General features: G+C 36.6%; 1 protein-coding gene across 1 annotated transcript; it reads right to left on the bottom strand.

Moving 5' to 3' along the window:
• Nucleotides 1-38,796: 38,796 nt before the first annotated feature.
• LOC149191445 (2-methylene-furan-3-one reductase-like) lies at nt 38,797-40,353 on the bottom strand. Its single transcript, XM_089406237.1, has 3 exons — nt 39,970-40,353; nt 39,379-39,862; nt 38,797-39,226 (listed from the first exon to the last, which is right to left on the bottom strand). The coding sequence occupies exons 1-3, from the start codon at nt 40,288-40,290 to the stop codon at nt 38,937-38,939; spliced, it is 1,095 nt and encodes a 364-aa protein (XP_089262363.1). The 5' UTR covers nt 40,291-40,353; the 3' UTR covers nt 38,797-38,936.
• Nucleotides 40,354-72,089: the final 31,736 nt, after the last annotated feature.

Raw genomic sequence — 72,089 nt, 5'->3', positions numbered from 1 at the left:
TGGGGGACTTTTGCCTATCGAGTACTCCCTTTTGGTTTATGCAATGCACCAGCCACATTTCAAAGGGCTGTACTAGGAATTTTCTCAAATCTGATTCATGATTGTGTAGAGGTTTACATGGACGATTTCACAGTCTATGGTAATACATTTGAAGAAGCTTTGGCAAATTTGGAAAAAGTACTGGTAAGATGTAAGGAAACAAATCTTTCTTTAAGTCATGAAAAGTGTTTTATGATGTTTACTGAAGGGATTGTTTTAGGACATCATATTTCAGGAGATGGAATCAAAGTTGATAGATCTAAAGTAGAAGTCATCTCTAAGTTACCTGTTCCAAATTGCCAAAGAGATGTTAGAAGTTTTCTTGGGTTTACTGGTTATTACAGAAGATTTATTGAAAACTTCACAAAGATAGCATCCCCTCTTTTCAAATTACTTACCAAAGATTGTGAATTTAAGTGGGATCCTGAATGTCAATCTGCCTTTGAAGCTTTAAAGTCTAGAATATCTGAAGCACCCATTTTAAGGGGTCCAAATTGGAAACTCCCTTTCCACATTTCTACTGATGCTTCAGATACAGCTTTAGGAGCTGTTTTGGGACAAAAGGATTTGATCCCTTATGCCATTTATTACACGAGTAAGAATTTGACTCCTACTGAGTTAAATTATACTGTTACTGAAAAGGAGTTTCTAGCCGTTGTTCATGCTATAAACAAGTTTAGACACTATATAACCGGCTATGAAACCTTTGTCCACACTGATCACTCTGCCATTAGATACCTCATGAACAAACCAGTCACTAATGGTAGAGTTACAAGATGGCTTTTGCTTTTACAAGAATTCAACATAACTGTGTTAGATCGACCAGGTAAGCAGAACACAGTAGCTGACTTCTTGTCCAGAATCCAAAACACTAATGAGGACTCTCCGGTAGAGGACAAATTTCCAGATGAGTATTTGTTTGCAGTAACTACCAAGACTCCTTGGTATGCTGATATTGCTAATTATTTAGTTACTGGAAAATTACCTTTACATTTATTTCCTAATGAGAAAAGGAAAATCATTCAGGATAGTTCACTTTATTCTTGGATTTCTAATGAATTGTTCAGAACAGGGCCAGATTTGATGATCAGAAGATGTGTACGAGAGGATGAGATGCCTGACATCCTTAAAGCATGTCATGACGAACCTTGTGGCGGACATTTTTCTGATAAGAGGACTGCCTATAAAATCCTTTCATCAGGATATTATTGGCCTTCTCTCTTTAAGGATGCAAAGCAATATGTTAAAAGGTGTGACAGTTGTCAGAGAACTGGGAGACCAACTCTTTCAAATGAAATGCCACTACAGCCACAGGTATGCATCGAACCTTTCGAGAAATGGGCTCTAGATTTTGTTGGACCAATTAATCCGCCATCCAAGCAAAATAGATATATACTGGTTTGTACTGATTATGTTACCAAGTGGGTAGAAGCTATAGCATTAACTTCTGCTACTGAAAATTCAGTTGTTCAATTTCTTTTCAAGGATATTTTCACTCGTTTTGGTGTCCCAAGAGAAATTGTAACAGATCAGGGAAGCCAGTTTACATCAAGGATGGTGGAAAAGCTGATGGAGGAATATAAGATTAAGCATAGAACATCTACTCCATACCATCCGCAAGCGAATGGTCAAGTAGAATCTACAAATAAAGTTCTTGAAAGCATCATCACAAAGACTGTTCATCTTCATAGAAGAGATTGGGCAGAAAGGCTTCCTGAAGCCTTATGGGCCTATAGAACTACATGGAGGAACACTACAGGACATTCTCCCTATGAACTTGTTTATGGGAAGGAAGTCCTGTTCCCCATTGAGTTCCAAATCAAGACCTTCAAGACAGCAGTTCAATTGGGGATGAGCTTAACAGAAGCCCAGAAGCACAGAATGGACCAGTTAAATGAACTAGATGAAATGAGACAAGATGCAATTCTAAGAACCGATCTAGTTCAGCACCAAAGAAGCAAATGGCATGATCGACATATCAAAGAAAAGAAGTTTCAAAAGGGTGATTGGGCACTCTTGTTTGATTCAAAATTTAAAGACTTCAAAGGAAAATTTCAAACTCATTGGCTTGGGCCATATGAGATTGATGAAGTCTTTAACAATGGAGCAGTTAGAGTGAAGACTATTGATGAACTTCAAACTCCCTTTATTGTGAATGGCCACCGGTTAAAAGTCTATCACAAGCCACTCTCAAGAGAGGAGTTTGTTAAGTTATTCCAAGGCGATTCTGAAATGAGGCTGGTGGAGAAGAATTCTTCTCCTCCATCAGCCTAATCTCTGTTTCTTTCAATTTCAATTTCAATAAAAAAAAAAAAAAAAAAAAAAAAGAAAAAAAAAAAAAAATGAATAAATGTATGAACCTGAAAACCAATCTCTGATTGGCAGTCTCATGCAGAAAACATAAGGTGAAAATCAGGGTCACCTGACACCTCATGTTTTCCAAAAAAAAATCTCTCTCTTTCTTTCATTTCCATTTTCATTTATTTCATCTCACCATTTTCTTTCATCTTACCATCTTCACTTCACCTCACTGCTTTTCACTCATTCATTCATTCATTCATTCATTCATTCCATTTCACTTCATTAATAAAGTTTTTTTTTAGGCAACTAAAGTATTTTATGCAGCTAGAAGACTTCATTACAGTTTCTGCAGCCATTTGACAATCCTGCAGCCGATTAGCTTTCCTGCAGCCTTCTGTACCTGCACAAGAAACACAGTTTGTCTGAAGAAAATATTTACAGTTCAAAATCATCAAAGACAAGGAGAAAAGATCATGTGCTAGCAATAAAGTTAACAAAAGGTTAGTAAATCATCAGAAGCCAAATCAAATGTGATCCGAGGTATGTTCAAAACTCTAAACCTATGGTTGTTTCATTATGCGAACTTTCTGGGTTATGTTTTGTTGGCCACTAAACGTAATGATTACCCATTTTCTTTTTCCCATGCGACTACAAATCTCCGAATCCTCCACGTCTACCAGCTCATAATAACCACGATTTTTGAAATTACATATGGCTGTTTCGGTCATTAAGGTCCTATACCCTAATGACGTAACCTACCGCATTACGTCTCTCAGCTCTCGTCCCGCAGCCATGTGTCACTCCACATCCGAAATTGGAGAATGTAGCCGTTCCGTTCGTCATTTCAAAACCCTCTATGTTCATAACACCCTATTCCTCGCCATTATCTCCCTTGTTTCGTTTTCACTCACTACGATTACCTCCATAAACCATCCTCTGTTTTCCCTCTGCCGTATAGCCGTAAACCTGTAATACAGTCGTATTACGACTGTTAGTCACTGTTTTTACCGTGTCCACGCTAATTCCACCGCTTAACTCTAAATTCAAGCCGTGAATTCCCGGTGTCTGAGACTGTTTATGCACCGTATACCCTCTGTTCCACAGAGTCTGAACAGAGACCGAGAAGTTATTGTGTGAAGTTACGGAGTTACTGTGTAAGGTCACCATCAAATTTGTGTTTAAACAAAGCTGAAGAGTCGATGGGAAAGCTTCTGAGGGCTGAACCGGAAGGTTCGAAATTCTTGGAGGCATATCCACAGGTTGAGGAGGCACTACAAAAAGCCAATTGGTTACAATGTATCAGAAAGTTTAAGGGCTACCATAAGGAAGTAACCAAAGCCTTTGCAAGATCGTTTACGGATAAGGACAGCCAGGAAAAGGTGGGAGATTTAACAGTTACAGTCAGCGAAGGAAGCATAGCAAGGGCTACCTCTCTTCCACAAACCGGTGAACGTTGGTTCAAAAACCGGGCAGTCCAGGATCAACAATGGAAGCGGATTTTTAAAAACCCAGGTATGAACACAAGTGTTTTTACCAAAGGCATCCCAATTTCCCATGTTAAAGAAGAATGGAAAATTCTATTGTTATTAGTACAAAAGTTTTTCACCTGTGAAGGGAGATTTGGAGTGTTGTATGTCTATCATGGTAAAATTATGCTGCAGTTTCAAGGAGAACATGATATAAACCTTCCTTATTTCCTATTTCAAAGCCTTAGGAAAATGTGTTCCATGGCTCAACGAAATCCACGAAATGTAGAAGCTTACCTCTGTCACCATGGTCTTGTAAAGTTATTGATAGAAGAACAGTTAAAAGAAAAACAAGACACATGGGAAAAATTCCTTGTAAGGAATCATTTTGCAGAGCCTGGAGAGTCTTCTATACCTAGAAAGAGCAGAAGGAAGAGAAGGGAAAGTATCTCTGAGACTGATGTCTTAGAAGGACAAGCTGTAGAAGAAATAGAAGTCCATCATCCTGAACCTGAGATTGAACCCACTGAAGACAGTGCTCAAGAGGTCATCTCGAAAACCCTCGCTGAACTTGCTAAGGAAGCTGCCAAAAAGAAAAGAGAGGACAAAAAGAAACAAAAACAAGATAAGGGGAAATCCATAATCCAAGAAACTGACCAGACCCCAGAGCATTCTAGTGGTGAAGAAAGAGATAACCAGCCTTTAGCACAGAGGATAACTAAACTCCATGAGAAAACTGCCCTCTCTGAGAAAGTAAAAGCTCAAAAACCAAAGGAAAAGGCACAAAAAGAAACACATAGTGCTGCCACTGTAAGAAGGAGTAGTAGATTGCAGAATAAAAGGAAAGCCACGAGGACACTCTTCGTTGATCTTAGCACACCTGAGAAGGGTGCTACACAAGCAGACCTTGAGGATAGTCCATCATCACGTGAGGCAGCTACTCCTCCAAGAGAAGACAGTCCATTTCAGCCGGAGTTTGAAACTGAAATTGAACATGAATATAGTCCAAGGAAGTCACCAATTGTTGACCCAATTCAACAAGAGGTGTACAACTATTATGAGACATTAGAGCAAAACACTGCTGGCCCAAGTAATGTCATACCTCATGAGCAGCAAATAGATTTACTTAGACAAGAAATCTATGAACTGGAAGTGCTGAACCGTCACATTAAACAGAGAAATGAAGAAATGAAGCAGCAAGCTGATATTGCCAAGGCAATCCAAGATAATACCTATCTTCACATGAGCATGTGGCAGAAGAAACATAACAGACTCAAGAAGAGATGCAGAAGGCTGAACAGAGCCTTAATTAATTTGAAATTCAGATGCATGTTCAAGAGGCCAAAGGTTAATGTTTCTACACAAAGGAAGAGAAGGAGGTTGGATGTCCTAGCTGAGGCATCCCAGCAGATGGACTGAATTGTGTTTTCATTGCATGAGGACATGCAATACCCTCGGAGTGGGGGTATGTAGAACCTCTATTTTACACCTATTTGTCTACCATTTTCCTCCACTTTTCCTTATCTTTCCTTCACTTTTGCCTCATTTTCACCATAAAACCTCTCAGATCATTACATCCAGTGTCAATAAGCATGATCAAGCAAGTTTTGCTAATGGATGACTATTTGTTTAGTTTTTGACTTACTTGCAGGAATCCTGCAGCTATCTGATGATCCCGCAGCTATCTGAAGATCCTGCAGCCTTTTTGTTAAATACTATGATCCACGTGTCGGTTTGCTAGATGGGCCACATGGGCACTCAGGTATCAGTGTGCTCGAGGTTCCTGTCCCTTTGTTCCAGCCATCCACGTCACTTTCACCCATGGTCAAAGCTGGTTTAGCCACGGTCAACTCAAGGTGGTTTAAACGGTGTTTGAGAGCTGTTTGGTCACGGCACCTTAAATGGTGATCTGTCTATGATCTACGGGTGGCAGAGGACGCAATCCAACAGGGGATTTATTATCCATGTCGACAAGAACCACTGAACTCGTCCACGCAACCGTGATGTGTCCAAGGACCATTAATACGCATACTGTTTTATTGTTTTTCTGTTAACTAGTTGTACGCGTAGGATAACTTAGAAGCTCCTATAAATTGATGCGTCTGCGTACGCTCAAAGAACTTTTGATTAGTTGTATTTTTGCTGCACTCGTGTTGAATTTAGAAGCGTTTGTGAACTCTGTTTTCTAGTGCTATTCCAGCACTCTGTTTTGTAAACTTTTTGCAAATGGAGAAATCAATATAGCACTGTTTTGAAGTTTCCAGATCTTTGAGTTCTCTTGTGGCTGAATGAACAGAGGGCCCCTGCTCATCTCAGCCTTTGTAAAGTATTTCATGTGCAGCATTCCATTATTTTCTCATTTGTTTCCTTAAGCATGTATAGTTTTATTTACTTGTTTTCCTTTATTTTCAGCTGATCAGTGTTATTTCTTTGCAGGTTTCTTTTAGCCCAAGATTTATTTTTATATGTGTTGTGTTTGCTTTACAGCTAATGGTATTTGAAGTTGACAATTCAAGTGCTGCCTTTGTCTTTATAGTTAGTTTTTAATCTTATTTCTCAAAGAGTTGTTAACATACATGAATGATCTTCATCATAAACTACTATCTTTTAAGATCAAAATATCACTAACTTGCAGCTTGTTTGGGTGCTTTTTGGACTGTTCTTAAGCTACTTTCTTTCCGTACTTTACACAGTACATGTGCTTTGAAGTATTGAGTTAGAAAGAGTAAATCATTACCACTAGTCTTTAAAGTAGAAGTTTTTGATTTTAAAGTGCTTCCTAGACTATTTCCTCACTACTTTCTAATCATGCTTTCCATAGTACATATGGCTGAAGTAGAGAATTAGAAATAGCAAATTATTATCATTAGTCTTTCAAGCATATTTTTCTCACTTTTATAATTCCACTTAAGCTACTTTCTTTCCGTGCTTTACACAGTACATGTGCTTTGAGGCATCGAGATAGAGAGAGATAATCTTTATTCTTGGGTTTTAAAAGTGATTTTCTTTTTCTTTTATTAGCAGCAACTTGAACGGTGTCTAGTACCATTGGTAGTGGTCATTTGCTTTCAAGTTTATTTCAAGTCATTTCAATTTCATTTATTCATTCCAAGCATTTCCTTTCAAGCAAATAGTTAGAGATCACTCAACACACACTTCCACTCATTTAGAATTCACTCTACACACACACCATCACTCACTTGTTTATAAATTCTCATTCCATCTAGGAACATAATTAAACCGCAACAACACCCCCAACGATAAGAAAAACTCTAAGAGGATACTTAAGTACATATAGTACACCTTCACTTCATCAGCTTACGAGCCCCGGGTTGACAATAAATACTAGCAATTTAGATAACACTAAATTGACTAAACAACCTTCATTTACTCATCGACATTCGGGCATTAACGACCCCCATACCTTTCCAGTGAGAGTTCCAGCGGTTAATGATTGCAGAAGCCATCTTGGATATTGTAGACAAGAGTTATGAAAAATCGTTTATTTACAAAAAATGACTTATAGAAAAAAATGAATTAATAGAACAGAGTAGAGGATATGTTGTCGCTTTTAATGGCACCTACAACACAAGTGCTTCGGGATACATAGAAAGCTTCCTAGAGATAGCATATGGGTTGATTGTAGACTAGTGCTTAGGACATCTTAAATAGAGGAGTGCATTTGACATTATCTAAGGGATTAATTACACTCCAATTGTCATGAAGTTTTAAAAAGAAAAAAAAATGGGGCTTGGTTCAATAGTTTGTCATCTAGGTAAACTCAAGTCGATACATGGATCCAAATGCTCAGGGGGTGAATCGAGCCAACCTCAAAGAGAAATGTCTGGTTCTGGTGGCCAACACACAACAAAAAACAACTTTATATTTAAGTTGTAGTAAAGTGAATAGGAGGAAAGGAAGGAGGGAACTCGATCCATAGGGTTGTAAACAAGAAAAAATCCTAAGCAGAAATGTTCCAAAAGAAGGATGGAATTCGACGCATAGGGCTATAGACAACACAGATTCCTAGGCAATTATTTTCCAATAGAAATATGGAAAAGGGAGGAGATGAAAGAGCGGTAGGAGTAGAGCGCTAATTAGGGTTTCAAGCCATATACTCATGGGCATATTTGTATCCAAAAGCTTAATAATATATGTGCACATTACAGGTACTTCAGTAAATATGTAGCTAACACAGGTATTGTTGCTACTTGGTAACAAATATATAATCATGAACAAGGGAGAAACCGACAGCTTCATATCACTATTCTAAAGACAGACATATGCGATATCGCAATCAGCAAGGGCATACAGAAATTTGCGATATCAGCGGAGGAGGGATTTATGATTTGTGCGATCCCCGAATGTGATATCACAATTGGCGGAGGGAGGAGTTATCACAATCGGCGAGAAGGAGTGGTGATGGGACTTGGTATGTGGCAATAGGTAGAGAACTTTTGTGATATGTGATGTCGGCAAACGATTTGTGATATCGCAATCGGCGGGCGAGGAAAGGACTTATATGACAATCGGCGGGGAATTCGCTATATGCGATATCGACGGTGAATTTGCGATATCGACAGAGAATTTGCGATATCGCAATTGACAGGAGAATAAATTTATTGCGGTATGTGGGAAGCTTTGTGAGATACGATTTTGTAATCGCAAAATGAAAAGGGAGATGAGAGGATACATATTACAAAGGGAGATGGGACGATAGTGTTTGTGTGTACCAACATTTTAAAAGGCCATCGGTATGTTTTATGAATGTTTTTTAAGATATTTCAACGGGGAATGGGGAAGCACGGCTAGAGTTGGAAATACAAAGTGATTTCAGCTAGAGTTAAAAACGGGTCACCGCAACTAGAGTTTAAAATACAAATTTTGCACAACTAGGACTCTTTTTTCTGAGGGTGAAAACATTGGCTCCAACTGTGGACAGTGCCTTGCTGGCAAGGTGCTCAGAACCTGCAGACCAATAGCCTTCACTATTGGGCATGGAGTAAAAACTATAATGAAGATATATAACCGGAAAATATCCATGGAACCTTGTTTGCAGGGAGTCCTTTCCTCATTAAACTGAAATACAGAAATAAAAATTCTACCTAGAAACTAAATGCTCAACTAGTGACCTTATTTATATACAATTCCTACCTATGTATAGGGCTCAATTCACCTAAGTGATTTCAACCCTCCAATGGAGCCAAACCATCATTAGAGTATTGGTCTATATGCCTCTGTGCTGCTGAGATTTAGAAAACAAAAAAGCATGCACCATGAAAAATATGCAAATAAGAAGCTTGATGCATACTCTAGAAACAACCTCTGATGCTGACCAAAGAATGTGCTCATGTAATCAGCTACAGGGTCATGGAACTGACAAGGAAATTTTGTAGCTGCCTTATTTTCGTACACAGTCTGCTGATCAATATCTTCTTGGTCAGGGAAATTGCAAATATTATTCGGCTCCTCAGCTTTAGATTTTTCAAGAAAATCTTGTCGTTGCAAGACTTCTCCTGACTTGCTGGTAAACTACTCGCTTTGAACAACTGCAACCATCTCATCCTCCTTTGAATAATATGAATCATAAATCGGAGGGGGTTCTTGATCTTGTTCTCGAGGTGGAGGATGTGAATTGTAAATAAGAGCCTCTTTTCTTACCTCATGGTGGGCCTCCTCATCTTGTGTAGCTTCCCATGATTGGGATTGTTGTGGCTTTGCATCACTTGACTCTCCATCAGAGTCATATACATCATAGGAAGGAGAAAAATCAAATTCGGCCGAATAAGACCTTTGAGGGTTTATTTGCATCTCGATGATGTTTCCTTCTTTGCATTCTTGGTCATTGGGTGATGCTTCTTGATGCGCGTAGATTTTTTCTTGGAGCGGAGCTCCACAAACATCTTCAGCAAGGTCATCAACCTTAGGAATATCTTCATCTTTAAAATATGTGCAACAACCTTCAAACAGAGCATTCGGTGGATATAATATTTTGAAATAATGATGGAATTATGTATGAAAAGATTTTATTGACAATATTTTGCCATGAGGTATTGTTCTGTACCAAATTTTAAAATCATCTTCTAAACAATACATGAAAATTTTCATTCACGCATCTTAAAAAATAATACCCTGTTGTTCGATGCATTCATGAAAATCTTGAAGGTGCTGGTCCGACCTTCTATCTGTGTTTCCACTGAATATAGGAAAATAGATAATCCATTCATGAAACGAAGGGACATGATTGGGATAGCTGGTAATAGAAGAAAAATTTAGTGGGGAAGATTGGTTGGCCAGGAATGAAGGAATGGTCATTTTGAAAACCTTCCTAGATGAGTGATTTCAAGTTCAAAGGTAGGGACAGCTTTTGGTTGCTTTAGCATCAGAGTGAGTATGAGGATGCTTGAAAGTCAGGATGATCAAATAGAGAAATGGACAGTGGAGTCGCCAGCATGTTTACCATAAGATTGAAACAATGGAGTCGCCAAGGTGAGAGATCTTCAACCCACACTTCCCTTGCTCACCTAACAGAGGGAATGTAAATATTTCTCATGCCCAGGGAAAAATATTCTAATCCTTTCCCCGGAAATGACGCCAGAAAGATGGTGTCACTTTTAATCGCACCTGCAGCACGAGTGCTTTGGGAGAAATAGAAAGATTCCTAGTGACAACCTCTAGGTTGATTGTAGACTAGTGCCTAGGACATCTTAAATAGAGGAGTGCATTTGAGATTATTTAAGGGATTAGTTACACTCCAATTGTCATGAAGTTTTAAAAAGAAAAAAAAGGGGGGCTTGGTTCAATAGTATGTCATCCAGGTAAACTCAAAACAATACATGGATCCAAATGCTCAGGGGGTAAATCGGGTCAACCTCAAAGAGAAATATCTGGTTCTGGTGGTGGACACACAACAACAGGCATATTTATATTTAAGTTGTAGTAAAGTGAAGAGGAGGGAAGGAAGGAGGGAATTCAATGCATAGGTTTGTAAATAAGACATAATCCTAAGCATCAATGTTCCGGTAGAAGGATAGAGTTCGATGCATAGGGATGTAAACAACACATAATCCTAAGCAACGATTTTCCGATAGAAATATGGAAAAGGGAGAAGATGAAAGAGCAGAAGGAGTAGAGCGTTAGTTAGGGTTTCAATCCATATACTCATGGGCATATTTGTATCCAAAATCTTAAGAAAATATCTGTATATTACAGGTACTTAAGTAAATTTATAGCTAACACAGGTATTGTTTCTACTTGGTAACAAATATACAATCATGAACAAGGGAGAAACTGACAACTTCATTTCATTATTTCAGAGATTAAAAAACATTTATGGAATGAGATTACATAGGGGAAAGGCTATGGTGCATTGACGTGCTTGGAATCACCAGGGAGTTTCATTAATACTTAAAGGGTCCAAATAACTAGTCCATTACATTCAACATGTGACACTCTGATCCCTCATGAACAGGAAATTATACCAAAATGGAACCCAAGAATTAGGACCACTCGGGTGCAAAATTATGGAACCTCTATTAAGTGTTTCTCCCCCCTATTTATACAGAGAAGGGGGACTTTGAATCAACAGTTTACAAGGGGGGCCTGAGCTCCAGTTGTCTCACAGACTAGTTTTCTTGGCATGCAAGGCTCTGCTGCCCCAAAATGATTTCATCGAGATTTGATTCCCTTCTTTAAAATACATAGAAATTACAGAAATAAAAGAAAAATGAAAAACTAAAAGATGAGGAAGTGTCCCTCTGTCATTCTTGTGAAGACCCTAGATCAGGTCGCGTCTCTTCCATGATTTTCCTTTCTTGTTGTTCGATTGGTTCCCGTCACTTTCATCTTAACTGCTTGACTTGACTACTCTTAGGAATTGGTAGTGATCGACTGTGTTTACTTATCATAGAGTAGAAGCAGAGATTAACCTAACAGTCCTTCATTGTGCATCTGAGTGGAGCTCCATGTTGAGCAATTAAGTCTTCCTGAGCTCCCATGCCTTCATTTACTTTGTATTACGTTTGATGACCATGCTACTATATATACGAAGAAAAATACCCTCGCCATCCCACTGATCGGAAGCAAAATAGACGTTTTAATGTTCATTGATCTGGGTCGTTGATCCGGGCCTGCTGGTATTGAAATCACAATATAGGAGAGGGAATTTTTACCATATTCCATAATGTTTTGCCGACGGGATAACAAACCACAATATATAAAATATCGCGTCCATCCCAATCGCAATTCGGAAAGGGCTTCGGTGGAGGAGGAACTTGTGACTTGAGTGATCCCTGATTGCGATATCGCAATCGACGGGGGATGACTTATCGTAATTGGCGGGGAGAAAACTATCGCAATCAACAGGATGAACTTGCGATATCGGCGGAGGAGTGATGACAGGACTTATGTGATATCGTAATCGGCGAGGGGAGACAAAACTTTGCGATATCAACAGAGGAGGGATTTATGATTTGTGCGATCCTCGATTACGATAGCAAAATCAGCGAGGTGAGGAGTTATCGCAACCAACGAGAAGGAGTGTTGATGGAACTTGGATGTGGCAATAGGCGAAGAACTCTTGCGATATGCGATACCAGTAGAGGATTTGCGATATCGCAATCGCAGGTGGGGAAGGGACATATATGAAAATCGGCGAGGAATCTGCAATATGCGCTATCAGCGGAGAATTTGTGATATCACAATCGGTAGCGGAAGAACTTTATTGCGGTATGTGGGAAGCTTTGCGAGATGCGATATCACAATCATAAAAGGAAAAGGGAGATGGGTGGATATGGATTGCAAAGGGATATGGGCCTATAGCGATAAAGTTTTGTGGGTCCCAGCCTTTTAAAAGGCCTTCGGTATGTTTTATGAATTTTTTTTAAGATGTTTCAATGGGGAATGGGGAAACACGAGTAGAGTTGGAAATACAAAAGGATTTCATCTAGAGTAAAAAATGGGTCACCATGGCTAGATTTTAAAATAAAATTTTTCACAACTGGGACTTTATTTTTAGAGGGTGATAACAAGATCAACAATGGATATGCGTTGCGAGTGGAAAACTTGCACTACAGTTAAAAAATTGCTCAAAATCCGCACTCACTAGGACATCCAGTAGAGATTCTATGCGAGATTATCTAGGCAGTTAAATATCATGAAACTTTTAATTTCCACACTCCTTACAGTCATTGATCTATTGCTATCAACGGATGATAGGTTCATACCATTGGCCCATGCTTCCACGTCACAGTCTTTTCACATCATGCAATGTGTCACAGAATTTTGGTAAGTGCGTCACTTTTTCATCCTCTAACCCTAACGTATTGATCACATGCAAATTCTGAATGAATATTCAACAAATCATAGAAAAGCAATTCTCTACTTCAACTGGAACTCCCTCTTAAACAAATTCATGCTCGGCTTGTACATAAATTTTTCCATTAACAAGTTTGTAGAAACTGGCAGTGATATAGTCATAGGGGTTGTGCAAGACTGATTGGGATCCTCTAAGATTTCAAGACCAAAGTGTGAGATAGGAGGAGCGCTCAAGAATAACACAAAACTAGTGGCTTAATTGAAAGAGGCCACAAAACTAATGACTCATTTTATTCAACTAAGCAAATTAAACTCCGCTATGATATTCTTCAAACCAATGCTCTGATACCACTGTTGAATAAATAAGAAATGAACAAATATAAACAAAACACTTATAATATTGTAGAATTCATAAACAAATAAATTATCAACATTATACCATTGTCGGAATCTGAATTCTATATCTTCATTATTCATTAAGAATGTTGTACATTGTACATATAAATACAATAATGATATAGTTCGATTCAGTTTCCAGGTTTTCTTGGACTCTAATAACTAATCTCCATAACAAACACTAACCCAAATCTTAATCACGAGGATTAGGTGTCTAACGATATGCCAAATATTCCATTTGCTCCAGTTTTCTCTAAAGTTCCTTTCCCTTCAAAACACTGGGGAAGATGATTTCTAGCAGACTATTTTGACTTTAGAATGGCCCTTTCAAATGTTGAATTGTCGAACGACCATCAATTAAAATAATTTCTATCTTATAAAAATAAAGTTGTATGATTTCTTTTATAAAAATTATAGCTCTATATGAGCCTATCAAGCGACGAAGAATCTTTCTCCCTACAAAGGATAGAGAGGGTGATAAAAATGATATTTTATAAGACTTGGATTTTGAGTTCACTAAAGCAAATAACTTTGAACAAATGATAAAATTAGTTGTGTCATAAAGAACATAGGGATGATCCCCTAAGGGAGATTATATCTACGACCATCCCTCTGCTTCCAGTCATGTTGAGCTTGGAGGAAATGCACAAGCCACAATCTTCAAAAATCAAGTGGCTTGCAAAATTAAGCTTTTTGTCAAGGGACTGGGAAGGTTGGTTGTTTTCTCTTTCTATAGTTGTGGACAAACCACTGGATGCAAAAACATGCTGCAACAACAAATTTTCTCAGAAAATGTTAGTCTCAGGACGGGCAAGACCAGAGATGATGAAGAACTGGCAATATTAATTATCCTTATAACAATAGAAGCAAATAATATTGGTCAAGTCGAGGATCTGACAACATGAGATGTTGTTTGTCTATTTACCAAAATGGTTATAAGGGAAGATGTATTTATTATGGATATACTTCTTTTATGTATGGTCTTACTTATTTACATACCATTGTATCATTGTAATTGAAGATATCCCATATGCATGACCTATTGATGTAGGGGCATCCTTGGAATCAAGAAATAGGCCTCGAGAATTTAATTTTAATTTTAATTTTATATTGTATTTATATTAGTGAAAGAAATAAAACAATCACTATTAATATAGTATGTGTACTTACAAAAAGAAATGCTAAAAGAAAAAATACCTAAAATCAGAATTGGAATAGTAAACATAAGTTATTTTAGGTATTTGTATAGACAACTCTGGAGGAAGTGAAGAGTTGCACATTGTTGGCCGACCATATGAACTGAAGAGTCTAAGAGAAAATTATAAAACCATTGAATTATCAAAGGAGAGCAGTCTCAACAATGCCATCAGTTCCAACAATTTTCCATGGGGAAGAGAAGGTGCAACTCGAGCTCCACAATATGGAAGAGAAGAACGAATCTCAGTTGGTTCTTAGGGAAGCCTGCGATTGTCTTCCATTTTTCTCTTATTTCTCTAAATATTGTGAATTGTGGAGAAGCTAAGGCCTCCAGATTATATTCCATAGTACAATTTGGGGTGCTATTCAATAAAGAGTTGTAGATTGAATCCATTTCCTTCTATTTTTCTTGTTATTTATGTTGTTAATTCTATCATATTTAGTTTTATGTCATTGTATATTATGATTTATTAATCAAACTACCTTCATTGTTGATGCACCCTGACAGTACCAATCTAATTTTTAGCATGTTAGAGAGTGGAAAAACTTGATTATTCACCAAGTGGTATCAGATCAAGGTTTAGCTCTAGTTGAGAATTTGTAGAGGTATTAGAACAAATTTCCTCCTGGGCATTGGGTTTTGTAAGATGAGTTCCTCTACAATTGTGGCAAAAATAAGAACTGAGAGAGGGTTATTTCAACTTGTGTTTGTTGAGAGGCGAATGGTGGGAGGCGGTGTTGAAAGACATATTTGTGAATGGTAGTTTGATTAAAGACTGTGAAAAAACTCCTAAGGATGCTATGACAAAGAGGAGAAGGTTGAGGAGGTGCGAGGAACCAGGAATTTGAGGAATTGAAGAAGGACAATTAGAGAACTAGAGAAAACACAAATTGGAGATGTGAGAGCTATAACAGACTTAGAATGAGAGATTAGATGGAGGAAGAACAAAATATTGATGGAAGATACCCAATTAAGCATTTGATCTCATTTCTGAAGGATAGAGGTAACACAAGGGTGGAAACTCTTTGCTATGATCTAAGTTTGAAAGTAGAGACCCTCATAGACTGGAAAAGTGAGTTTGAGAAATACTTTGAATATGAGAATGTCTAAGATCCCAATGGAGTTTGTTCTGCAATAATAATGTTGAAAGGACATGTTGCACTCTGATGGGATGTTTTGTAGAAAGACAAAGTGGACAAACGTAAGGAATGATAAAGGTTTGGAAGTAAAATAGTGAGTAAGATCATGGAGAAGTTCTTGACCGTTCATTATTAACAAAGTTTGTGCAGACAAGCACAAAATTTGAAACAAAAGGACACATCTATTAGAGAGTATACAAAATAATTCTTCAAACTATATTAATCAAATCACGACTTAAAGAGCTAGAGTATCAAAAGGGTAACCATGCATGTGAATAGAATGAAGTTTCAGATTTAAATATGAGATGAGTAACCATTATTTTTGAAATGTGAAAGAAGCATACCAAATTGCTTGAAAGATAGAGAAACATTGAATAGGAAGTGGCAACAAAGTTGCAGGGGAAAGAATCTTAGAGGTCGAGGGAGAACGAAGAATACAAAGAGCACATTCTAGTGAAGGGAAAGAAGTTGAAGAATCTAGTAGTTAAATTTCAAAAGAAAACCATGTTGGCAGAGACAAGGGTAAGTATGTTATTACTTGCTACATATGTGGAGCACAGGGGCTTCATTGGGGGGAGCAATAACATACCACGTGCGTTCATATTGGGGATATATGTTGAGGAAAACATGAAATAATATATTGAGCATATAAAGGAGGGTAAATGGTTTTTATATTTGCATGTATAGAAAATGGAGCTCAAAGTTAACGAAAAGAATATAAAGGGGTATAAACAATGTTAATCAAAAATTGAATACCTATAATTCTAGTGAAAGTAGGGGTTTTTTAAATTGGGGAGATGTATTGGGTTCGTATTGGTAGGGGGTTAAATAATGTGATTTTTAAAGGTATTTTTCAATATGTAGTCAAATTAAGGGTATTGTTTAGTATGCTATGAAAGCATGTGATATTTCGGAGGTTCATTGAGTGAAGCCCATGTGATGTGGAGTAGAAGAGCACAAAACATCTAAATGGCTAGTGAAGCACAAACTAAGAAGAATGAATGATGCCAAGATGCATGTCATACATGAAAGTGAGGCATCATATATGGGAGACAATATTGTAGTACTTTAGCATGAAGAGGGTGAAAACCTTATGTTCAAAAGGGTGAAAATAAAACCTGAAAAGAAGGCTACAAAAAAACTTTAATAGAGGAAGAGAGTTTTATAACTAGATGGAAGGTTCAAGGTAAATGTCGCAACTTGATCATAGATGTTGGGAATATAAAAAAATTGGTGTCCACAAAGGTAATCAATAAGCTAAAATTAAAGTATACCCATATTGGGTTTCATGGTTTCAAAAGGGTCAATAAATCACTATGATAGAGCAATGTCTACTCAGTGATCAGATCAACAATTTCAATGACCAGGTATTGTCTAATGGGTAGAGATGAATGCATGTCATGTATTGGTGTTAGTTTGGTTGAAGACTTCGAACAATATTATATTTTCAACATTCTCTTCAACTAAGTACAATATTATCTTGAATTAAGATTATTTTAAATGGTTTAATTTTATTAACAATATTATCTTAGGTTATTTAATTGATTTATATGTTATTAATAAAAAAATAGTTTATATTATTTATAATTAATTATTTATTAATTTTTTGAATTATATAAATTAATTTATTATTTATTATATTAAAATTTTATAAAATTAAAATTTATATCATTAAATAAAATAAAATGGAACACAACTTTTTCCAAATGAGAAAAGGTCATACAACATAGTATAAAACAAAATTGCATGATAACATTCTAGAAAACATTTCTAATGTGATTTTAAAGTCTATAGCCCTATTGCAAATAAACTTTCATTTAAAAAAAAAGTGGTGTACATTATTTTTGTAAATTGCATGATCACATTGTAGAAAACATTTCTGATTTGATTTTAATTCCTATCACTGTATCGCAAAAAAATGTTTGTCCCAACATGTATTAGGAATTTGGTAATAGGCTGAACACCTATTACTTTAGTCAAATAGGGTAAATAATGTTGTTTTACAAATAACCAAATACATTTGCCAATCACGGGAATCTAAATTGACCCAATTCTAAACCTTAAACTAACTCGAATTTAATACTTTTACTTTCATTTAATCACATTTAAAATTACATTTGAACTAAGTGGCAATCAATAGCTACTATGAAGCCATTGTTTAAATATCAAAATGACTTTGAACAAGGAATTTTGAATTTTCCAAGAAAGTAGACTTTGCACTGTTAAAAGTTTATATTTTCTTAATTTATCTATAAACCACTGTGACAATGCATAATTCAAATTAGTTGTTACCTAGTAATTAATTTTATTTTAATTGAAGCATTAATGCAAAAACCTGTGTGAATGTTGTATTTGAGTGAATTATATTTTCATTTACTTTAGCCACTAACCTAGTAAATATGCATTGTTCTTTCTAATAAAGGATTAATGTGAATTTAGATCTACTTTATTACTTTTAGTTTCATATTTGTATTATATGGTTTCATGCACATGCTATATTTCTTTTTACATTCTTTAAAGTGTATAAAAAATTGTAACTAGTCCATTGTGAACAAATCCTAACAAAATTTTCTCTAGAAAACAGAGCAAACCATACTTAAGTCACAAACTCAAACGGTGTGAGATGCTCTAACGACGTGTCACCATATAGGAGGCAAAGGCAAAGTTGATAAAATAATGGTAACGAACAATCTTGTCAATATTGAACACTCCGATAATATATATGTATATATAACAAAATTTGGAAGCACACTGACAATACTCTATTTTCATATATATATTTAATAGGAATTGGCCTACATTATTTTTTGGTCACGATGAAACACTCTAATGATAATACATGACCAAATCCATTAATTTAAATATTTGAACGTAGCCCATTAGAATTATTTATTAGAATTAGAATCATAGAATTATATATAGAGGGGTACAATTCAACTTATAGAAATGTTTTTTTTAATTGGAATTTAGTGATATAATTTCAAATAAAATTGTGAATTTTTGTTATTTAAAATATTTTTTTAATGTATAAATCAATTCAACTCGTGATGAGTAGAATTCTATAAATTAAAAATTTTAACTTAAGTTTTAAATGTTTTTATTTGATTTTGGTTAAAATTAACTAGGAAAAATGCTTTCAAAAATGTCATTTAGTCTACTAAATCTATAATAAAGACCAAAACACTTAATTATATATCTCTCAAATTGCTAAAATTTTAAAACTATGTGAATTAAGTAAATTATAATTTTATTTAAATAATAATAATTTTAAAAAATAAATTAAACATATATATATATATATATATATATATTAAAAAAACATATAACAAGATTTCAACAATAGAGATCTACCCAACTTTATCATGGATATTCTTAATTTATAATTGTTACAATGTGATGGGATAATACCATGGCTTATCAATACCACATGACCAAAAAATCATAGCTCGTTTCACATGACACTTGTTCATATGACATTTATTTTAATTAATGAATTTAATTAAAAGGAAAACAACATCATTGCTTTGAAAATAAATCTCAATGTTTGATTCATGTATATTATTAAAAATATTCTAGAATATTTTATGGAGATTAAATCCTTACCATCCACTTAATAATTGCAAGACAATTAAATTAGAATCCTAGAAGCTCAATTCCAAAATAAACATGTCTATCATCATAATTGAGCTTAGAGACTCTCTCCAGCCCAATATGGAAGAGATGTTGCAATGTTCCGTTAAATATTTTGACTTGGTCAAATTACATAAAATTTAAACAAAACAAAATAAATAATAATTATAATTATTAAAAAGAAAAACAATTGACAATTATAATTAATATTAAACCAGTTTAGATCCATCTTAATTTCCACTTTATCAAGGGGAGAGAGATTAAAGCTTCGAGGTGTGTTGATAGCCCAAAATGACCATTCAACATTATAAGGGAGACTACCTGGTCGGGAAATTAAAACAGCTCATTTTCCATTTGGAAAGGTGGTCCAACTGGATAAACTAAGTCTAGTTACCTTCTCTCTATCTTTACTAGCTTAATGTATGTTTTTAACTTGCCAACGGAGAAAGAACAATCAGATTAGCCTTCTTCTATGTACGGGCAAAGAAGCAAATCCTTACGCTGATTCGAGGCTCAGCGAAACCACAACTATGGTTTTGCCTCTTTCAGAAGAGGACTTCTAGAATGCAAGATTTAATCTAAATGTAGATTTACTCTATAATGCAAGCAAAAGGGAAACTATGCTCAACTTATCTTGATGGAGAGAAGGATTAGTCATTCTTTCTACCAAGAGCAATATATTAATATAATTGTGATTTTAACATGTCCGGCTTAAGATGAATATGTAGCTAATGAAGTAGTTCAACTAACTAATATTATAATTACCAAACATGCTTTTCAAACATTTATTAACAATGAATGACGAACCAATAACATTATGAAGTAGTTCACATAATGCTAGTGGAAATTAAATCAAAATTAGATGGTAGATTTCTGAGTAAATAGTTACTTAGAAAACTGGTTTTAATATATCAGAGCAAAAGATACAATTGACAATAGATTCATGAAACAAACAGATTAGATAGCTAATCTGTAATACATGTATTCATATCAACAATAGTGCATAATATACATCCAATTAACATAATTCTTCCATCAAGAATGAAATTCACATTAAGAATAATAATATTTCTAATGCAAATTTATTTGAACCTGTTCTCTTGCTCTATTCTTTAAATCTGATCTTATACAATCTCCTCCAAAGTATAAACTCTGCTGCTAAAAGCAAGAGTTGCAATAGTTCAAGCTTTGCTTCTCATATACAGTTCAAAATGAGATAAACAAATCTTAGTAATTCCCATATCCGAGATTGTTCCTCTCTAACTACATCATGAAACCTCTATTACAATAGTGCTATAAGAATTACATAATTGCAGCAGAGATAAACCCTAAGGTCCAAAGTCTAAAAGCCATATTTATAATTACAAATGAAAATCAAAATGAGAGAATTGTTTTGAAAATGAATTTTCTCCCACAAATTTGATTGGCTTCAATTCGTTTTTCTCTCTTGCTGGAACAATTCCATCGATCCAAATATTCTCTTCCTCATCTCCTCAACTATTCTCCTGCTGAAAACCAATCAAAATTAAATTAAAATGCAAATCAAAAATACCAAATTTGGAAAACAAACATCTCCAATCAAATTTTAATTAAATAAATAAATAAAAAGAAACATGTGTTTTCCATTGATCCTTGTAAAGATTTTATTGTTCAAAGAGAACATAATCGAATGGGTCTGCAATCAACAGAGGTTTTGAGCAAATGAAAATGCAAAAATTAAACTCAGAAAATTAGTTTTTGTTACAAATTCAGAGCTTAATTTTATGCTAATATTTAGACTCATTTAATGAATTACTCCGGTCATGCAACCACTTCATAGATATTCTCCATGATTTTGTCTATCTAACAAGTCATCATCGACCTGATTTGGCCAAATAAAACTCAACTTATAAGCTCCCAAAGTTGAAGAGTCAAAACTTCTAAAATTTTGGAAAAATTGATGCCACGACCAAAATTAAAAAACAATTAAAAATTAAATTAAAAAACATATAACTAACTATTAATTAACTATAATTATTTTATTAATTAAATATATACAATTAACGAATTAACTAAAATTATTTAATTATTTAATATACAAATTAACTAAATTAAATCAATTAATTAAATTAATAAATTTTGCAAAATAATTTAAAACATAAATTATTAAATTATAATATCAATTTAATATTATATTATAATTAAAAAAAATTAATTTATTAAGATAATTAAAAAAAACACGTGGCATGATGTTAGTTGTTGTTGGTCCATATAATGGATCATAGTGGCTTTTGGCTCATATACATGAGCCTTAAGTGAATGAAGGAAGGATTTATGATAAACGTGGGAGGCATAAGGTAAAGAGGAGGGATGATATCAGAGCATCGGGGAGTGTAGATATTGGAGGTACTTAAAAAAAATTCCGATATAAAAAACGTATCGAGGTTCCGATGATGAGGGGAGGAAAGTATCATAGGTGAGAAAATGTAGGAGTATCGGAGGAGAGGGAAATAAAAGTATTGGAGATTTGAGTTTTTTTTAAATGTTAATAAATTTAAAAGTTTTGAGGTTTTGAGAGAGTGAAGAAGTATAATGTGAAGGAGGAGAGGAGGGCCATGTGGAGTGGACCATACCTTTTATATATGAACTATAATTATTTGGTAATTAAAAGGTTCGATAAAATGAACTACAATCATTTGGTAATTAAAAATGAGGACAAAATGAATTACAACTATTTGGTAATTAAGGTGTTTTAGATCTCATAATTTCTTTTAGAATTGGGAATTGGAATAAACTTCCAAAAATACATAATTTTAATTGTTCTACAATTTGGCTGTGGTGATTTTGTAGGATCGTTAGTGAAAAAAATGAGTTAATTAATAAAAATTAATTAAAAATCAATATCAACAAAAAATAAAGTAATATACATTTATTACATTTTTTAGCCTTGGTGGTAAAAATTATCGAACTTCGAATGAACAACATCTGCAAGCCGTGTATCCAAATGAGATGAAATGAGAACCAATGGAAAACTTGTGAAAAGTTGACCTCAATGAAGCAATCAAAATAAAAATCCAGAGTAAATGAAAATTTGGCAGAATTGTAGGACACTTAACTAAATGAAAAATATTAGAAAGGTGATTTAGCCAAAATTTATGTAAAGGGTATTTCAAATAAATAAAAAAAGGCTTTGGGGGGGCGGTGGTTGAGTTTTCACCTCAACAATGATGACACACGGGGAAGAACTTATTATCTCTGGTTAAAAATATAATGAACTTCACTTTACCCAAATGTTAAAAATAATGGATTACATCAAACTGTCAAACGAAAAAACATTTCGCATGAGTCCCACATAAATGGATTAATCAATATGAGTTAGCAAAGATAAGTATTCAAAACAAACTAAGTTTAGAATCATGAATCTAAATTTTGGAAAAAAAATTATTTTAAGATTACCTCGTATGAAAAATAGAAAAAGGTAAAGATATGAGTGTTTTGATAAATAATATATCTATGGATATGAATGGTCTCTAACATCGCTTTACTGCCAACGAGCCTAAACAGTACCCCGGAAAAGTTGAATTTTATGCCATACAAGAATAACACTGCTGCCAGCGAGTGTCTATAAACCCCGACATGTTTACTTGTATTTCCCATGCTTCCCCTTTTGATCACCCTTTTGATAATCACATTTGCGATCTTTTGTTTATGATGTACCTGAGTGAAAGAGGTGGGACGGTAAAAGAGACTTAAGCTAATGGATATAATACTTCCATAATGTTGACTCCAAAATCTTTCCCTGTGACTATCAATCAGAGACTTTTATAAAGTGGAGGGATAGGAGGAATCCATTGAATTAAACTCAAGTCAATTCTTTCCTTTAAAAGGTGAATTATATTACTTAGAAATTATGTATGTTCCTCCAAGGAAAATATTTAAAGGAAGAGGGCTTTATGATTCCACAAAGATATACCTTTAATGGTAAATGAAACTCATTGAAATAGACAGGGTAAAGATTTCCCATGTCTGCCAACCAATGTTGGGTGAGAAAAATGCCTTACACATAAATCTTACTGTAGTCACCAAAATCAAACCATAACCAATCATGAAAGTGAAAAAGAAATTGAAACCGAAATGAAAGAGGAAAGCAACAACTCCAAACATGTCAAAATGAGAAAAGAAAATATGAAAGAAAGCCCAAATTAAAGACAAACCCAACAAGACTAATTATACAAATGTCTCAACAAAGGGTAGAAGAAAATAAGCATGTGTGTGTTCATTTTATGTTAAGAATCTAATGAATTTATCTCGCAGAGTTATAAGTGATTAAGCTCTGAAGCTAAAAGGTGAATAACAAGCATGAGAGATAACAAGCTAAATGAAAAGTCTCTGCCTGCTGCAAATTTTCTTGTTTCAAAGAAAATCCTCCATAAAAGCATCTTAATAATTTTTCTAAATAAAAACAATGCTTATGAAACAAACTAAAGGTTCTCTCCAGTTTAGTTGATTTGATGAACAAACATTAATGCTGCTTCAAAACCCAAAAGCAAACGATAAAGAGAATGAGTTCCCAATCTGAGCTAGCAAGGGTGTGAAAAGCAATTCTTGAAGTTCTACAAAACAAAGATAAATATCAGCAAAAACAAAATTGAAAATAAAAATAAAGAAAATAAAAAGGATGAAAATGGGGATATGAAACCTACCATTGGATAATTTCATTTAATTTTACTTGAGAGATATCATTTTCTCCAACAAAAAAAAACTCCTTCTTTTGATTAGAATTAAAAACATAAAGTAGTTGTTTTCAATATAGTTTTCATTGGCCCAAAACCATAATTTATTCAATCAAAATTAAAGCAAGGAGTACTAGAGGAAAATAATGATTCATGTTCAAGAAATCAGAAGTGGACCAAATCTATCAGAAATAAGAATGATGATGTGCTTTTGTAGCGATGATTGTTCTCTTTATATTTCAGATTTCATGTCAACTCCAAGATTTTCATAAAATGTCAAGAATCAAGACCAAGACCCAAACAATGTAATGCATATGTGTAGATGGAGAGATTTTGAAATTTTGCATGCTAAATATAGAGTGATATATCAAACTGAAATATAAGAGAAACCAAACATGATTTAACCATGATCCATTACCTTTACATGTTTCAAATTCTTTATCAATCGCCACATTACCATAGTGGATGCTCAAGAGTGCCTTGAAAAACAAAATGAAGACGCAGATTGAAATATGCCTGAGATAATGAAATGGACATCTAATAGTGGGAAAAAGGTAGAAGCATAAACGAACCACAAGCGATGAAATTTTCATTATCCAGGAAGATTTCCAAGAAGAGTAAGAAGACGCCCATGTACACATATTATGAAGAATACACATCCACAAAGTCACAAAGTCATCCCGAGGAATGAATGCTTGGATTTGATGAAATTATAATTAAAATACATCCAAACTCTTGACCACTATGATAGCAAGAAAGTAAGAATATATATACAAAGATAATCAAATAGGAATTCATGTGAGCATATTGAAAGATCAGAATGAATTGACCAGAGGCCTACGAGAATACTTAACCCGATATTCCAAAGTTTCGAAATGATAAGAGGCGAAAATGAAATTTCTTGAAGAAATATAATTTGATTAATGATAACAACCCGATATCCTAAGGTTTTGAGGTTCCGAGAGAATCAAAGTGAAAGTTAAGAGCTCCAATAAACAAGACTTCCGAAATGAGAACAATTATTTGATAGATAAAATTTCAATAAATAAAGCCTTTGTTATTAAATGTTTTTGGTAGAATTCTTTTTCGGAGGTTTAATTGATTTTCACTTCCGATATCAAAAGTCTCTATATAAATATTTCTTGTAAATCTTTCAAATAAGAGTTTCGATAAACAAGAAGCCTTACATTAATATTGGATAAAAACATAATATCGGAACTCGAATATGGTAATATCTCAATATGACTTCTACCAGATTCTGATATCAAGGAATTTGAGCAGAAAAATAAAATAGGCCTCGTAGATCTGAGAGAAATGTCTTGGAAATTGTTTTCAAATGGTTCTAATATAACATAAACCCAAGAGTCTGATAAGCCAGAAGGTCAGAAATCTTGAGGGAATGTTTCAGAAAGTGAAAAAATAGAAGATCAAGATTCCAATATTGACCAGATAGAGGCCCTGAATCTATTCAGAAGAAGAAATGCAACTAAAGCAGATGTAAAATGAATGAGCGTAATGGAAATATTTTCACTAAACCAATAAATTTAAGATTCAGAATAGACAAAGATAAAATCATGGATAAGATTATTTGCTACAATATTTTTGCAATTTTCTTTGCTTGTAGCAAATATGGACAAGAAAGAGTCTAAACATTTCATTTCAGCTGCATCAATGCGAGGCAGAATATGATTATTGAATCATATTGCTAAATTTGCAAAGAAAGTAAAATATGAATACCTAGATTCTGATGAAATAACAAATACTCACTTGGACATGTTGTAGATTAATTACTCGCTTTATTTCTACAGCTCATTAGATTTTCTTGTGAAAATCCAATCTCCAAATCAAGTCAACGCAGACCTGCAAAAGAAAAAAAATATAAATAAAAAGTAAACTAATAGAAAAGAGATGTTGACAACAGATGAAGATGAGCATGTCAATGCATACCTGGAATATTTTTTACTATAAATTTACCTTATGAATCTTCAAGTTCTCCCATGCGTTTATCAAAATTTGCATATGTTCAAAATCATCTACTTACTAAAATGCTAAGTAGTGAGCTATTGATTTGCATCTACTTTAAAATAACATTGAGAGACAAGAGTGAGAAAAGTTATCACAAAGAAATTCTTATAAATAAAAATTGATTTTTTTTTAAGAACGCTTAATTGTAAAGATTCTTTCAAACTTCACCCTTCCTGATTTTCTTTGAAAATTTCAATAATGTGATGAAGCTTCATCAAGAAGAGTAAACAAGTGTTGCATAAGCGTAATTTAAGAAATCATACTTTTTGAACACTCTTTGTTAGAGAATGAAGTAGATAACAAGGAAGCATCATGGGCTCATTACATGATTATTAAAAATCTGCAGAAATAAATACAAACAGAAAATGAATTAAAGCTAAAATAATCTATTCCTAATCCTAACTATATGGAAGGAAACACGACTAGGTATAGTTATATTTCCAATGTAACCATTCTCTCATTTTAACTCTTGCATGTATGTACAAGTCAATCAACAAGAGTAAAATTGCAACTAAATTATTAAAAGAAAAATTCAGTGTAGTATGTATATCTAACAAGTTTAGCGAAATAAACTTATTTACAAAAAAAAATTCTCGAAATTCTTTCAAAATTCTACCTACAGGATCATAAAAATGAGCGTGTATTTCAGTAAATGATTGAAAGAAGTTCAAAGGAAAATGAAACACCAGGCCTGAACTGAATGATACATTTTTAAATATTGAAGCCTGTTGAACATTGATAAAATCAGAAATATTCCTGAGCAGTGGAACTTCTATATATTTTTCAAATGGATCGATAAAATATGGATGAACATTTAAAAGGTTTCTATAAGTATTCCATTGCTGACCATAATGAAATGGTGCACTCTCAAGTGCCATAATTTGTGATAAACTCATTTAAAAATAATACATGAACTACCCAATCATGAATAAATAAAATTTCAAAATAAGAAGTAGCTGATGTTTATGCTTGAAGTTCTGGAATTGATTTTCATACAAGCTTACTAATGCGTCTCATGAACGTTGAAGGTTTGAAAGCTCAAAATGTCAATACAATGTGCTCAAAAGTTTAAAAATTAAATTTGAAAGAAAAACAGATTCAAACTGAGGGAACTGAAAATGAAGCAGATTACAATTTACATTAATGTTACAAATATTGGTACAACATAGCTGAGACTCATTTGCAAATATTTCTTTCCCATAATTATCAATAGAAATTATAAAGTTAAACTCATTGTTTGTATTATTTTGCGAGAATGGGAAGAGTTCAAGCTTATGATACAAAAAGGGAATTCCATCATCTTAGAAATAAAAAATCGGGATAAGTTCTTGGATACCAAAATTACTATGATGATTAGAATGAACCAAAATAATTCATTGATTAAAGTTCTCTTTATCTTCAAAAATAGAGTCACCTAAGGAATCAAAGAAAATCATCTCTGAAGAGAAAAGAGGTTGAGCATTTTCATTTTCTAAGTCATGGTCACAAGTAAATTCATAAGTGTTCTTTTCCTTTGAATTAAATAAATTAGAACCAGAAGAGTGATTGAATACCAAATTAAGAGAATCTTTAGGATTATTGATTGAATTATGAATTAAATTTTCTCTACCAATATCTGAAATTAATAATTCGTTATTAATATCAGATCCTTCGTTTTCTAAAATTAAATCTGTATTTAAAATAACGACTAATTGATTATGAATTAAATTATTATTGTTAAAGATATCAAGGTAGAGAGAAAAATATTAAGTTGAAGATATATACCTGAAGGTTTCTCTATTCATAGATGATTTCTGATTTTCCAAAATAGACAACTCGGATTCTTCGTGCATTTGATCGATATGTAATTATTGTTGACCTACTCCATTTTATTATCAGTTGATGAAGATTAATTTGAATAGTAGGTTGTGCATTGTTGTTTTCATTCTGTGGTTGATTAAATTGTTGTTGATTGCGGCTAATAGATTATGAATTTTGTTGAATTTATACTTGATCAGCATCATGTAAATTTGGATCATTTCTGGCACAATGATTAGCATTCGTAATTTCCTTTTGTGAAGAATTGGAGTTGTCACTTTGATCAATTGTATTATTATCAACAAAGAATATATTTTTTTATTCTTAATAGTTATCATAGGACAAAGACACTCAATGTTTAAACCATCCAATTAATTAGAATTGAGGAGGAAAATCTTTGGACCAAAATTGCATTAAAATTAATATAAATCCAATATAAAACAAACCTAAAGTCTCACCTTCCATCCTACGCAATTCTTCTAACTAATCACACACATTTTCGTAATCATATTCCTGAAATGTGTGAAGGAAAACCTTTGAAAACTTGTCACAACTACGTAAGGAGGAAATTGGAAGTGATAAGCACCAGTCTTTGGCTTTTATTTTCAAAGTAAGAGCGAAGATCCTGCAAATATTATCTTCATCAATACTGAAATTATTGCAGCTTAAAATCAATTGAAGGAGATGAATAAAAGCAAATGTCTTACCATTATATTTTACCTAAGATAGGGTCTGGACTGCCTTTACAGGAGTGGTTATTGGATGAGATCCAATAAAGAACTCCAAGGAAGTTTTTTAAGTGCAGTCATAGTAATAAGATAAAAACTTAAAGCACAAAATCTTCAAATATATGATTTACTCAGGTCCTCCTTCTAGCGCTACAAATGTTGATAACCAAAAATGACCATTCAACATTATAAGGGAGACCACCCGACCGAGAACTTAAAGCAACTCCTTTTCTGTTTGGACTAGTGGTTCCAACTAGTTAAACTAGGCCTAGTTACCTTCTCTTTATCTTCAGTAGGAGTTTGACACAAAAAGACCCAAAATGTTACCCACTTTCCAAGATACGTTGACAATCACTAGATCAAATAAGTTTTGTAAAAATTACACAAGAAAAATTGATTCTACTCCTTAACCTTGCGTTGATTGCCAATCCCGCTACCTTAGATCAACTTACCATCAAAGTTCAAGTGGGTAGTTAATGGTAAATCAAAAAGGGATACAATCCATTGTTTTGTAGGGACAGATTCATGGAAGTCTCACCCAAATAAGTGCCAGGTTGACAACATACCTTAACAATCATTAAAGCACACAGATTTTGCAAGAATTACACATCAACTAAAATGATTATGTTCCATCAGCTTGTATTTGTTGCCAATCCCACTACCTCATATCAACTTCTCATCAAAGTTAAAATGGGCACTCAATGGTAAATCAACAACAGATAAGAGCCATTTGTTGCACAGGGACAAAATCATGGATTGTAATGGAACATATTTGTTTGCTCTCGACTAAAATTACAAGTTTCAAAATTGTTGGTCATAATAGAACGCACAATATGCACAATATCCTATGCTCCACCAAGTTTCTAGGGCAATGGAGTGTGGGAGTGGAGAAACACACATGGGGAAATGTGGGAAACCCAAAATTTTAGGGAAATTCATGGGGGACAAGGGGCATAGGGGCCCCTAACATAGGGATCCCCATATGATAAAATCCCAATAATAACAATTCAACCCATGAAAATTCATCAGTGTGCAATCCAGTGGAAATGCTACAATCCAAAATCTGGAAAATTGTTAAGTCCACTGAACTATGAATGGGATATGAAATTCTACTTTCTCCATATGAAGTCCAATGAGATTGGAACCACTCTCAATCATCTTGAAACAATTAATATAACCAAGGTCACAAACTCCTCAAAACTCAATCCCTTATCTTTGTTATGTCTTATCAAGTTATTGAACAAATAATCGGGATGGGGGATGCTTGGGGGCGAATGCAAACGCATACCCCATACTCAAGAATCATTTCCCCCTATATTTTTTTCTGTCTTATAGGGTTATTGGACAAAAAAATAAAAAAATGACGATGGGGGGTGTAGAAAGGCAAAAGCATCCCCACACTCGAGAATCATTTCCCCATGTGTTTCCTTCAGCTTCCCCAAAAGCGGGACATACAACCCCTGAAGTATGGGAAACACACTAGGGGGCACATCCCCATGGAACACTGACAATATCTAAACCAAACCCACTAACTAACGAATTTAATTAATATCTTCGTCCATCAATCCATTCAAAATTGGATTTTCAAATAAAATGCCAAGTTGAATTGTCATCAGCCCCATACATACCAACCTTTACCATCTTTTTTTTTTGTCATATATCACTTTCCAGTCGTTTGAAATGTGTGATGATATCATGATCCTTGAATACTGGGTGTCTACCAATAGTTTCTCTCTTCTATCAATAATGAAATGTAAAGCTATGCAAATTGTTGAATTACAAAACATCCTCATATGATTGATACGCATGCTAGACATGGCCACAAAACTCCTTCCATAGTTCCCCCTTTAATCACACCCTCAATCTCCTAGTCATTATACAAGTGTGTTGCACAATACTTGTCCTAATCAAATTCTTTCCCAAATGCCTATCTCATACTACTTTATGCAATCACTTCAACTCTAATTTATGCCATAGGTGTTCTGCGTTGTAATGACAAAATGATTGAAGTTACTTTCCATCAAAATCTCACCACGGAGGATTTATTGGTTTTCAAGATCAATCATGATGCAAGTGGTACCTAAACGGTTGATGATGATATACCCTCAGGGAATTCATACAAAGAGCACGTAAACAAGCTCCTATGATCCACCGACACAATTAACTGCAGTCGGATTCCTGCACGAGATAAGTAAAAGGAAACACTATAATAAACAAAACTCCGACATTCACACATTTAGTTATGGAAATTGTCAAATAGTTTGATTGGTATATGTGAAAGTCACAATAAATATAGCATGAACATTTTATGTCTACTCCATATATCCATCTTTCATGCCTTTAAAAAGCAATATCTTTGATGCAATTGTTTTCCCAATCTAAACCAAATTGAATTTAATATAATTCCATATATTCCCAAGAACATTAGAAGAAAACATAAAGTTGATTTAGGTTTTATAACAAGAACCATAGAGCAAACACAATAGAAAGAATGACAACAAATGAGGTTCCTTCTCGTACTAGCTTATGCTCAGATCATTTTTACTGAGCATTATTAATCCCCAAAAGATGAGCTTAAATCCTTTTCATACCAACTTATGCTCAAATCATTTTTACTGAGCATTAGTAATCCCCAAACTATGAACTTAAATCATTGTAATGGCAGAAATGTGTAGAGGCCAGTGGATATGCTAAAAAAGGGGTTCTCTTCTTTGCAACAATTCTCCAATATAATAAATTATTGAAATCTTACAATAATGCCTGCTTACCAAGTGAAAGTCGTGTTGTTGCTTGTGGTTCATGTAAATCTCTCCTTATGCCTATAGTTCAAGCAAGTACCACATGCATACTTGCCCCTGCTATGCATTTGTGAGCCAAATAAGTAGTTGCCAACTTTTTGTTTCATTTGTATGAAGTTAGACAAAGTCAAAAAGACGCAAGGAATTAGAAACTAAATCACCATACATGACGTGAGAAGGAACACATCCAGTTCTTGAAACTCCAAAATCCATCTGAAATTCAAGGGCAGGTCCAGTATTGATTTCACCATGTAATCTACCATTCAAAATATTTTAGATGAGCATAAACTTTGAAAGAAATTTCTACTAGTTCATTGATCTCAATCCTGAATTAAAAAGTGCATTCAATTTAATATTGTCTCATAAAAAAATTTCATTGCCTCAACTCCCTCTGATCTACATCAATATATCATAGTTTAGATTCAAAACGGATCAACATCTATTGAATAGAAATATATCCCCCTCAATGCAATAAAGTGAAAAGACACCTCTCAATGTTATACTAAAAAACACTAGTAAAGACAAGTAGACAAATATATGAGAGTAATGTTAAGTTGTCATTAGTATACATCATGTGCATCAAACCAAGAAAAACTGATCATCCATGGCACAATCAGGGTTGGTAAAACTTTAGATATGGACTTTGAAGAAAGTTGTCTTACCCATCAAACAGAGCAATTTAGCGGGAAAAACAATCATTCATTGCCACCATAATATTGTCAGAAAACAACGAGAATTAGAGAGTTGACCAGAGAATCAATAATCTCAAGCTCTGATCAATCTATATTTAATACATTGAATTTTATGGCAATAAATTTACGTCGATAGACCACAGAGCCACATACCCACACAATATCTACAAACTCATAAAAGAATGGCAAGATCAATGTTAAGGTTACTAACAAAAATTAGCAGAGGCAAGAATACACAAATATAGGGGACCATTGTTGAGCTGCCATTAGTCCACAACATGTACACCAACCCAAGAAAAAACAATAATGGTCACATCATATTCTTATGAAATTATGATAGAGAGAACCAATATTTTTGAGCTCCTATCAATCAAAATATAATACCATGAATCTTATGACAATAATGTTATATAGGGAGACTATAAAGCCATATATCCACACAATATCTACTAACTTGTAAAAGAACAAGAAAATGAATGGATGTGTCATGCCTAGAAAAGGAGGATGCAATACACGACCTGTACAAATAGAGGAACACAAGACTTTGGAAGTTTGTTATTTGCCCTACATCTTTGTATACACAGTAGGTGCAACTAGTTTTGGCGAAAAATTAAATCTTATATGTCTTCTTTCAAACTCTTGGTATTTTGCTAAAAAAAATAAACCTACAAAACAAATATGAATTAATATATTTCATAGAGAGATGCAACATTGAATTAGAAAGAAGAAACTAGTCGAGAAATGAACACGCTGCATTTAAAATTGTTAATAGCCCAACCTACATAGTACAAGCAAGCATTAAAAATTAAAAAAGGTGAATATGAAACATCCATGGCCGGAAACCACATAGTGTGTCAATTCATACTGCAGAATGTAAGACCCACAAAGTCCATGAAGACAAAATATATACAGAAAAAAGTATAATGGAAATAACATTTGATTGTTCACTCCCTTTGATGTCGTTGCGTTGGACATGGAGGTAGCATTGGCAATTTTAATTTATAGTTGACTTGTGGCGGTGTATCAATTGATGGAGTGATTAATCACAATTTGCTTCCTTTGACTTAAGAGATACAAATAGAAATATGCAATATGATACATTGCTACTTGTCACCATTTCTTTCTTAGTTAGAGGAAACAGTTCCCTTTCCCTATTTCTATTAGAGCACAACTATTAATGTGTTTTGTTGTTATACAATGTTTGGTTGTTCATTAGGATGTATTTCTAGCCATTTTTATGCAATTCATTTATTCTGCCACAAATATGTAACCAGATTGCTCTCCACATAAAAAAGCCTTAAAATGTTCACATGATGATCGTTGTCAGGTTCACAATAGTAAACGTCTATACAACTTGAGAGTTTTCAACTCCCTGTGACAGGGCAACTTCGTGGCTCTATATGAGTACATTAAAGAGGTCAAAAGTTATGATTTTGTGGATAATAAGTTTTTCGAAATTAGAAAAGAGTTGACAATCAGGGATTACATGCAATATCTCAAGCTCATTAAAGTAAATATGATTCTCATTGCCATTGTTGCACTTGAGTGTTGAGTTCTTTATTAATCATTTCCTTTTGAGCATTTTCTTATATTTGAATAATTAAAACTCCCTAGGGTTATTTCCCAATATCACATTTTGAAATAATATACTAATTTATTTAATGATATTTGGAAATTTAAATAATTAAAAATATATATTTAAAAAAATTGAAATTATAGTTTGAAAATAATTTATATATATATATATATATATATATATTATTTTATTTATTAAAATATAAATAAAATTTATAATGTAAATAGAGAAACAATATTTACAATTTAAATATAATTTAAAATTTCTAATTAAATTTTTAATATATAAATGTGTAAGTTGAAACTAGGTAAATAACAAATTATTTTCCTAATGATTTTATCTAAATCTACAATACATAAATTAAATATGTTCCCACACAAATGACCATTTTCAATCTTGAAATGACTCGACATGCTCCAACATTGATCTCTATTTGTAGAAGACTTTCATAAACATTGATCTCTACTTGGAGAATACTTTCATAAACAATACAAAATTCTGAATCAACATATAAATATGATATCCTTGTTTATCGGCCATGTATATAAAAAAGCAATATATATACTTATATTTCATAATCATTTTAATGACTTTTAAAGGTTTGAAAATAAAGCTATGCGAGAATACATATACATATAAAAGGCTTATTGAGACTCTGTGGTTGGGTTCTAGATCTAATCTTTTGCCTTATTTTTCTGTGGCTGGGTTCTAGATTTAATCTTCTGCGGCTAGATCTAGATCTAATCTTCTGCCTTATTTCTCTGTGGCTGGTCGGCTCCGAAGCTGTGTTTCGGCACTCTCCGCTGTCTCATGTTGTGGGGTTATAAAAGGCAACAACCAATTTCATAGACGAACAACCTGCTCAATCTTCTGCGACTAAATCTAGATCTAATCTTTTGCCTTATTTCTCTGCAGCTGGGTTCTACGGGCAAGTAAAATATGGCTCCCAGCTTCGCGAAAAGAGTTGTTGGCTCAGTTCCGTCCGCTTCTGGAGGGCAAGCTCCTGCCCATATCGTCAGTGAAGCCCCAGCTCCCACTGTATAGGTGGTTCAAGCTTCATTCGATGAAGCTTTGAAGTTTTCCGAAAGTGCCCTAATCTGTCGGTTCAATGGTTTTTGGCTGCGGCTGACAACTCTCCACAATTAGATCTCAGAGGCCTGTCATTTCTGATGAAATTAATATCTACCCCTGTGCTAGGGTTTCTTTATAATAGATTTTGAAAATCCTGAAAGCAGACAATGTATTCTAGATTTCGGCCCTTGGTTTTTGGAAAACTCAGGCCTATTCATGAAGCCATGGAACCCATCATTCGATCCCTCAACAGAAGTCATAACCTCAGCACCAGTTTGGGTGAGATTGCCAAGCCTACCCTTGCATCTCTGGAATCTCTCCTCACTAAAAGCCATTGGAAATGCAATTGGGAAATTTTACTGTAGGTGCCCAGAGATAGAGGAATATGCCAGAACCACCTATGCATGCATCTGTGTGGAAATAGACTTTAGCACCGGATTCCCAGCTGAAATAAACCTAACAAGTAAAGACTATGTGTGGAACCATAAACTCGATTATAAAAGTGTCCTCTTTAGGTGTCGATCCTGCTTTGAGACAGACCATCTAGCCAAAAATTGCCCAAAAGCCTCCCAGAAAAATTCTGTTAGAAAAAACCACCACAAATCTACATGGTGGGAAGAAGCACAAAAAGAACACTACACTGTCATCAAAAAAGAATACTCTAGAGAAAACCTTGAATCACAAAAAATCGGACAAGAAAGAAACAACTCTCAAGACAAGCAAGGAGAAAGCCCCGCCCAACAACAAAAAAGTGAACTCGACAACCCCTCAAGCATCAACAGTTATGAGGATTCGAACACTGCACAAAATAAATCTTCATTTAACAGCAAAGCAGATCTCCTAGACCAAACTTCTTCTCCGACTATCTTCAAAAGGACAAACACAATAGATCGCGAAGCTAAGACACCAATGTCTCAAGAACCAAAAAAGATGAAAGAGATGCAAGATAAAAGTTGGAAGACCGTAGAGAAAAAAAGAAAGCTATAGCACCAATCTCGCCAAGAAAGACGAGGAGCCATACAATTAAAAATTAAGAAAATTATAGGTCTGATAGACCAATTTGGTCTCAGTGGACGTTAACCACTATCATCATCATCATCATCATTTATAATTAAAGAATTTAGTAAATAATTCAAAATTTATATAATCATTAAAAAGAATAAATTAATAAATATTTTATTTCAATTTTTTAGATTTTTTTTTCCTAAAATAAATATGAATAAAATTCATTTTATATAGAATTTAAAATTTTTCATATTATTCATCATAAATGCAATTTTTTTACATAGGAAGTTTTTTATGAGTCTTAGCTTTGCAAAAGGATTTATCCAGATTTTGATATGGTGGTAAACGTAGCCAAAATGTACATATGCAATTATTGAATTGTTTTTATATGTACAAGTCATAAGTAATTTGACATATGCAATTATTGAATTGTTTTTTATATGTACAAGTGACAAGTAACTTTATAAGATATTTTGACAACATGTTGTAAACAAACATTGTCAAAAAATAACATCTTCAATTTAACATTAATATGATGTATTCTAATATTGAAGAGATTTGAAACAAAAAACATGACTTGTAAATATTAAAAAAAATACACTAAAAAAACTTAAATTTAATATATCAATGATTATTTACTTGATTATGGAAATTAAAATACAAATTCTTCAATTTAAAAAACCTATCAGTCTCTTCTTGCAACTTTTGGGGCAATTGCTAGTCAATTATAATTATAATTTATTTTATTTTATTTTGACCAAGTGAAAATATTAAACAAACATTGCTACATCTCTACCATAATATCTTGGAGAATATTATATATATAGTTTTATTTTGATTAAGTCAAAATGTTTAACTTGACATTACAATATCTCTACTACATTGGGCTCCAGATAATTAGTGGGTAGATAATAGAGATTTAAACTCTAAGGAAAAATTTAGAATATTTTTAACAATATTCACATATCAAAGGTCTCAAATTAGTGATGCCCTTTATTTCTCTTTTAATTAAATAGATTAATTAAAAAATGATGTCATATAAACAAGTGTCATATCAAATGACTTGTGGTTTTCTAGGAATTTAAGCCACCAATGGTATTGTAACAAAGTCTATTTATGATACATACATATATATATATATATATATATATATATATATATATATATGTTAAGTTAGAGGAAATGACTTTTTTACAATTTTTTTTGTTTAATTTTAATCAAAATATTATAGAGATTTTTAAAAAAATGAATTGAAGTTGTTTAATTTGCAAATTTCGAGTACCATAGGGGTGTTTCAAGTTGTTGAATCCATTTATACATTCTTTCTAAAAACTATATATATATATATATAAAATTATAATTTAATTATTTTTTATAATTTTTTTAATATTTATTATTAATAAAATATACTATACAGATATAAAATAAAATAAGTATTTTGAAAAATAAATTTTCAAACTATAATCGTGAAAATTTACACAATATAAGATTTTATAATGTATCGAAGCCTAATACCCATAAATTTTTATCATCCCGTTAATTTATACAGCAGCATATTTCTCTTTTTAAAATCTTAAAAGCTATACTTGAGCTCCACAATGTGAATGCACAAACAACCGTGGGCCAGAATTCACAGATATTTAATCAAATAGTAAAACTAAATATAGGGTATACTTCTGCTTCAAACTTCAAAACACTCTCAGAATTTTTATCGAATCCTTAAAATGAAGGATTAGATATGTCTCAACTTCAAAACCCTTGCTGTAAATACTGAATGTAATTAATAAATAAATACTCATGGTGTCTTGTCGTGGAACTATCCCCTGAAAACGAAGACGTTTTGTACAAGAGTCACAGGTCAATATGTCTCAGACTTCATTAAATATGGTAGCTTATAAATATACATAAAGCGTTTGGTAATGAACCTTGATAACCAGGGTTTTCTGTACTAGAATCTTGTCACACCAGTCAGACCTTTCATTTTCGAAAATAAAGAATACAATTTCTGAGTTTCATAGTCCAAGAGAAAAGTGTAAACAAAGGAAATGCATCTTCAGGGTTTGCAACAAATCAAATTTTATGTATATTTCTTTATAAGAAGTTCTGAACTCTTCTGAATTTCTTTGTAAGGAACTCAGATATAATTAGATTCAATGAGGACTGCAACTGGAACGAGGGAAAATGCATCGTTAGAATTTGCAACAAACGATTTTTTTTAAAGAGATTTAATGACTGAACCAAACTGTAACGAAGTTTCCGAGTCTAACTCAATTCTACTGACTTTGGTCACTATAATTCTTCCGTGGAGAAGGAAGAAAACATGAGAAATCATGGATGAGACTACGTTTATCGATAAGAGGAACACCATAGGATAACAGAGCAAGAGGACAAGGATGATGATCCTGTCTTGCCAGTTGAAGGCACACTGAGCGCCATGGACACTCTGTCACAAAAACTGATGTGTAAAATGTTTCTGCAATTGAGACCCTAATGGACAACAATTAGTCTTGATAGAAATGAATGTGACATTGAAAAAATAACCAGTTGAAGACACAGAGAGCGCCATGGACACTCTGTCACAAAACCGATGTGTAAAATGTTTCTGCAATTGAGACCCTAATAGACAACAATTAGTCTTGATAGCAATGAATGTGACATTGAAAAAATAACCAGTTGAAGGCACAGCGAGCGCCATGAACACTCTGTCACAAAAACTGATGTGTAAAATGTTTCTGCAATTGAAACCCTAATGGACAACAATTAGTCTTGATACCAATGGAAGTGACATTGAAAAAATAACAATGCAAGAGTTTTCATCGTGAAGGGTTTGAAGGACTGATAGACACATGGTTGATTCTGAGAGCGACTTTGAAGGCCATGGTGGATCTTGGGCCGATAAATATTTAGGTTAAGGACCAGGTAAGCCACCCAACACTGTAATATAATAGATATAAATGTGAATATAAATGTATCTTGAAATATGTAAACTTACTAACTGTAATAACAATTTAGAAATGGATGCAGGCATCCCTACATCAATTATTTCTCTCACTGGATGGGGGAAATAACAATCTTCCCTCGGGCTCGTCCGCTTTCTTGATGTTTGAAAGCCTCTATAACGTCTAAGAATGAGTAAGGGCTCTTCGGATCAATCACTGGTTTCAGCTTCTCAATCTCTATATAGGGTTGCAACTTCTCCAGGTTATGTGCGCTGGCTGACACTACGTAAAACTGAGCTCTGGGATGAGGCTGGAGCAACCCTATGTCCACAACGTTGCACCCTATGTCCACAACCTTGCCTTCCTCTTTAGCCAACACATGAGATTTGAAGGAATCCCCTGCAATTCCATCAAATGAAACGAAAATTAACATTGAATTTAAATAATAGCTCTTAGATGCGCCCTATCAGGCCCAGGATTAGTTCCAGGACTCACCAGGCCAAACCAAAGAACGAAAACAGGCAACGCATAGAATTGTTATCAGAACTGACCTATGGTGTCGAATACGAAATCGAATTTCTCGGAGATCTGATCGTAGCTCTGCTTCGTATAATCGATGACCACATCTGCCCCCAGGCTTTTCACGAACTCGAGCTTCCCAGTGCTAGCCGTGGAAACGATCCTGGAAGCTCCATACACATGCTTTGCCAGCTGAATGGCGAGGCTGCCCACTCCGCCCGCTCCTCCCACAATGAACACGCTCTGCCCCTTCTCAAATTTGGCTATATCGAACGCCTGCTGCGCAGTCTGGATCGCAAGCGGCAGGCTCGCTGCTTCCTCGAACGATAAATTATTGGGCTTCGGCGCCACCAGGTATTCCTCCACCACGGTGTACTGGGCGAGTGTCCCCCACTGCTTTGGCCTGCCTGCTGCGAAATTCTGGATATTGCTGTATATCTCTTCACCGGCCTTGAACTTGGAGACACCATCACCAATTTCCACCACCACTCCTGACATATCACAGCCTGGCACAGTCTGCAAAACACAGACAAATAAGCAATAAACAAAGATTACATACATGCCAATGGGGGTAAACGTGCTTATGTGCGAAAAATAGAGGGTTAATTAGTCAATCTGAATACCGGAAAATCGGAATCCGCGTTTCTTAATAAGCCTTCCCGTCTCTTAAAGTCAGCAGGATTAAGAGCAGCGGCCCGAACTCGAACTAGAAGCTGGCCTAACCCAGGCTTTGGAACAGGGAAATCCCCAAAGTGCAGGACCTCTATTGATCCATATTCGTTGTACATCCACGCTTTCTGCACTTTATTATTCATATTTTCTGGATTTGATCTGATCGGATCAGAGAACCTAGTATCAAAAATTGTGCTGGTAGGTTTGTAGAATGAATGTCTTGTGTAACCAGAGGATGTTGGCGTAAGTCTTTCATACAGAAGGTTGCCCATGTAAAAGCGCAGGATTCATTGCATGTAGACAGAAGGAGAGACGAATCAAACACAATTGTACGAAAAACAATTTGTCAAAAATGCAGTTGTCTATAATGCGATTTTTTGGAAATCTTTCCGGTGGGTTTTTCCGGTCAAAATCCGGCAGCAATTTATTGAAATTGTAAGTTTGATAGCTAGTTTCTGCACAATCAAAGCGTCCTAGGGTTTTTCAGGGTGCTGAATCCAAATATGCAGTTAAAAAACCATTTTAACTGCAACAAATCAAGATTTAACCTCGATTTCTTCCACCGGATTCCGTCACCGGAATCTCCAAAAAGTCGCATTATAGACAACTCCGTCAAAAATAGTGGGAATTTGGATAAAAAAATAGTCGAAATTGAGATAAAAAAATTTCAAAAAATCTAGTAAATGCAGTGTTTGAATCATGTTTTCAAGGTAAAAAAGCATAATTTTTAGACTACTGCATTAACTCAGTAGTCTAAGAAAGTACATTTTCGTAAACAATGGAAAATTTTGCAGTATTTGAGAAAATTGGGTTGAAATTTTTGAAATTTTGATAGGGTTAAGTTTCCAAATTTTAGATGTTTTTGGTTGTTTTGAATCTATTTTCATTATTAAAAAAACCATGATCATGAATCTATTTTCATTGTCAATGTAAAATTAAAAATAAAAACCATTCAAACACATTTAAAATTAGATTTAAAAAAAAAATTTAAATTCGGTTGCAAAATTAAAATTGTAGCTTGTGACTTTGTTAGAGAATTGTAACTTATGTACATCTATAGTTCCATTAATACACTATTGTAACTATCAATATTTATGAATCTATAGTTTCATTAATCCACTAAGACAATATAAACCAGCAATTAAATTTAAGGAGTACAAAATCCAGTAAGTAACGTATACTGCACGGGGCATTAAAACAAATATTGGTTGCGACAAGGCCATTCAAAACGCTATGATACTGTTCACCGACTAAACGCCACGATGGACCGTACAGATGTCTTGACATGCACAGTTCGGCACGTGATGTTATGACCCTTCGACCCATCCCCCTCGGCTACCAAATCTCCCGGCGATCCCGTTAGCCATCCCGTCGTCTTGTTCACTCAAGTTGCATCATCCTAATTCAGTGCAGCTTCGTGAAATGGACTAGCGCACCCAAAAACCACATTCGATTTTGAATGTGCAATCTTCAACTTCGTTTAACAGTCGGAAGAATGGGAGCCCAATCGCCCTTTGTAGGTGTCTATTTATGATTTCATGGAAATTCTGCAATTGTCTTCCTCAGTCTGGCGGGTCTGCTAGGTGTTCGCTGCTTTGGATATTCTTGGATATTCTGTTTAGTGGTTATCCCACCTCCAGAGATTTGGCGCTCAATTTTTGTTGTAGACGAAGTTGCTTCCCTGTTATCATCTGCCCTTTTGTCAAGTTTACGTTTTCTTTTTTGTAATTGGGAGCACATTTTAAAGATTTGATCTATCGATTTTGTTAGGTCATTAGTGTTAAGTAGGAAGCTTGTGAGGCTGTTGGCCCGGGGCCGGAGTCCCCGTCGGCTTTGGTAATTGCTGGACAACAGGTACGGAAGCCAACCATGCGCTTTTGCAGAGGGAATGCCATGAAAATGGAAATCTAAATCCTGCAAACCCTCGAGGGTTTTTTCACAGAGAAGCCATGGCCATGGCCAGCGATCTGGAAGTAAAACCAGAAGAGCTACGCACGGAAGACGAAACGAAGATGGACTCCATCGCGCAAACCCTAAGCGATGAATAGGTTAAATTCTTAACAAATTCCATTTCCAGCTGTGGCACAGAAAAAATCCTCGAAGGAGACTGAAATTGTTCGTCAGATCATTCACCTCTCTTTTCTAATGGAGGGAACTCGCGATTAAGGTAGGCTAGAGATGAGTTGCTGGATTTACAGTTCCATGTGAAGGACGAACAATTATTGCGCCGCATTGGGACTGAAATCTACTAGATCGAGAAAATAAATTATGCAAACCGCGTCGAAGGAAACATAGACAGACTCCAAAGAGTTCGCAAAAGGGAGATGCCTCAAAACGAGTGGAAACCACTTCATACAATCCTTGGTCCACTACTGTCAATAAAACAAAATGAACAGTGCTATGAGGGGCTATCTTCTCAAATTTCAGAAAGCGATACTGCAAACATTCAACAAAGGAATAATTTGCCATATGAAGAGCAGGATAATTTTGACGATAGCGAGGATGAGTTTGATAACTTCCTAAAACCTGCATTTCTTGTTGAAGGAAATCCTAACTTTGATTCTGGACCACCTGAGGACGAAATTGAACTCTTAGACGAGTGAAATGGCAGGCTGCCCAGTGTCCTCGACTGAGAACTGCAATTTTGAGCCAAAAGAAGTTGAATAAGTAACAGACTCCTAATATCCCAACTGTTCCAGTCAGCTCCAAAGATCCTTGCCGTTCAAAAGACTGGGGAAGATGATTTCTAGCAGACGGCCCTTTCAAATTTTGAACTGTCGAACGATCATCAATTAAAATTATTTCTATCTTATAAAAATAAAGTTGTATGGAATTTTTTATAAAGATTTTGGCTCCATATGAGCCTATCAGGTGATGAAGAATCCTAATTTCTGCTCCGTAGCAAAGGATAGAGAGGGGAATAAAAATGATATTTTAGAAGACTTGGATTTTGTGTTCACTGAAACAAAGAACTTTGAACAAATGATAAAATTAGCTGTGTCATAAAGAACATAGGGATGATCCCCTAAGGGAGATTAGATCTGCGACCAGCCCTCTCCTTCCAGTCATGTTGAGTTTGGATGAAATGCACAAGCCACAGATTTCAAAAATCACCTGACTTGGCTTGAAAAATTAAGCTTTTTGTCAAGGGACCAGGCAGGTTGGTCGTTTGTTCTTTCTACAGTTGTGGACAAGCCACTGGATGCAGAAACATGCTGCAGCAACAGCTTTTCTCGGAAAATGTTAAAGTCTGAGGGTCGTCAAGACCACAGATGATGAAGAACTGGCCATGTTAATTATCATTATAACAATAGACGCAAATAATTTATATTAGTGAAAGAAATAAAACAATCACTATTAATATAGCGTCTGTACTTGGGAAAAGAAATGCTAAAAGACAAAAATACCTAAAATCAGAATTGGAACAGTAAACATAAGCTATTTTAGGTATTTGTAGAGACAACTATGGAGGAGTGAAGAGTTGCAGGCTGTTGGGTGACCATATGAACGGAAGAGTCTAAGAGAAAATTATAAAACCATTGAATTATCAAAGGAGAGTTGTCTCAACAATGCCATCAGTCCCAATAGTTTTCCATGGGGAAGAGAAGGTGCAGCTCCAGATCCACAAGAGGGAAGAGAGGAATGAATCTCAGTTGGTTCTCAAGGAAGTCTGAGATTGTCTTCCATTTGGTTCTTATTTCTCTAAATATTGTGAATTGTGGAGAGGCTAAGGCCTCCGGATTGTATTCCATAGTGCAAATTCGGGTGCTATTCAATAAAGAGTTATAGATTGAATCCATTTCCTTCTATTTTTCTTGTTATTTACGTTGTTAATTCTGTCCTATTTAGTTTTGTGTCATTGTATATTGTGAGTGTTTAAGTAAAGCTACTTTCATTGTTGTTGCAACGTTACTGTCAGGCCCACGAATTGGGTCGGGTGACCCCATGTGCGACGGGCGCCCGAACTCGGTTATGTGCGGTGGTGGGAAGACATTTTCAATTTGTATGTGACGGTCGCACCACTATCTGCGACGAGTCGTGCGGAGAGCACGTTGGTTAAAGGCAATGAGTGGGCGCGCGCCCATAGCAGAGGGTGAGACCAACAAGCACTCGGTGAGACGTGCGGAGGATGTGCAACGGCGGAGGGCGACACCGGTGACTTGTGTGACCCACGATAGAGATGTGCGACGAGTTGGCCAAACTATGTGACGGGGAGGTCGAGTTTATATGACTGACTTGGGCATGTGACGGAGATAGGCCGATGTGTTGAATAGATGGGCCGACTTGATATATGTAATACTAATCTGACAGAGCGACGTGCAGAAGGAGGGGGCCGACCATGGAGAAAGTCGAACAGATGCGTCGGTTGGGTGGTGTTCGGGTCCACCCAACCCATATATATATGGAGTGCGTGTGGAGCACTTAGGCAATCCTTCGACCAACAAACTTACTCTGAAATCACAGAGATAGGGGACGAGAAATGGAGGCATAAGGAGGTTGGATTACTTTGGGCAAACGCAGGTGGGCAGATGAGTTACAGGCAAACCGACGGTGAGTGGACATAACTGCAGGTGGAGTTGCAGGGCGTGGGTTGGCGACCCAGCCCGAGGGCATCACAGGGCGTGGGCGGGGACCCGACCCAAGGGCATTGCAGGGCGCGGGTGAGCGTGCAAACCCAACTCGGTGGGCGACCCAAGCACGGGGGCTTCACTTGGGGATCAATACTGTACCACGTGCATTCATATTGAGAGATATATGTTGAGGAAAAAATTACATAATATATTGAACATATAAAGGGAGGTAAAGGGTTTTTATATTGACAATGATAAAAAATGGAGCTCAAAGTTAATGAAAAAATATAAAAGGGTATAACAATGTTAATGAAAAAATTGATACCTACAATATCTAGTGAAAGTAGGGGTTTTTTAAATTGGGGAGGTGTATTAGGTTCATATTTGTAGGGGGTTAAATAATGTGATTTTTAGAGGTATTTTCCAATATGTAGTCAAATTAAGAGTATTGTTTAGTATGACACGTATACACATGATATGTTAGAGGTTCATTGAGTGAAGCCCTCATGATGTGGAGTAGAAGAACACAAAACATCTAAATGGCTAGTGACGCACAATCCAAGAAGAAGGAATGAGGGCAGGACTCATGTCATACATGCATGTGAGGCATCATCTATGGGAGACAATATTATAGTACTCTAGTGTGAAGAGGGTGAAAACCTTGTTTTCAAAAGGGTGAAACTGAATCCTGAAAAGTAGGCTACAAAAAAACTTGAATTGAGGAAGAGATTTTTATAACTAGATGGAAGGTTCAAGGTAAATGTTGCAACTTGATCATAGATGTTGGGAGTATAGAAAATTTGGTGTCCACAAAGGTAATCAATAAGCTAAAATTAAAGTATATCCCTCACCCCAATCCATATTGGGTTTCATGGTTTCAGAGGGGTCAATATGTCACTTTGATAGAGCAATGGCCACTCAATTATTGGATCAACAATTTCAATGACCAGGTATTGTCTAACATGGTAGAGATGGATTCATGTCATGTATTGTTGGGCAACCCATGGTTGTTTGATGGGAAGGTGCTCCATAATGGTATGCAAAATAAATGTCTTTCAAAAGGATGGACGATGTTATACACTAGAGCCAATGGAAAATGAGGAGACAATGACTATGGACAACAACGATGCCATGTCTGCTAGTAGTAAAAGTGGTCATGTAATGTTGTGCTCAACCAAAGAATTTATCAGGGGACAAAGGGAGGCAAGATTGTGTTTGGAAATAATGCCAAAGTATGTATAAGAAGATGAGGAAAAGAGTTATGTGCCAATGGAAATTCAATAATCATTGGATGACTTTGAAGATATTGTTGCCAAGCCAATGGGAATGCCTCCCATGAGAAGTATTTATATCAGATTGATTTGATTTCAGGATTAAGTTTACCTAACAATGCTCCTTACATAATGATTCTTATAGATGGTGAAACAGTAAACAGGCAGGGGCAATAATTACTTAATAAGGGGTTGGTTTGAGAAATTTTAATTCCTTGTGTTAACCCTGTAGTTTTGACACCAAAGAATAATGGTGAATGAAAATGTGCATTGATTCAAGAGCTATTAACAAGATTACTATCAAGTATCAATTCCCCTTACCAAGAATGGAAAGACCTCATGAATTGCTTGAGTAGGGAAAAGTATTTTTTAAAGAGAGATTTAAAGAGTGGATATCATCATATTTGGATAAGGGAAGGTGATGAGTGGAAGACAATGTTCAAGGCAAAGGATGGACTACATGAATGGTTAGTTAGGCCATTTCAATGTTGCAAAAACTATTCCCTTGACACACTAGACCCCCAGAAACACGCACATTGCAAAATTGTGGCCAAAGCATTCATAAAACTGCACTTTGGGCTCAATTTGCATTGTTCCTAAACATTTGGAACCACTACATGGAACTGTGCTCCCACGTGTTGAACCATTCTCCCTCATGTTTCTTGGATGCTCCCAAGGTGATCTTTTGGATGCTCCCTAATGGCAATGTTAAATTCTTAAAGTAAAAGTGACATTCTCCTTTATCTTTCATTTTCATCCCTTAAATTTTTAACATTACCATTTATAAGTTTTAGGACATTTGATAATGGTTCCAACCCTATTGGACTCATATTATGGAGATAATCAAATTTTCATATCCAATTCAAAATTTAACAGACTTAGCAATTTTTTTTTTATTTTTTATTTTTAGGATCAATGAAATTACGACATTTAACTAGATTCTATGACATATGACTCATGAGGGTATGTGATTGGCATTTAATCAAGAGCACCTAGCCCTATATGTATTCTAGTGTTGGTGGTGTTGATTGTTGAACTTTTTGTCATGGCCTTAGCAAAAATGTACCCTTCACTCAAATTAAAATCATTGATCAAGAATTTTAAGTTTTTTTAACCATATTTTAAGGCTTGGATTAGGCAGTGTGATCAAGATTGGGTGGTCTTGACTAATGTCCCCAGAGAATTGAGGTAGAGAAAAATGCTAGACATGAGGAGAAGAATTAAGGATGATACTATTGAGAAATCAATGCAAGCAGATTAGGGTTTGATTCCTCTTTTTTGATATTTACTTCTTAATTATATTTGCTTCTTTTACTTCTTTATAACCTTATCTTTCATCAAGCAATTACCATATTATGTGTGTATGAAGATCACAAAACAAGAGACACAAGATGTACGCACTATGCCAAGGAAAAACTCCCCTCGAGGGGAAAACCCAGTCAAAAATTCTCTTTCTTCAATAGTATTCTTTGAGACTCTTCAACCTAGACAAAGACCAAACCTTCCCTCAACACCATGTCAGCGTTCTAGATCTTCAACCGCTTTGAAACAACACTTCCTTCCTAGCAATTTTGACTATGTAGCAACTTACGACATCCGATAGCAACTGGGAACATCAATACTTGGAAGACTTTGATCTCCCAAACTAGGGCACGAAATAGAGAGAGAGTATCCCCAAAACTTCGATTTTATTCTTCTCCTTAGACTTGACCAACTCACACTTCTTTTAGGTTTCTTCTACCTACTTCGCACTTCTCCAGCTTCCTTAGAGATATTGAAATAGCTTGAGACGAGATGCTCCAAATGAATTCGACTTCCTCCTATCTATAGGCTCCAAGTGAGGTCGAATAGGTGTCCTTAGGCTGACTTGATCTCTTCTAGGCCAACTTGGCATGGAGGCTACCTAAATTATATTTTGCTCAATACTAAACCTTTTTACATGATTCAAAAGCCTAAGAAGGGTCTCTTTAAATGTACAATGACTCTATAGACTCAATATTAATCCTAGGACTCCACGATGGGGACCTTGAATAATATAATGATGACCCAAGCATGAAATTCATGCTTTAATAAGTCATTGATACAATAATAAAAATTACTTTCTTTATTCTTTTGACAAGTACATTTCATGATGACTCGAATACATTAATGAAGATCGAACCTAATTACATTTTCCAACACTCCCTCTTAACTAGGGAGGTATTCATAAAATACAAATACAATGGAAGATCTCAAACTATATGAACAATGAAGAGTTTAGGCATTGCAATGCCATGGACTAGATTCCTGACCATGGAAATCTATCCATTGGTCTCTCAACAGTTTAGGCATCATAATGCCACGGACTAGATCCATGACCAAGGAAATCTATCCAAGTAGGAATAAGGTGGACTCAAGCTTTCAGCCTCTCTAGGTACCATCAGGCTTACTTGCTAACCACCAACCCAGGGACCTAGGTGCGTATCCATGGTCAGATCTCTACGACCCACACCACCCTCCCTACTTTGGGACCTAGACATCAACACAAAGTGTCGGCCCGATGTCCTCCCAGGCAATGCTTCACTCACAAAGCCTCAACAAATCTCTTCCAATCTCTTATCATTAATACAATCAACAATATTTTTTAAACCAAGAATGATTCTCAAATACTCAAACTTCTTATTAGGAAGAGTCTTTGTTAGTATGTCTGCTACATGTTCATCTGTCGAGACATACTCCAACTTCACGATCCCATCCTACACCAGGTTCCTAATAAAGTGGAACTTATTGTTGATATGCTTCGTTCTAGCATGAAACACAGGATCTCCAGATATCTTGATACAACTTTGATTGTCACAATTAATCACGGTAGGACCCAAATACTTCTCAAACAAATCTATCAGAAGCTTCCTTTACCAAACAACCTCCTTTCCTACTTCACATGCAACCACATATTCTGCCTCAGCACTACTTAAAGCAATGGGATCTTGCTTCCTAGTCATCCATGAAATCATAACAGCTCCTAGACTAAAACATCCTTTGGTAGTGCTCCTTCCATCGGTCTCATTGCCACCCTAACCTGAATTTGTATACCCAAACAACTTAAATTCCTTACCATCATACTTTAGGCAGTGATGTATAGCGCCATGAAGATACCTCAATATGTGTTTGGCAGTTGTCCAGTGATCATGACGAGGATCCAACTGAAATTAACTAAGAATGTTTACTGCAAAACATATATATGGCCTAGTATTTACCAGATACATTAGGAAACCCCCCATATGACGATAGGAGGGAGGATCTATGAGACTAGAGCCTCAGAACCCCTCAACTTCTTGAGATTGGTGATCATAAGAGTAGTCATCAACTTGGAATCTGTCATCCCAAATTTTTGCAACAATTTGATAATGTACTTTCCTTGCCCCAAGTATATCTCCCCAGGTTTTTGCCATACTTTTAGACCTAGGTAATTGTGCATTAGTTATAGATCCTTCATTTCAAATTCAACTACCAACATCTTCTTGCATTCTTGAATTCTTGGTTCCACACCTGTAATGAATAAATCATCCACATATAGTAGAATAATGACAGGCTCATTATTCATGACCTTGATGTAGAGATTGCATCAACAAAAATCTTTACGAACCAAATCCTAAGTAGATATGCATCCATCCTTTCATACCATGCCCTAGGTGCTTGCTTCAAACCATATAGAGCCTTCTTAAGTCTGAAAACATGAGAGTCCATGTTATTAACTTCAAAGCCTTCGGGTTGTTTGATATACACTTCCTCATCAATGGTCCCATTCAAAAAAGTGGTCTTCACATCCATTTGATGGATATTCCAACCCATTGTAGCAGCCAATGAAACTAGAGTTCTAATGGTATTGTATATTGCTATGGGTGGAAAGGTTTCTTCATAATCAATGCCTTCCTTTTGAGAAAAACCCCTTGCAACGAATCTATCTTTATACTTGTCTATACTTCCATCAACATCATGTTTGATTTTATAGATCCATTTGGATGTGACAACTGATTTGTCACTAGGTCTAGGAACGATTTCCAAAACCCCATTCTTCATAATGGATTGATGTTCTTCTTGCATCGCCTTCTTCCAAACTTCTTGATGAGCAGCTTCCTTGAATCTAGATGCTTCGGCTTCAATTAACTTCGTTGTATATGCAGCATAACCAGAGTAACTTTTTGGTCTCTTACTTTCCCTAAAGGATCCTTTCGCAACTTCATGTCCTTCAACATCTTCTAACATAGCTTTTAACCAATTTGGCCTTTTCCTAGTGGTTGGGATAACCATAGATTGAATAGGCTCATTTGGTCCTTCTTCTTCTTGATTTGTAGTAGGATTCTCATGATGATCTTCTTCTTCTTAAAATATTGGAACTTCTTTATCGTCATAATCAATAGGAATATCCTTTGATTTCTTGTAGGCTTGATTTTCATCGAATATAACATCCCTCCTTACTTCGATATGTTTTCCTTCCTTAATGTAGATTCTATATTCTTTTGAGGAGAGACTATATCCAACGAATATCCGCTTGATACAAGTATAATCTAACTTCTTTCGCTTGTCCTTTGGAACATCAATGTATGTTAAACTTCCAAAGATTCGGGGGTGATCCACACACTACTTATTTCCTGTGAATACTTCCTTGGGTGTTGTATTATTAAGACTTCTATGAGGACTTCTATTTTGAATGTACGCGATTGTCATTGTTGCTTCTCCCCAAAAGAATTTTGGCAGGTTTTGATGTAGGAGCATTGTTCAAATGTCTTCTTCAATTGACCTATTCTTCCTTTCGGCTACTCCATTTTGTTCGGGATAATAGGGAATAATGATCTCCCTCTTAATTCCTACTTCCTTACAATATGCAATCAATTCCTTAGAAATATATTCCCCACCATTGTGAACCTTAGAGTTTTTATTTTTTTTTCGGCTAGGTTTCCACTTCGGACCTAAACTCCTTGAAATTTCCAAACACTTCATCTTTTGTTTTGAGAAGGTAGAGCCATGTCTTTCTAGAATGGTCATTAATGAATATTACATAGTAGAGATGACCTCCAAGTGGTTTCTCAGACATGGGCCCACACACATCAGAATGAATAAGGTCTAGTATCTCTTTAGACCTAGTTTCACTATTCAGAAATGACTTTCTTGTATGCTTTCCCAAAGAGCATCCCTTGTACACACCTTCATGATCTAACTTCATATTGGGGATGCCCTGAACCAATTGACTAAGAGTAGGGATGACCTTATAATGTAGATGACCATATCTCCTATGGCATAGCTCAATGTGATTGATTTCCATGTGAACCTATTATAGCTGCTACAACCACCCTCCAAAATTTTGTCTTAGCTTCGTTTGGGAGCCTCCCTACCAACCTTTCACAACATAAGGTCTTGCTTTGTCAAGTAAACAAGCTTCAGTGAGAATGATAACATGTCCATCAAAGCTTGTTGCATTCCCCTCACAGGTTGTTCTTCCGGACTTGGTCCAGCTGTAGGTTGAGTAGCTCCCTCATGAAATTGCACAATTATGGAGGGAAACCAGCCTTCCCTCCAAAAATTGTGTAATTCTGTCTGGCAGCCTGCTGGGCTCCAGAATTGCGCAAATCTGCCAGTCAAGCTTCACTGAGAAAATTGCGCAATTCTTCCCAACAGGGCTGCTCAGCCCAGGAATTGCGCAATCCTGGGCAGCAGTCAGCTGCTCTGCCCAGAAATTGCGCAAATCTCCTAGGCAGCTAGCCTAGCTCCCTCCTAGAAATGCGCATTTTCTCCCAACAGTTGAGCAGGCTCTTACATGTGTAGTTGAGTTGAGCGGTTCCCTCCGGGACTGAGAAAAACTGATTTGCATGCATGGGATGCTCCTTCCAAGGCAACATGCAAAGGAATCCATTGATTTAGGGATCTATTTTTAGTAGCTGGAGGTTACATGTAAGGATCATCTCAGAAACCTCCCGCCAAGTGTCGCTTTTCCTAGATTTGTGGCATGTGCGTCAAAACCTTGATCTTATCAAAACTCATCAACTGGGCACTACATAGCTCATTCCTCACATTGACCTTGCAGCTCTGGCATCCCACATTGCATCTAGGAGTCGTCGGCACATTTAGCTCAATTGTCTTGGGGTAAGCTCGTTGTTCATGACTTGCGCTGCATTTTTGTTTCTTTTGTGTTTCGCTTTGTGTGAGTGTTGTCTGCTCGATTTCAGTGAGCGCTAGTTGTCGTTTACATGTGTACTAGCTTGTACTAGCACCGTTTCAATTTTTGTTTGCATCTCACTGTTTTCGCATGCATGGAACTGTTTTTGCATAGACGGTCGCCGTTGCGGTGACTCGCTTCACACACTTGCATGCTTTCCCGTTTCCTGAATCCTGCACTTGTTGTTTGCATGAATGATCATTCACTCTTGTTTGCACTCATCTCCTCATGCATTCACACTTCTCATATTTTCAGTCACCTGTCGGCCGAACTAGGCTGCCTTGGCCCAGACCGTGCCTTTCCCGACTAGCACTGCGCATTTCCGGAAGTGGAGGCTATTCCTTCCCTCCTGAAATTGCGCAAATCTAGCCATACATTGACCTCCAGGCTTGCATTGCGCAATTCTTGGAAGTAGTATCATGTTGGCCCTAGAAACTGCGCAATACAGTTTGTTGGTCACATGTTATCGCTGATTGAAATTGCGCATTGCACTGTTTTAGTCCTCGACAGGCCAGGTTGGACTATGCATTGCGCAGTTCCAGTAGTCAGTCAGCTTCCTAACATCCTGGACTGTGTGTTTCACAGTTTTGGCAGTCAGTCTCCCAACCTCCCGGTGGAAATTGTGCAACCTTCATGATCAGTCACACAGGTATGTTGCAAGTCAATTCTCAAGTTCGTTTTGGTTTTCCACTAGAAAATTTCTTGCTATGAGTGTTGCCATGTCTCTAGGTATCGCAAGTGATCATCTGCGTCTTAATAACACAGGTACAATGGTTTCCAGGAGAGCAGAGTTGAAGACATCGTTCATAGCACACTTGGGGATGCAGTCGTTCAAGTTTCTATGAACTTGCCTACCCACGAAGACATCGAGTTGTTTGTAGAGAAGGACATCAAGATATGAAAACAAAAACATCACAACAAGCAACACCATCAAAAACAGTTGAAGGTAGCATACCAGATGCAAAAAACACAAGAGTAAGTTTCTTAACAACACAGAGGCAGAACAAAGTTGCAAGCTCAAGCATATCCACTTGTGATGAAAGAAACTTTGGAGACTCAGGCTATGATGGGACGACGCAACATGAAGATCGCGTGAAGACAGAGAACGAAATAGAGAAAGAGTTGCATGTGTTGAAGTAGCAACTCAAGGAAGAATAGGAGCTGCATAGACGAGAGTATGAGTTGCAGCAGGAATAGGTACAACAAGGGGCACAACATGCACTCATAGATGAAACTGTGCCCGTACAAGTTATAGATCCATCCCAGTAGTTGGCACGGAGCAGACAAGGTGAGAAGTGTTGTTTATCGCATGCAAGGGAATGTAGCCGCATGCATGTCATTGTGCGCAAGCATGCGATCCCACCCATTCGACACACTCACCGAGCCGAAGACAAGAAGCAACTCTGACTGGAGCTGAACTTGTACCTCGACAATTTGATGTGCACTACCACCTGCACATGCTTGGAGAGCAGTGGAGACACTATGCATCAACATGTCATTGGTCCGATCGAACCAGGATGACCATGCGCATGCTATCAGACGAGTTGGACAGAGGGGACATATTAGTGTACCCATATGCAACGGAGGTAGGAGTTCGCTTCAACAAGATGTCACCATTGAGCGTAGGGACACCATCACAGACGACCAAGCTTGGCATCTGTTCACCACCATCGACCATCACAAGGATATCAAAGAGTTGGTATCACCACAATGGCCCGATTTTTAATGATGTCTAGCATAGCTTGCTCAATCCATTTTGTCTCACATGGGTACATGTGAAGATTGTATTCAACATCTTGTCAAGTGTAATTTCAAGTGTCGATAGTGGATGTAACAATCATAGAGTAGATGAAAAGTCATGAGGGTAGATGAACTATCACAAAGGGGAATGTTAAGGGTCACCCCACCCTTTTCTATAAATAGTACCTCATAACTCATTGTATAGGCTTTTGGTCAGCCAAGCTTCTAATAAGACTATCTTAGAGAGAGCTTAGACAATATTGTAACAAGCCTTGGCTTCTCCACTACGCAGAGCTAGTACATCTCTTTGGAGGAGCAGGCGGTTGTGGATGTAATGTTCCGCTGTCAGAACTAGTGGTTGGACATGGATGTATTGTATGACTGAAACTTACACTTCTTAATATAACAAAGCCAACACGTTTCATGCATATGTCATATTGTATTCCAACTATCTTGTTTACTCTAAATGGTATATGTATCTGTTTGGTTATGCATGCATGTATGGACTATTCTGTATAAGTATGTATGAATCTTATTGAAATGTGTTGATTCGTTTAACCATCACTTTGTATTGTTAGCTAACTTGCTTTCCAGTTTGTGATGCATCTACGCTCTTGTGTTCTCTTCCAAGTCGTGTGCTATCACAGGCTTCCAAGGGGTGCACTCACCCCACTCTGTGTGTGTTAGAACCGTTCATGCACCTTCCTTGTCTTGCCGCAACTGTCACACCCTTGCTACCGACAGGGACATCTTACTTACCTCTGTGAAAAATCGCAGTCAAGGCATTACCGTACGACCTACCGCTGGGAATCCTACACCAAACAGTCTGAGGTCTAATTGGGATTTCTTACTGGGGAGATCCCCTGACATGTTGGCAGGTCCAGTGCTGTCAACATTTCTGGCACTAGATTGAGGGCCAGATGACAAGATGTTTCCTCTCATCCTGTTTTGAACCTTTTCATATCTATCATGGATTCTTGCACTCTTCTCTCTCCGCGATGTTTTTCAAATTCTGAATCTGTTACCATCACAAGGGAGTTTTTCGATGACTTGTCCACATACACATATGATGGTGAAGGCGAAGTGGCCTAGCCTGAGTTCTTGCATGACTTTGTTTCCATGCTTCATGAGGAAGATGGATGTTCTGATGAACATGCCAGTTTGTTGCTTGCATATACACTTTGCGAATCTCCTCATCGATGGCTGTGCAGCCTGCCGATTGACAGCGTGCACTCACTTGAGCACTTCTGTGATCTGATTGAAGAAACCTTCTATCATTTTGATCCAGACCATCTTGACCAAACACTGTTACAACAACAGAAGGCTCTGCATGAATCGCATATGGATTTTTGGCAGTGCTTCCATGATTTGCAGTTTCAAGCTCCAAAGAGCCAGATGAAATTTTTCTATCTTTGGGACCAATTCGAGTATTGCGTTAAGAAATCTGCTCGTCCCAAGAAGAAGTTTGAAATCAAGCCTTGCTCAGTATTCTTCAGTGATGGAGCTGCGCAATCACAAACGGATGTCATCACTGTCACAAGGGATTGTCCTTTGTTCCCTCATAAAACAACTCTGCCACTGCAGAGTGATGCGGGAGATCATGCTCACACATCTGTTCAGTTGTCACATCCTCCCAACATCACTTTGCTTAATTTTTGCACAGATTTGGTTGTGAGTCCATCGAGTTATCATATGCATTTTGTTCCACAACCTCTATCTTCATACTCGGCTAATCCTCTGGATGATATTGTCTTGTGTTCTTCCATTCCAGACTCTACACTTCTTGTGAATGAGGATCAAGCCAACGACGAAGTTGGTGTTGCACAACCAACATGCATTGTCATTCATGAAGAGTATGACTGGGAGCTTGAGCATCAACACTTGGTGAAGGATGACTCCCTTCCATCCGAGCCTCCTCTGTTCTTCCCTAACATCTTTGGTGAACCTGCCATCCATGATTTCGCATGTGTATCTTCATCTACGGATGCACCCATTGTTGATCACTTGCAGGACACACCAGATGTCAATCCATCATCTGACAACGGAGAGGATAAGTTATTCATTGAAAATCCACTTGATTTTTCATCTGCCTTTTCCGGAAACACAGAGGATGAATTTGTTCGCTTCTCATCTACCCCTCTGTTTGATTCATCAGATCATGAGGATGCCAATGAAAACACTGATTTTTCTGATCGTGATCCATTTACTTCCATATTCGATCACGATCATGATTCTATCGTAGTCAATTTTTCAAAGCCACCAGTTTATGATGATCTATCTAACGATGAAGTCGAAACACCCAAGACTGTCAAGGCACTTCAACGCGAGCTAATGGTTATGTCAGGCTCTCACTCTCTTTGGGTTAGTTTCACTTCCAATCAGGAAATTGTTCAATCACCCAAGGCTCCTCATCACTCATCTATATGCATTGAAGATCAATCTCACACATAGATCATGCTTCCTCCACTCGAACTACATGATCCCATCGCTCATGCATTGGAGGAATCTTACATTGCAAGCACGCGTGCACGATGCAAGTTATCTTTGTTTCTTTCGTTTGCTTGCATGTCACAGTCAAGAATGTGCGTATGCTTCACAGTTGTACGTAGTGTTGCACATCACCATGATAAGTCCACGGGCTACTTGTCATGTACTTGTACTCACTTATGTCCTGTGGGCACTTTTAAACATGAAGCGTGTTTGTCTTCATTGTTATATCTTTCTTGCTTGTTGGTTCGCACAACTGAGTTGCTCGTGGACCAAGCCTTCACCAACATGGGTCAACCAATATGCTGCTGGCTGCATTGGAAATATCACTTCACATGATCAGGCCCACACGCTGTTAGCTTAAGAGTAGGAGTAGTGTTTTCTTTCAGTTGGTTTGCATGCATGCTCATTTGCTTACTTGTTTTGTTTGTTTGTTTGTTTGCTTGCTTGTTTGCTTACTCACTTTGCTTTCGCTTTTGCTTCTGCTTTTCTTTGTTGTTTTTTTGCTTGTTTTGTTCATAGGTTAGTTTCACATGAAACCATGTATGACTCTTGAAACAAGTTGGGTAAAGTACAAGAGGCCTTGTACAACTATCACTACTTGGTTATCTGTCATCCTGCCTCTGTATGAAGAACTTGTTACTTTTAGTCCATGATACATCAATGGAAAATATGTATTGTTCGAAGTGAACCTTGGTGAAAACACAATGCTTGCACACTAACTAGTGTCACCTACTCTAGTCAGTTGTTTTTGGGTTAACCCTTGTCAGCTCAGTCAAGTAGAGTAAGGTGAGGGGGAAAACCTTAACAGGCATGTCAGAGGTACAATAAACTACTTCTTTGTAGGAACAACCTCTTCTACTCTCAATAAGTCGGGATCCCTCTTCTGCCTCTCAAATGAATAAGTGTTATGCACAGTTGTGAAAATGAAAAAAATGAAAAAAAATGAAAAGTGAAAATTTCAAAAAATGAAAAATGAATAAGGTGAAAGAAGAGAAAGGCTTCCTGTGCAGAGAGGTGATGCAAGTAACTCCATCGGGGTACTGACCAAGCTCGCTGGCAGCGGAGCCATGCTTGTGTTCCTATGTGACTCTACTGGCGTACTGTCCAGGTGTTGGGATGAGAAAAAGGTATGATTTCTCTTCACTTAATGCTTCATTTATCGTTCATCCTTATTATATTATCTCCGTTTATAGAATAAAATGAGGAAAATATTAGTCAAAGTTGGAAGAAACTAGTTGGTGATAGAATAGGCGAATTTAGTACGAAAAACGGATTCTTTTCTATCTTTGTATGCAGAGATGTGATTGGGAAAAATATGTTCATTTGGTAGGACAACACGAGGCCATAAAGGGGAAAAGCCACAACGTCTGGGGCAGACAAGGAAGTGAAAGATCAGTTCGAGTACTCCTGTTTTATCATATGATTAGATTTTATATTGTGAAATCCTCAGGATCTCCTGATCCTAAGGATTTGTTTTTATCCAAGTTTCCCTTTTATGTTATATAAGGCCGAAAGGCAACTAGATGACAGTTCAGACTTTTGATATGTAATTATTCTCTTTGAAGTAAAAACATTGTTAATTCAGTGACTCTGTCAGCTGTTACTTTGAAGTTAATGAAAGAAGGTTACGCTTGATACATCTCCGTATTCTGAGTTTTTATTAAGCAGAGGCTTCTGGCGACTCTGGGCCCAGTCACAAGAAGTTCCACTGCTCCTTTGTGTTATAGTTTACATTCAATCCTTGTATTTGATTTAATGTTTAGTTCTTTTGCTTATCTTGAAGATTGGTGATATTGACCTATATTGCTGTTCACTTAGCTTTATACTGAAATTGTGAGATAGACTTAAGTAAGCGCTTTGATTAGAATGAGTGAATGTATGGTTGATTGCTGTTCAGATTGAATGAATGTTATCATAGATCTTGAGAGACAAGACTGAGTAACTTCTACGGATTGCAATATAGAATGTTTATCATTTAGGAATCTTTTATAGTTGTTGTTGTTCACTTACAGATTGTTGTTCAATTGCCAATTGTTATTGCTATTTAGTAATACAGATTGATTTGAGTTGATTAGTGTTGTTCGACAATCATAGTTGCTTTACTTGATTAAGTGTGATTAGTCTCAAGCTTATGTGAGTAATTCTCCATGTAATTATCGTTTGCATTTAAGTTCCAATTGGTTTCGGGACAAGTTGTATAGAATTACACAGGGTGTTGCGAGCATTCCTTTCATAGATAGTTTCTTTGCATAGTTGTGTGAATTGGATTGAAGAATTGGACTTTAATGATTGCAACGATTCATCATTAGATAACCTCTAACTTCACTACACATACTATGTTGGCACTCTTGAAATAGAAAGACTTACCTCGGGTTGACAACTAATGTAGGGATTAAGATCGCCTGTAAAAAGAGATCTTAGTGAACCAACATTTTGGCATCGTTGCTGGGGAGTGTTTAAAGTGATTAATTCTATTCCTTTGCTGTAAGAAAATTGGGTTTTAAAAATGGAAGGTAAGAACCTGCGTACCTAGCAAGTAAAGTGCTTGCTTACCTGCCCGCTTTACAACAAAATTTTAGAGGTTAAATAGGAATTTGTTTTATGAATGACTAGAAATAAAAAGATAGAGAAAGAACAAAATCTTCTACCAAAATCCACAAAACCCAAAGGATCGATGAAACTTGGGAGAACGACCTTTATAGACGAAATCATAAGAACAACAGAGTCTCAAGCATCAGTAGGATTCCAGGCTATACCTGGAAAAAGTTCTACTGCTATCCCTCAAGCAGCAGGCCCACCATTTGCAGCTCATGCTGAGATTCAAAGCCAAGTAGGAGGATCAGAACAGAGTTTTCAAGCTACAATAAGCCTACCCTCTGATCCTCTACAGGAGGGAAAATCCTCTAATTTACAAGAAGGAAAAGGAGAAACTAGTGGGGCTACTGAAGCAGAACCACAACTATCTGAACAAGGATCTCCTAAGATTCTAGACCTAGGGAGTGCTGTAAAACCAGCTCGGGTTGCTAACTCTCTGTTTATTACAGAAGCACCCCTTGAAATCCCTGAAGACTATTGGCATATCTTTGATCAAATGGCAGAACAACCACCCCAAGGTCAAACCTCGACATTAGAATAGCCCATAGTCGACCAGGTGGCCAATGCCCCTATGGAGGCTATTCTCTGCAGAACATCCCAACTTTTCATGGGATGATCACAAAGGATCCTGATGCTTTTCTGTTTGAGTTTGATGTCCTCTGTAGAGGGTACGACTATACCATCGACCCCCAAAAACTAAAATTATTCCCTTCCACTTTGAAAGGGGCAGCTTTAAGATGGTTTATGGGTTTAGGTGGGTGAACCATCAATTCTTGGGACGAGATGAAAACCTCCTTCCTTAAAAGATATCAGGACTTTTGTAAAACTAGGGAACTGAAAGATGAGATTTTCAAGATGATTGCAAAAGATAATGAAACACTAGAAGAATATGTAGAACGATTTAATTATAATTTGTAGAGATCTCCACACACTACCCTACCAAAAGAAGTCCTAAGAGCTATATTGATTAAAGGAATGAAAGAAGAATGGATAGAAACTCTAAACTTAATGGGAAAAGGGGATATTTCTCAAGAAGAGTATGATGAAATCATTTGTTTGTGTATCAGGTGTTCACGAGGAAGTGCATGTATAGGAGCAGCTAGCCGAGATCCAATGAGAAGAGGAAGAAAACCACACAGTGGAGGTATAATGCGGATGGATATTGGCAACCTCTTGGAATATTTTAAGATGGATATCCTGGGCACTCTTACAACACAGCTGGACATTCTACAAGCCAAACAAAAACAAGCTTTAGCAGAACAAAATTTGGCCATATTATGCCCACGTTATAGAAAGAAGAACAACCAATGGGAATGCCCATTAGACATGGTTCAGACGTACGCCATTTGTACTAAGGATCACGATACTGAACAGTGTCCATCATTACCCGGGCTGAAAGCAGTATTCAAAGAAGCAGATGAGGAAACAGAACTGGTATATTTGACGAACTAGCGTCGTCAATGGCAGGCAAACCTACAGGTATGTCTCAAGACGCATCCCAATTTTTTCCTTCATCCCAGTTTAACAAACAACAGAACCTTGGGGCAGCCTGGCAAGGTCAATCACCCTACCCAAATTGGCAAAGTCCACCATTCCCTATGACATCCTAGCCAGCACAATCTTTTTTGGGAAATGGCTGGCTGAATTCTCCTTTTACTCCTGTCTAGCAAGGCAATCCCTATCAATCCCAGTGGCCTACCTCCACCTCTCAAAACCCGAATTGGTCTAAAAACAAGCAGCGACCTCTAGGGATATCCAATATACCTACGGGAATAGGCCCCTAGCCTTAGACCACATTGTCAGCTCCTTATACATTACAACAGAATTCTCAACCTCTTCTGCGACCACAGTTACCAGCTCAGCCAAACCCGAATCCTAATAATAGGCCAGTCCAGTTGGTACAGGTTATTGAAAATCCAGAATATGAGATTGATCAGAAAGAATGTAATGAGCTCAGATTGAGGTTAGGTCGGGTCATAAACCCTGAGGAAAACAGGGACCAACCTTCAATTGAAATTATAACTACACCTATACATGTTCCACCACTTGTAAATAATACTGAATCAAAGCAAGGGGAAGAAACAGATCAACATGATGACCCTGAAAAACTTATGGTCACTTCTACTCCATTCCCTGAAAGGCTAGTGATACCTAAACTGATCACTTATCATGAGGGGGAACTAAAATATTTGTGTATTAAGATTCCCCTCCTCCAAGCTATTTAAGACATTCCCATCTATGCCAAGACCATCAAAGAAATATGTGTAAAAAGGCCTGTGAGGAAGGTAAAAACCTCACCCACTATTCATGTCGTAGGAACCTTATCTGATTTACTCTTAGGAGAGGAAACTCCAATAAAATACTATGGACACCTAATCATAGGGATTGGGTGAAAAACTGTAATTAATGTAAATAAATAATAGAGAAGATGGAGAGTCATTGGGAGATGAACTGAACAGTCTCTCCCTCTTATATATAATAATGAACAACCTGAATGAATAATATGATTTGATTTGAGGAGTTATCTCTTGGCCTGACATGGTATCAGAGCCAGTGCCATTTTTGGCTTCCCTCTTTAATTTGTAACTCCTATTTTGCCTATTCTGCCTATGTTCTGAATCTTATGCAGACTGACATCTCTCTCACTATTATTCTACTGATTCTAGCTTGCTTGGAAGCTTTGGCGCTTCCACTGGTCTGATAGTTTCATTAGAAGAACCATACCTCCCATCTGAGAATACATAGTCGTGGTATAATGCTTCCTGTGTTTGGCAATCCGTGGTATAACGCTTCTTGTGTTTGGTAATCCGTGGTATCGCTGCTTGGCATTCCATGGTAATGTTGTTTGGCATTCTACTGCTTCCATACATCTTCGTGAACCTTAATGCATGCTTGTAGATCTGTTAGGCTGCTGCATGCATTGATTACAAAATTAAAAGACAATTTGTCAGGCTCTATCCTTGAGCGTTGCATTTCATAATACATCCGCAGCGCTTCCTTGCAGAATCCATTCCTGACATAACCTATAATCATGTCATTCGATAAAAAAACATTATTTTGTTTGTATTTGTGTAAATTCGTTTGAGTACATTTGATTTGGTTGCCATATGCATTTGCAACTGCCGAAACTTATCTCTTCTTCTTCACTTTAATCACCCACCGCCGTTTAACTACTGCCACAACAGTGACGGTGGGAGTGGGATGAGGGCCATAAGAATAGAAAGTATAAGAATGAGTACGCAGACGTAAGGGTAGATGTGGAAGAGTGTATTTATTGAACAAAGTTTCATTTGCAGTTGGAGATGAAGATTGGGAAAATGGCGAACAATTCATTGTGAGGAGGCGGCCTACGATCAGAGCACCATTATTCACTCATTTATCGACCTCAAGATCATCATCAACTTGGCATGGTTGATACGCTGTTGGTATCCATTCACGTTGCTCCGTTCATCAAGTCTACGAAGGCTCCAAGCTAGCCAAGGCTGATAAACCAGTTTCCCCGGCAATAATACCTCTAAGTTGAACGTTGTCCATAAGTTGAACGTTGTTGATAAGTTGAAGGCTGTTGAATCCGCTCCAATATATATGTTGTTGGTAAGTTGAACGCTGTTGGTATAACACTATTAGGCCCCTATACTACTAGTGTAACCCCTTATTGTTATTAGTACAACCCAATTATTATATTGATGTACCCATGTAGTTCCCATATTGTTACTATTGTGCCCCATAGAAGCCCACTATTGTTATTATTGTGCCCTTACATTATTATTGTTATGTCGGCTCTGATTATGTTATGACCCCTTAGACTCCTATATATAGAAAGGAGGTCTTTTCATTTGTATCATCCAAGAATTGTTCATTTATGTAATGTAAAGGAGGTTTCCCCCTCGAAGAGGCTGAATTATAAGGTGTTGATCTCTCTTTTCTATCTTTTTGTGAGCTCGTTTCATAACATTTGGTATCAGAGCTTTGGATTCTAGGGTTTCGCTGCTCCAAATAGGTCATCGTGGAATTTTCGCCATAACTTTTTTTCTGTGACGTTTCAGAAGCTTAAAAAAAAAATCCACTTGAGAAGAAATCGCGCTGAACCTCGGGCTGAACCTCGGGTCCGAATTTCATAGCTTTTCGAACTATATTTGTGGAGATATGATCTGAGGAAGTTGGTCTTTCTATAGACTCCTGAATTACATTCCAAACAGGTGACCTGGGGAAAATCGTCATAACTTTCTCTCTGAGCATCGGATTGAAATTTCGTAAGAAGGTACAGAAAGAGGACGGACTTTAGTTTCTTGTATATAATTTTCAAAGCCAAAGGTCGAAACAATGACTCGTGGTAGGTCGTACAAGCTCGCTCTACTGAACTAGTCTATAATCAGGTCACTGTGGGAGATTTCACATAACTCTTCCTTGGAGAATCCAATTTGGATCAGACTAGTGGAATTGGAAAGAGGACATAGAGGGCTACTACAGGTTGCAATTTTAGAACTTAAAGATCCGAAAGTACAGAGTTACAGTCGTTTCAAGATCGAGCTCCTAAAATCAAGAAAAAGCAAGATGAGGAAGTTTGATGGCAAGGATCCGGTAAATTGGATACTTCAGAGGGAGCAATATTTTGATCTACATGGTGTACCACTGTTACAAAAGGTATGTATTGCATCTTCATATTTAGAACCGGATCAATTTTTATGGTATGAAGGGCTTTGTTCTCGTAAACAACTTGTTACGTGGTCAATTTTCACGGAGGAAATGATAGCACATTATGAGGATACAAAGAGCAACACCTTCTTTAGAGCAACACCACAACAATTGGAAAGAGTAAAAGGGCTTTGTGACATAGTGGAAAGAAAAATTATTGAAACCAAGAAGCATACCCCTCACAACTATAAAGATGGAAGTGTTGTTTCTCCTAGCCTTCCACAACCTACAAGGGTTACACCACAACAATTGGAAGAAAAAAGAGAAAAAGGGCTTTGTTACAATTGTGGTAGAAAATGCACTATAGGTCATAAGTGTGCTGAGAAGAAATTATTTTACATAGAATATGAAGAGGAGGAAGAAAAGGATCAAGAAACATCAAAATAAGAGGATATACACTAGGACCTCACCCCAGAGAAAGAAGAAATGAATCAGACCATATCTTGTAAAGCATTGGAAAGAATTACCACTCCTCAAACTCGTAAGATAGAAGGACATATCAAGAAGAAAAAGGTGCAAGAAGTGAAAGATCACATCGAGAAAGAAGAAATGAATCCAACCATATCTTGTAATTCATTGGTCGAAATTACCACTCCTCAAACTATCAAGATAGAAGGACATATCAAGAAGAAAAATGTTCAAGAAGTGAAAGATCACATCGAGCATCAAGAAATGAATCCGGCCATATCTTGTAAAGGATTGGAAGAAATTACCACTTCTCAAACTCTAGAGATAGAAGGACATATCAAGAAGAAAAAGGTTCAAGTAGTGAAAGATCACATCGACCATCAACAACAAGTTCTCCAACTTTTAAAGGATAATGCCACTTCGGTGCAAAATAAAACGAAACAACAGGTAGATCAACATCGTAGTAAAAAATGTTTTGATATAGGTGATTGGGTATTTTTACTGCTACATCTCAAGCAAGCTATTTATGAGAAGGAAATGTTGGCAATACTACATGCACTTAAAAAATGGTGACCTTACCGAATGGGAAGACTCTTCAAGGATGAGGATGTGGAAGCATTGTTTTGTGCTATTTCTATTATCCAACCAGATTGGATAAATGAAGCAAGGGATGAATGGAATAAGGACGCAGAAGTATGGCCACTTATTCAAAAGTTGCAAAAGATCCCAATTCAAACAATATTGCCAGAAATTGAAGAGGAAGGAAAAATCATATTGGAACCTAGACCAGTCACAGAAAAGAGAACCCGACAGCTACGAAATCGATCAATTTCAGAGTATCTCATCAAGTGGAAGAACTTACCCGTTGAAGCTTCTACACGGGAGGACAAGAATTTTATACAGAAGCATCAAGAACTACTCAAGTGTTGAGGACAACGCTTTTTGAAGGAGAGGGGCATGTTAGGCCTCTATACTACTAGTGTAACCCCTTATTGTTATTATTACAACCCACTTATTATATTGATGTACCCATGTAGTTCCCATATTTTCACTATTGTGCCCCATAGAAGCCCACTATTGTTATTATTGTGCCCTTACATTATTATTGTTATGTCGGCTCTGATTATGTTATGACCCCTTAGGCTCCTATATATAGAAAGGAGGTCTTTTCATTTGTATCATCCAAGAATTGTTCATTTGTGTAATGTAAAGGAGGTTGCCCCCTCAAAGAGGCTGAATTATAAGGTGTTGATCTCTCTTTTCTATCTTTTTGTGAGTTGGTTTCATAACAAACACAGTTTGTAGAGATTGTATAACACTGTGCATACAGATTGTATTATTTCAACCGCATTTCTCTTTTGGTATTATTTCAATTGCATATCCATCATAATAACGATGTCTGAAATGATATAACACCTTCCCCACATAATACCTTTATCAGAATCAGATTTTTTTTTGCAGCAGGAGTTTTTTTCCATAGTACACAGATTTTACAATTCATTCAATCATATCTATTGTGGGAGTAGTTCTCACTAGCAAGGAGACCTTTCCTAAGTGGTCCCGGAAGATAAAACACACCCTCATTTTCAATGAGTTGTGGAAAGGAGTGTGTGTTGGAGACGGAGACAAAGAGCCAGAACAACCTACCTCAGACAAGGAGTTTTCCATTTGGGAAAATAAGAACAACAAGGCCTACGCATTGATTGCAACATCAGTGAATGAAGAGGTGAGTCACCATATTTCACCATTTTCAAATGCTTTTGAAGCCTTACAAAAACTGGAGGAACTCTGTGACTCACACTCTGCACTTGAAGTTGTTCAACTCATGATTAAACTCTTCACCCTTGAATTACAAAATAATGATCCTCTTGCTCTTACATCAGAAGTAAAATCTATAATGCATGATATCAAAGTCACTAATGTTGAACTGGATATTCCTCTGATAGCTTTTCTCAAGGCACTTTATCCCAATTACTCAAATTATCTTGAGTCATTGCACGCAAATGGAAACCTCAAAGATATTACCTTTGATTCCCTTGTGAAAAAATTTGCTGAAAGAGAGAAAGCTTTTGGGAAGAAGACAGATCCTGAGTCTTCTGAAGACACTATGTGCCTTGCTCATAGAGAAAAGAATCTTGCTCAAGATTCTTCTAGAGGAAGAGGTGGTCGAAGAGGAAGAGGAAGAAATTTCAGAGGCAGGGGGGGTAGACACTCTCAAGGAGAAAAGTCAGATTTGCAGTGCATACATTGCAAAAGAGATGGATCACATGATGCATCCACATGCAAGTTACCTTGGGAAAGAATTGAGTAGTAAAGAAACCAACCCAAAGGTAAAACTAATGACAAAGACAAAGGTAAAGCACCTGAATCCGCTCACTATGTTGTGGCACACTGTACTATTGGAGTAAATGAAGAATTATTTAATGCTTCACTTGCTTCTTGGAAAAATGATTGGTTGCTTGATTCAGGAGCAACTTGCCACATGACTTTTAGAAGAGATTTTTTTGAAGAATTTACTGACAATGTTGATGGAGCAGTATACTTTGCAGACAAATCAAAACTCAAGCCATCAGGGCTTGGCACAATCAGGCTTAAATTTCCCGGTCTTCCGGACTTTCTTTTGCGTCATGTTCTATATCTCCCACAACTGAGGAGAAACTTGTTGTCCTTGGTCCACATCTGCCAGCAAGGACACTCCATTCATATGTCTGATGGCAAGCTTGAGGTGATAAAAGAATCAGATCACTCACTTGTCATGATGCGGATAGAAGAAGAAAGGCTTCTCAAGTTGCAGGGTACCTTTGCTTGTGCACAAAATTTCTCATACAATTCTCATTATGAAGAAGGTACATTTCCATCAAGTTTATTATGGCATGCTAGATTTTGACACTTGAACTATGAAAGCCTCCTCTTGTTGAAGAAAAATGGTGTTACTAGTTTGCCTACAATTCCTAAGAAACTTAAGCAATGTGATGCTTGCATTCTAGGAAAGCATAATTCAAGAGCACATAGAAAACTTGAACTCATTCATTCAGATTTATGTGGTCCAATGCATGTTCCTTCTGCAAATGGAAATAAATATATGATGACATTTATTAATGACTACACCAGAATGTGTTGGGTTTATTTATTGAAGAACAAATTTGATGCTTTTCAAACATTCAAGAACTTTCATACATGGATTGAAAATGATGCACAATCTCATATTGGCTCTATTCACACTGATAATGGAAAAGAATACACTTCAAATGAATTTGAAAACTATCTTCACCAACATGGGATCAAACATCAAACAACTGTGCCTTATAATCCCCAACAGGACGAAGTAGCTAAAAGAATGAATAGGACAATCTTAAATATGGTACGCTCCATGATGTTTTCAAAAATGTAAAATTGATGTTTTGGGCTGATGTAGTTCTATGTAAAGAATAGATGTCCATCTAATGCTATTAGAAATAAGACTCCTTATGAAATGTGGTATGGGCACATTCCTTCGGTAAATCATCTCAGGGTATTTGGTTCCACATGTTATGCATTGATACCAAAGGTACATAGAAACAAACTTGGCGCAAGAAGTCATAAGTGTATCTTCCTGGGGTATTCAAACACCTCCAAAGCATATAGTCTCTATGATGAAGTCAATAAAAAGTTTGTTGTATCTACAGATGTAATATTTCTTGAATCATCCAAAACTGACAATGTTGTTGAGCGGCAACTTGATCGCTTGGATAGATTCACAAATGCAAAATAATTTCAAGAATTTGATAACCAGATTCCACATCTTGAAGAGGGGATTCTTATACTAGATCAACCTGTGGAATCTTCTTCTGCAGCACTCTCTCCCCCGCATGAAACTCCAACAACGGATGATACTTTGAGTGATGTGATTGACAGAATTGGGAGACTCAATCTTGATTCAGCCCCAACTCAATCAACGAAGAAGCTTGGACCATCTAAGAAAGGTCCCCCAAAGTGGTTGAAAAAGACACTTGAAAGTGTTCATCCTGATGAGGTTGGAAAGACAGGAACTAGAAATTCAAACCGGAAAAATGGAGGTGATGTAGATGACTTTGATTCACCTGTTGATATGGATGTTTCTTATGATTGTGAATTGAATTTGTTTATAGATTTTGAACCAACTTCCTTCAAAGAAGCTGCTTCTCATGATGAATGGAAAGAAGCGATGCAAAAGGAGTATGATTCCCTGATAAAGAATGGCACTTGGAAGCTGGTTGATCCTCCATTGGGAATCAAACCAATTAGTTGCAAGTGGGTCTACAAGAAAAAGTATAAAGTTTATGGCTCACATGAGAAGCACAAATCCAGGCTTGTGGAAAAAGGTTTTGCACAGAAGGAAGGGGTCGATTATGAGGAGGCTTGTGCCCCCATAGCAAAATGGGCTACCATCCGGACACTCTTTTCCCTAGCAGTCCAAAACGGTTGGAAAGTCCATCAAATGGATGTAAAAATTGCTTTCTTGAATGGAGATCTAAAAGAAAATGTTTTTATGTCCCAGCCTGAAGGATTTTCTGTGAAAGGATATGAACATAAAGTATGAAAACTCGTGAAATCCTTGTATGGCCTTAAACAAGCACCGCGAGCCTGTTATGAAAAACTAACTGAGCATCTTCTCAAACTCAATTTCAAACATTATGATCTTGATGATGCAACTTTGTTTGTTAAGAAGGTTGGCAAAACAGTTGTATATCTTGTGGTATATGTAGATGATATTTTGATGACAGGGAACAATGAAAGCTACATTGCATCCATAAAGAAGGAATTGAGGAAAGGTTTTGAAATGACTGATTTGGGCTATGTTCATTACTATCTTGGTATTGAAGTAATTCAACATCCGAAGTCCATATTCCTTTCTCAAAAGAAGTACATTGGAGATCTGTTGAACATGTTTGGCATGACTGAATGCAATCCTATGACTACTCCAATGGAACAAAACTTAAAGCTCACATCCATTGAAGGAAAATAAATTGAGGATGCAACAAACTATAGACAGCTTGTAGGAAGTCTCAACTACCTAACTACTACTAGACCAGACATTTCGTTTGCTGTTGGAATCCTCTCCAGGTTTATGCAAAAGCCTTGTGAGGGACATTGGTCTACTGCAAAAAGTGTTCTAACATACTTGAAGGGAACTCAAGACTTTGGAATCAAATATACACAGGTGGGCGACTTCAGCTTGATTGGATACTCTGATTTAGACTTCGATGGAGACAAAGAAACTGGGGTATCTACTTCAAGTTATGTTATGAGTCTTGGATCAGGAGCTGTCTCTTGGAGATCACGCAAATAATCAGTTCCAGCAAATTCCACAACAGAGGCAGAATATGTGGCAACAGCTGAGGTAACAAAAGAAATTGTGTGGCTCAGGAAAATTCTTGAAGATTTGTAGGTAAAACAAGTACAATTGACTCCACTCATGATTGACAATATCTCGGCAATAAATTTGGCCAAGAACCCAAAGTTCCATGATCGAACGAAGCACATCAATACTAAATATAATTTGATTCGATATCATGTTGAGGCCAAAACAATCCATCTCCACCATTGTTCCACTAATGAGCAAATTGCAGACATCTTCACCAAAGCGCTTGGAAGAGAAAAGCTTGAAAGATTCAGAACGATGCTTGGGGTCACCAACATCCCTTCAGATTAAGGGGGGAATGTTGACACCTAATCATAGGGATTGGGTGAACAACTGTAATAAATGTAAATAAATAATAGAGAAGATGGAGAGTCATCGGGAGATGAACAAAACAATCTCTCCCTCTTGTATATAATAATGAACAACCTGAATGAATGATATTATTTGATTTGAGGAGTTACCTCCTAACATGACAAATACGAAGACCCTGGAAATCCCATAGTAACAGTTCAGATATATGGCCGCTCTTTTCCAAACACACTAGTTGATCTAGGAGCTGCCATTAACATATTAACAACAGAAACTTGTCAAGAACTTGGTATTACAGCCTTAGAACCAACCACCACTTTATTAGAGCTTGCTGATCGGTTGGTGGTAAGACCAGAAGGGACTTTACAAGATATTACAGTTTTTGTTGACTCATGGGAATATCCAGTAGACTTCCTGGTTATAAACCCAAGGAGTAGGTTGGATGGGCATCCTTTGATTCTGGGACGACCTTGGCTGGCAACAACTGATGCATATATTGGCTGCCAAGAAGGCAGCATGACTATCACAAAGGGAGATGCTGTAAAAAATCTGGTGTTATACCCTCCTGCCAGGCCAAGTTTGCCCATTGTAAAAATATGTAAGCAGCCACCAACGTACCTGGAAGAGAGCATCCGTTCACCACTCACAGTAGCAGAAGCACTAGAATTTAAAAATCAAACTGAAGATGATGTTATCAACAGTTTTATAAATCAGCCAACCAATGTGGAGTGTCAGATGCTGAAAGCAATTCTTGATAACAAAGCCATGGAAGATCCCCTGAAGGACACAAACGACCAACATATTCAGACAACTGTTGTTCAAAATAGCAAACCAGTTGAGATCAAACCAGGAAAAGTTCTAAATATCAATGCTAATTTGGAAAGCGAACAACAGAAAAAGCTTATCGAGGTATTGCAAAAAAATAAAGGGGATTTTTCCTGGGATTATCCTGATATGAAAGGGATATATCTGTAGTTATGTGCACACCACATTTATACAGAGAAGGATGCATGACCCATACGGCAGCCTCAACGGAGGTTGAATCCTCACCTCAAAGATATCATGAAAGAGGAATTATAGAAGCTATTAGATGTAAACTTTATTTATCCTATCTCAGACAGTAAATGGGTCTCCCCTTTGGTGGTCATCCCCAAGAAAAACGGGAAATGGCGTATTTGTGTAGACTATCGAGAGCTAAATAAGGCAACACAGAAAGACCATTTTCCCCTCCCATTCATTGATTAGGTCCTCGATACATTGGCAGGGAAGCAATTCTTCTCCTTTCTAGACAGCTTCAGTGGGTACAATGAAATTTAGATTGCCCCTGAAGACGAGGACAAAACGACCTTCACCTGTCCCTGGGGCACATTTGCATACAAAGTATTACCATTTGGCTTGTGCAATGCCCCGACCACGTTTCAGAGAGCTATACTAAGCATCTTTGTTGATCTAATAAATGAAGGAATAGAGGTATATATGGATGATTTTACTCCATATGGGGATGATTTTGATCAAGCATTACGAATGCTAGAAAAAGTCTTAGAACAATGCATCACAACCAGGTTATGTTTAAGCAATGTTAAGTGTCACATGATGATGAACGAGGGCGTGATCCTGGGACATTATATCTCTGCAGCAGGAGTACAGGTAGACCCAGCAAAAATACAGGTAATTATTTTACTACCTACCCCATGCACCCAAACAAAGGTATGTAGTTTCCTAGGATATGCAGGCTATTATCACAGATTTATCAAGAATTTTTCACAAGTTGCAGCACCCTTATACGCTTTAACTGGAAATATTGATTTCAGTTGGTCTGACAAGTGTGACATAGCTTTTGCAGGATTAAAGAAACTAGTCTCAACAACACCAGTATTATGTGGACCAAACTGGGAGCTGCCTTTTCATATTTCCATGGATGCATAAGATGTAGCCATAGGTGCTATCCTCTGCCAGGAGGAGGACAAGAAACCTTATGCTATATATTACATTAACAAAAATCTCACCCCTATAGAACTCAATTACACAGTGACAGAAAAAGAATTCTTAGCAATTATTTATGCAATAAACAAATATAGACACTATATAACTGGCTACCAAGTCTTTGTGTACACTGATCACTCTGCCATTAGATATCTAGCTAATAAACCTATCACAAATGGTCGAGTAACATGATGGTTATTTCTTTTGTAGGAGTTCGACATTACCATTAAAGATCATCTAGGAAAGGAGAATCCCGTTGCTGATTTTCTATCTCGAATTCCGAAGGTTAATGATCCACTGGCGGTAGATGACCAATTCCCGGATGAGCACCTGTTTGCTGTGACGGTTAAGATGCCATGGTACACAGATGTGGCAAATTATCTGGCAGTAGAGAAGGTACCCAAACATTTAACAACAAGGGAAAGAAAATTGATTG

This window comes from Pinus tabuliformis, chromosome 2_2 (assembly GCF_031772625.1).
Source record: "Pinus tabuliformis cultivar Carrire ecotype Pingquan chromosome 2_2, CPIR1, whole genome shotgun sequence".
Taxonomy (NCBI): Eukaryota; Viridiplantae; Streptophyta; class Pinopsida; order Pinales; family Pinaceae; genus Pinus; species Pinus tabuliformis.
The sequence above is the reverse complement of the archived record's forward strand: the minus strand, read 5'-3'. Positions and strand labels throughout refer to the sequence as shown.

What these genes read in the sequence shown, in the direction of transcription:
- LOC149191445 (XM_089406237.1), bottom strand. Translation starts at nt 40,290, where the DNA reads ATGGGCAACCTTCTGTATGAAAGACTTACGCCAACATCCTCTGGTTAC. An exon ending in ACGCGGATTCCGATTTTCCG is followed by an intron (nt 39,863 to 39,969) that starts GTATTCAGATTG and finishes TGTGTTTTGCAG; the next exon opens with ACTGTGCCAGGCTGTGATAT. An exon ending in TTTCGTATTCGACACCATAG is followed by an intron (nt 39,227 to 39,378) that starts GTCAGTTCTGAT and finishes ATGGAATTGCAG; the next exon opens with GGGATTCCTTCAAATCTCAT.